This window comes from Melozone crissalis, unplaced genomic scaffold (genome assembly GCF_028551555.1).
Source record: "Melozone crissalis strain CALT ecotype California unplaced genomic scaffold, PUWL_Pcris_2 ptg000035l_1, whole genome shotgun sequence".
Taxonomy (NCBI): domain Eukaryota; kingdom Metazoa; phylum Chordata; class Aves; order Passeriformes; family Passerellidae; genus Melozone; species Melozone crissalis.
The window spans coordinates 280,731-352,819 of NW_026535813.1; positions in this window are offsets into that span (position 1 = coordinate 280,731).

Sequence of the window (72,089 nt, forward strand, 5' to 3'; positions counted from 1 at the left end):
TTCTCTCTTAGCGATTTCAAATCTGGCAACAACATTGAAATTTCCCCAATGCTTCATGGACCTCCCGTGGCATTAGCAGGAATGCCGTGCCAAATTCTGTCCCCGCAAATTAGAAACAAACCCCGTGGCAATTGCACTGGGACTTGGATCGATCCTCTGGCAGTTTTCTCTGTGTATTTGCACCAAGCTGATGCATTTTTATAGAATTCATGATTGGGAGTCAAATCGATAGTTTTTGCCTTTGTGACATTTGAAGTTTCGAACTGCATGCAGAGTTCCATTGTCATGGACCCAAAAATCTCCAATTCCTGAGGTTCTGTAGAAGCCACAGGAAGAAGATGTGTCCAAGCACACCACTCCTTCACAGGATCTTTAATGACCTGCCAGATGTTAACTGCGGAGTGCCCTGGAATTGGCCATTCGTCCACTGGCAATCCAAACATGCATGCTGAAAATGGTCTTCCTGGCCTCGAATGTGTCAGACAAATACTATCCAAATTCACTGCTTGAGCTAAAGCCTCCCATACATTTTGTTTCGGTTGATTAATAGGTAAATTTGCCCCATTGCTTATTGCAATGAATGAAAGAATGATGCTCATGACTTCACTTTTGTGCAAAATCATTGTTATGTTTTCACTCAAGACCCCAAAGGAAAAATCCCCAAAGTCTTCAGTTCTTTTTATTTCTCTTCTGAGTCGGCTTTTGCAGTCTGAGTCTCGACTTCTGTCTGAGTACTCGTCTCTTTGTTTCTCGGATCAGCGTTCTCCTGTTCTCGCGTTCGAAATGGCTTCACGTGTCGGGCTGACACCCACTTCAGACCTCGATCTGTGGAAACACAAGCGAAACCCTTGCCCCAAGTGATTAGTTTGAAAGGACCCTCTATTTGTCCTGTCTCTGGGTTTCTGATCAAAACTAAAGGATTTTCCCTTAGCTTTGCCTGTGTGCTGTTTAGAAAATGTCTCACGATTGGTGGATTAGGTTCTGAGGATGAACTATTTAGGAAATTCAACAAATACAACGCCTTATTTAATTTCATGTGAGGTGTTGCCTCTGGCTCACCCCTTCTTTGTCTGTCCAGAAGGGATTTCAGGGTGTGATGTGTTCTTTCAATGATTGCCTGACCTGTGGGCGAATGTGGAATACCAAAAGTACGTTTGACACCCCATCTTTTCAGGAACCTGTCAAGCACCCTGCCTGTATACGTTGGACCATTGTCTGTTTTTGTTGCATTCTTGTTGCAGTCATCTTTCTCAGGTCCCACACACTGCACCAAGCTGTTCTTCTCTGCTGTGCAGTTCTTCGTGTGTCTTCTCAGGGGCTCCTCCTGGGCTCTCGACCCACCCCTATTTATTCCAGTTACCCTCAGGAGCCACAGCTGCTGCCCAACTAAGGACTTTGCAGCTGTAGCTCGTTTGGAGTAACGAGGACCCACACATAGATCTTAACAGGGACTCTCTGCATAACAATACATACATATATATATTCGCCCCCACATGTTTTTATCTCCTGAGGCACACCTAATGATGCGAATGCTTGCAGAAAATGTCGACAAGCATGGTCTGCTGTTTCCCCTGCATGTGCTGAAGCAAAGACTTCACCTGAGAATGTATCTACTGAAACATGAACATTTTTGAGCCTCCCAAAAGATGGATACTTCGTGACATCAGCTTGCCACAACTGAAGACTTTGCAGTCCCCGTGGATTGACTGCTCCTGTAGAAGAAGGTGGCTGCACAAGCTGACAGTCTGGACAAGCACTAATGATCTCCCTCGCCTGACTCTTTTTGAGACGAAAGGACTCCATCAGCGCCTGTGCATTCTGATGAAAGAACGCATGACTTAATCTTGCCTGCTCAAAAATGTCCGGCAGTGTTTGCGAAATGGGCATTGTCAACCTGTCTGCCCAAGAATTCCCTTCTGCTAAAAATCCCGACAGTGTTGTGTGCGCTCTAATGTGCGTGATAAAATATTCTCTTTCCCTGCTCTCTAGCAATGTTTTCAAGCTCGCCAGATATGAGTATAAAACCTCATTACTGACTTCTTTCAAGAGCGAACCCTCCAATCGTTTGACCACACCCGCAACATATGCGGAATCTGTGACCAGATTGAGAGGTTTTTTGAACAACTGAAACACTCGGACAACGGCTGCCAACTCCACAATTTGTGGAGAGCCCTGGACCATCTTTACATCTGATTCCCAATCCCCTGTCGTTGAGTTTCTCCAAGTGATCACCGACTTGCGTGTCTTCCCTGAGCCATCAGTGACCACTACGATCCCGTCCAAAGGTTCTTCACTTATTCTTGGTTTCGCTCTGTAACATATTTGTGATTGCAGTATTCTATGCTGTGGAAAGTGGATTGTGCAAATTCCCGGAAAAGCTAACAACGCGATTAATAAATCTTTTGATTGTTGCATTGCCCAATCCAAATAGTCTTGCTTCAGAGGTAATCTGATGACTGAGAATTCTCTTCCTGCCATTGTCAGCAACCTCGTTCTCGCTTTTATGATGATTTGTGCTGCCATCTCTAAATCTGTGAGAATTGTCTTTGAAGGCCTGTATGGTAGAAAAACCCACTCTATGATTATCAAAGAGTCTTTTTGTGATTCATCCCATTGGAAGATCAAACCATGGAACTGTGTTTTCTTCCCCAGCACTGCCAACTGAAAAGGCAACATTGGAACAAATCGATGTGCCTGCCTTTTCTGTATCGCGTCTGTGACTTTCTCCAACTCTTTCTTTGCTTCTGGCGTGAGTGTCCTGGGAGATCGAATGTCTGTGTCTCCTCTCAAAAGATCGAGCAACGCTGGAATGTCGCTGCTTGTGATTCCCAAAACCGGCCTCATCCAGTTGATCTCTCCCAAAAGCTGTTGTAAATCATGCAAATTGCTGATCTTTGTGCTGACCTCCATTTTCTGAGGTTTTATTGTTTTCTCTGAAGTCTTCCACCCTAGATATTTCCAAGGCGCAACCTCTTGAATCTTTGAAATGCTGATTTCCAGACCTGCCTTTTGCACCTCTGCGATCACACAGTCACGAGCTTCTTGCAGCTCCTGTTGTGTTGATGCTGCAATGAGCAAATCATCCATGTAATGAATGATCTTCACCTTCGGAAATTTCTTCCACGCTGGTGCCAAAGCTCGTGCCACGTACCATTGACAGATCGTCGGAGAATTTTTCAGTCCTTGTGGAAGAACCACCCAATGGTACCGCTGCAGAGTCGTTTCCTTGTTGATACTCGAAACTGAAAAGGCAAATCTCGGAGCATCATCTGGATGGAGCGGAATACTGAAGAAACAATCCTTGAGGTCAATGACCACAAGCGGCCAATCTCTGGGAATCATTGAGACAGATGGAAGTCCCAGCTGAAGTGGTCCCATGTCTTCTATGACTTCGTTGATCTTCCTGAGATCGTGTAACAACCTCCATTTGCCTGATAGCTTTTTCTTGATGACAAACACTGGAGAGTTCCAAGGGCTGTCTGTTGGCTTGATGTGTCCCTTCTGCAATTGTTCTTGGACCAGGTTTTTCAAAGCACTCAACTTTTTCCGCTCAAGGGGCCACTGATCCACCCAAACTGGATCGTCTGTTCTCCATGTCAACTTCAGTGTGGCGAGTGCCACAGTGACCCCTATTAAAAATCCACTTCGATCTTCGCGCCCCATTGTGCCAAAAGGTCTCGACCCCAGACTGTGATCGGCTTTTGGACGACAAAAGGATGAATGATCGCCGTCTTGTCTCCTGGTCCCGTGACAACGACAGAATTCGCACTCTGCAGACACAGAGAAGCTCCCCCTATGCCTGAGAAAGAACCCAAGGGCGCGACCAAGCTCCAATTGCGTGGCCAAAAGATGTACGATATTACTGTGACATCCGCCCCTGTGTCGAGCATGCCTCTGATTGCTATCGTCCTGTCTCCACATGTCAATTGGCACGTGAGTATGGGTCGATCTCGCCCTATGTGCTTCACCCATGTTGTGTGTACTTCAACATGTTCCTTCATAGGGAACCCTTCTTCGTCGAAGATTGACATGACTTCTCCAATGGCATGTGGCGGCAAGGCGAAAGCTCTCACAACCACAGTATTTTCCGGCACAGTCAATGGTGGACGAAGCGCTCTTGCCAGAACCGTCAATTCTGTATTCTTGTCTGCAGAAACAACTGTAGGATAAACAATGAGTCCAAGGATGCTGCATTTGTCTTGTCCAACTATTAAGAAATCTTGTTTTTTGTATGAATCTCTGCGGATACCCCTTGGTATCTCTGCATGATTCTCGTCTACAAAGCATACTAGTTTTGAAGCTGCCAATGCACACTGTGCCCCTGGTGGGAGGAGGTCTGGGTCACTATGGAATCGACTGAGCGTTTTGCTGAGGGCGTCTGCCTGTTGCTCACTGATGATTGCCTTGTCTGCTCTTGTGTCACCACCAGTACTTGTGTCTGAGCGCGCTGGCGATTTAAGGCCGCGCTCCTTTTCCAGTTTCCCAGATACGGTAACGGATTTCCTTCCACATCTGTCTGAGAATAACATTCTTTCACAGAGTTTCTTCCTCTTCCGCACCGCGCACAAATTGGCCTTTCCGCTTTTTGTGCTGGCGCTGGTGTATGTGTTCGTGGACAATTCTTTCTCAGGTGTCCAAACTCCCCACATTTGTAACACTGCCCTCCTGGGGGATTGCTCTTCTTCTGCATTGTTGCAAGAACTTTGTTGGTGTTCTCGTTCTGTGGATGAAGTATTTTTTCCAGCATCTCTTCCAATGCCTTGTCTTCTGATTGTCTCTCTGAGTGTCCCTTTATCTGTTCTTCCCATTCCTCTCTTAACTCGTTCTTCACAATATATGCGACATGCTGAGGTGTCCCCACCTTGCTGCATGCCTCCACCATCTCTGCCAAGGATGGCCGTCCTGGCATGGCACTAATGACCCGTTGACAATCCGGGTTGGCATTGCCGAAAGCTAAGCTCTCCAAGAGAGGCCTCTTCGCTTCCTCAATCGTCACCTGTCGATCCACAGCTTGCGTGAGTTGATCGATGAACGACATGAATGGTTCTGTGGGACCTTGCCTGATGCAAGAGAACGGAACATCTGGAGCTCCTGTTGGCGTAATCTGCATGATTGCCATTCGTGCTGCTTCTTTGATGTCACTTAACACTCTTCGTGGAAGCCGCACTGCTTGTTCCCCTGGGTTATCATCCGGAGGATCCCCTGCTAACTGCGCTTCTGTGAGATTTGCGTTTGGCCCACCTTGATATCTATTTCGCAACTCTGAAAGATACTTTCTCCATCTTTTTTCCCAGACGAGACTCTGTGTGTCAGTGAGAACCATTGCCACAATGCTTCGAATATCATATGGCGTAAGGTCATAGGTGGTGAATGTCCCTCTTAATAGTTGTTTGAAATATTGTGACTCCAGCCCAAAAGTTTGAGCGGCCTTCCCTAAGTCTTTGAGTGTTTCGTAACCCATCCTTTCCGATCTCGGGTTCTGTCCCTGGGCATCGTATGTCACTGGCATTGTCAAATCTCCTGAACTCGGAAATAAATGCTTGTCTTTTGCCAACGCTTTTCTGATGCACTTCCAATCCATCGTCTTCACCGGCTGTTGAAATTCCTCCTCTGGAGACTCCATTGCTATTTGCATGAACAGTGGAGTCGTGGAGGTCATCGGTGATTCGTTGTACCTCATTCTTTGCCTTGAGGTTTTCGGCCTCACTCTTATATCCGAAAAGGAAACTTGAGGATCCTGTTGATATTTCTTTTTTGCTGTATCAAAAGAATGCACGAAGCTTTTTGCTGCTTCTGCTGCTGACAGCATCCATGCCGGAACACCTTCAGATGCTGTAATCCGTATGATGTCTTCTCCTTGTTGCTGTGCTTCATCTGAATTTTCTTCTTCCTTGCGAAATCCTGAAGTTGAAAGATAATCCATTTGTTGCATTGTCATTGTTTTCTTAGATGTACTCTTCTTTTTATATGTTGTTGGAAAAAATTGCTGCATTGTTGCAGTCTCGCCACGAGATGGCGATGTGGCTCCACCGAACAGATCTGGCATGTCGTGCACTTCTGTCACTCCCCCACGAGGTGGCGCTGTCACCGGACTCTGTAGCTCGGATGACGACATGAACTCGACTGCCCCTCGTTCGGCTGACTGCCATGCTTGCGATCTTGTTTGAGACCATGTCTGCATGGCTTTTAATTCATCTGACAATGGAGCTGGAATACGTGAACATCTCCCTTGGAGGGAAGAGGCTTGGACTCCAAGGGTTTGGATTGAAGGCACCGGGACTGGAGAGGGGGTGGAGCCTTGGCATGTGGAACCCCGAGCACAGCCCCTCCTTGCCGGAGACGTCACAGGGGAACGAGCCTGCCTCCGCCCGCGCTCTGCTTTCTGCACATGCGTGCTTTTGGAACCGCGTCCCCTCTCTCCCGAGCTGACGTCACTCTCTCCCTCCCGTTCCACCTCTGAAATCTCTTCCCTTTGATCTGTCCCTGACTCTCTCTCCTCCTCCTCTGATGTTGTATCCACTCCTCCCACCGGTGCGCACAGCCCGCCCCCCGCCGGCACCAGGGCCCGCTCCGCGATTCGAGCCAATCTCCACGTCCCTACTTCCGGGTCTGACGTCACAACCGCGCGTCTCCTGCGTCTCTCTACGGTGGCCTTTTGGGGCTTTGCAGCCTCTCCCAACTCGCTGCCCGTGTCTGACGCTCCCGCACTGGTTTGAGACCCCTCCCCAGGGATTCCGCGAGCCTTGCCCTTTGCGCGCGTCTTTGCCACCGTGCCGGCTGGAGCAGCCGCCGCTCCCGGCGTTGTGCTTACGAAAGCCGCACCAGAACCCGTGTCTTCCATCACCTCCTTACTCGCACCTCCCTCTCAGCCTGCACCGCCGCAGCAGCGCCAGTCTGCTCTGCCGCCGCTGCGCTGCCCTGCCCGCCGCGAGAAAACGCTTCCCCCGACCCTTTTTCTCCCCCTTGGACGCCTCCTTCCGACCCCGCCGCTTCTGAGTCGGAGCCTGAAGTCCCTGTACTCTCTGGGGTTTCAGGGCGTTTTAGGGATTTCTTGTGCTTTCTGGGTGGTGAGATTGGAGGCAATGACATTATTCCCTGCTCCCGTTCCTCAAGAGCTTTTTCCCCCTGGCTAGCTGGGGCCAGAGCCAATCTCTGCCTAGAGCCTTGCTCTCCTCCCCCTGCTCCTGAGGGACCCGCAACAGCTTGTTGCCTTTCCAGTCGTTTTGACTGCACTGATATGCCTTCTAACATAATTCTTGCCGGAGACAGCAATTTTAAGGCTGTCTTGTCTTTTTTCGTGGCTAGGAGATAGAGGTGCCTATTAATTTCTTGCCAAAACCCTACTTCAAACAACAGACGTGTCTCTGAAAACGGGTAATTGAGTCTCACCCACAATAAAAGCTCTTTCAGCTCCTTCTTTGGAATCCCGACTGTGTACATCTCTGCCACGCCTTGTAAGGCGGACAAAATTCCCAGCTGTTCTTGGGAGAGTGTGCCCCCCATGTTCTTAATTTTGACCTTCTCACCGAATCTCTGTCGTCAGAGCAGTCCGAAGCCTCCTGATCTCCGTCCAGCAGGTCACAGGAGATGGATCCAGAGGCGCCTTTCTGGTTCCGATTCGGGCTGTTCTGCTACGAACCTTCTTCGGCAGAAGCTGAGAGGTGTAATTCTCAGTGACTGCTGTCTTTTTTCAGACTCTCTCGGCCGTTTTTTTTTCTTCTCTCCCAAGGAGTTATCAGTGCTCTCCTGGGAATTCGTCCAAATCCGGAGCTGCCCTCTCGGCTCTTCAGTCTCGACTCTTCAGGGCTGATACCCTCCCTTGGCGGGAGTAGCCCACGCAGCGGACACCAGTTGTTCCGTTCTTGGCTGTTTTAATGGCCTGGAAAGGCTCGGGATGGCCTTAGGGCAGCCCGCGCTCCAAAGGACGAAAGGACTCTTCAGGTTTTTCGGTCTTCAGTGTTGTTTATTAATTCTTATCTACAATATTTTCTCCCGGCCCAACAGAGGTCAGCACAGCAAGTCAGCCATGAGCACACTGACTGCCCTTGGGGCGGTCACTTATCATTATACCCAAAACTACGTATACGATATTTACCTTTTCTCCCCAATACCTTTCACCCTTATTGACAAGTGCACATTCAGTAAGAACCAATCTCAAAGTGCCACTATCACCACTGAAGATGGACGACAAGAAGAAGAAGAAGGACAGGACACGCCCTAATTCCTCCATCTTGTCCCTAGAACCCCCCCGTACCAAGATTCTAAAACCTGTGTTTCACACTATAATTAATCTATCTCTTCACCATTTATCTCCGTGTGATCCTCCCATCCTCATACAGGTGTCGTTTCCTGTGCAGGATCAAAGTCCAACCACCAAACACTTCTGGCAACGTTCCAGGACCTCCGAGTCCCCCAAGGGTGGTCTCGGTGACTCTGCCCATCAGGACTGCTGTGCTGAGTTCCCACAACTTTTGGTAAACTTATGCATAGAGGCAAATTCCTCTCCTTACAAGAACAAGGTGTACACAAGAGAGCTAGGTAGTGAAACTTACATACATATATACACATACGTCTGTTTTTCCAGGTGAGACAGCAGTCGGATGCATGGAGCTGTGAATCTAGAGCTATGTCTCTGGGCATGCCCAGTCCGTGTATGCACACAGGGACGTGTGCAGAGTTAGTGAATGTGCACACTGGTACCTGCTCACCTGCACAGAGCTCTTGTGTATTATGGTACTTGATAGCAGCACACACTTGTGTACCCCCAACCTGCCACACCAGCACACATATTACACAGACACTTACTTATGTACAGTCTTTACTAATGCACATGTGCCAGCAAGCACAAGACTTGCTTGCACATAGAGCTTGAGCATGCCAATGTGTGCAGTGTCACACACATTAATATACATGGCTCACACTTGTCATGCTCACACTTGCAGAACCTGTGCATACTCACAAGCACAGAGCTGTGCACAGGTTCACTCACACTTGAGTGTGTAATTTAACATACATGTAAACAGCAGTGTACATATCACATGTACACTTCAGCACATCTATGTGAGTAGTGTTGTGTACACTGACACACGTACACTGTGTAAAGCAGGATGTGTTCACTCACATTTGGGCACACTAGAAAACACATGTGCACACAGAGCTACATACACTGGCACACACTTGTACATTACTCTGTCAGAGCTCTCCAGGCCCTGACGCCTCCGTGGGTTTCTCTTCGTGGGATTATATCACGGTAGGGGATGGGGAAAGGAGAGGGGAGTATGGGTGGGACATTGTGTTACAGTTAAAAGAGCACTCTCTGTCCCTTTGGGGTGGGAATAGACAGGCCTGTCTTAAAGGAAAAGTCAGAGATTATGCTGGATTCTTGCTTTTTGCTTCTCACTTTAAAAGGGCAAATCTGAGCACTTTTTGCTGTCTTATTTTCCTCAGGAGCTTGAATAGCACAAAGGGGAGGATTAGAAAGATTTTTTGAGGATCACTACTAGGTCATAGCACTCATGGAGTTTCTCACCTCCTATATTATTCATGATATATTGGGGTAGGAACTAAAAGCAGTCTTACCCCACTGCCTTGGAAGTTTGTATTTTGTTAAGGGGTACTTTTTACTTCTTAACCGAGGAGGGATACTTGTGATTTTTATTACTGTGGAGGCTAGCTCACTGTCTTCTGGGGATATGGTAAGGAAGGCTTCAGGCCACTCTGTAGGGGTGAAAGTGAGACAAAGTTTTTATTAAGATGTTATATTGGACTGAAAGAGGGAAAGGTATCTGTGTCATGTATGGAAAAAATGTCTAAGTTTTTGACACTTAAGCTCTTCTCTTAACCTGAAAGAGAAGTAGCACTTTCCCAGTGTTAAAGTTGAGTGGAGACAGGTCAAGACTTTTAGCTAAACGAGTTCAAAGCATGATATATATGTTCTAACAGGACTCTCTGAAATTGTGCTCATTTCACAGTTTTAATCTATGATGTCTTGTAGTTCTGCTATTCTTAAGAGTATTTGTTCTTGGCTGTGGAAGGAGAGCCTAGAAGGAGAAGTAGAGTGAAGCTTTCAGGACACAGCCCTCAGCTGAAGAAAAAGTCTTAGGAGCTGATCAAGAGAGGAAATCACCAGACATGGGCACAGAGTTGGGCCCAGGGAGTAAAGTAGGGTAGGTAGTCTGGTTTGGGCATTTCACACTCTTTTAGCCCTACAGAAATGGGGTTGCACTAGTTTAGAGCAATGGGGAGGTAAACATAAAGAGGAAACTAATTTTTTTACTCTCTTAGTGTCTGCCCAACTTAGGGAGCTTGTGCAGTGCTTCCCAGTAGCCCCAACCATAAGGTGGTTAGTGGCTTTGAGAGGCAACAGGGATCTAAACTATAGTAGGAAATGACAGGCACACTCTAGTCTCTAAAACTCATCTGCCAATGCACTTCTTTTTCATTTACTTGGCAATTGCTAAATGAAAAGCTTAAAGATAAAGGAAGAAGAAAAGCTCAGAGGTTTGGCAGCCTAGAGGAGGGCAAGGGAAGAGGGGAGAGGATCCTCCTTCTCCTTTTGGGGACTTCTTACTTGTTTTCGGTCTTATCCTAATTTGCTAACCACAGGTTCTCTCAGCAAGACCCTCCTTCCTAATTAGCTAGAAGGTGAAAGAAAGAAAACAAGTGAGGAAGGAAAAAGAGGAAGAAAGGAAAGGAAAACATAAAATTTACTTTCTTCCCAAAAAGCAAAAACGGAAAAAACCAACTCGCTTGTGATTACTACTGGGTCGGCTCTGCTGCTCTTTTTGCAGCCATGTTTCGGCTCTCTGGTACCTCTCAGTTTACTAGTGCAGAGCAACCACCGAAAGCTACCCACGCTGGCCCCCGAGACCCCTGCATAACAGAGATTGTTCTTGACTCACAGCAGTGCCGGGTGCAAACCACACCCTCTGTGCCCTGAAGCACTGCACCCAGTAGCAGCTCCTCGCTGCCCATGGCCCATGTTGTCTGCAGCTCCCACTGCTAGCAGTCCCATGCCTCCAAACCCCCCGCCCCCCAAGTCCACAAGTGCGGCTCTGGCCACCAGCAGCCCGCATCAGCAGACCAGCAGCTCTGGACTCTAGTGCTTCTGACTGCCGTGGTCACCCTCAGTCGGGTCAGTACTGCTGAAAGTTAACACGTGGGGCGTCCCCAGTCCCCTACCACCCATGCACGCCAGTGCAGTCCCTGGCCTGGACACCTCGCACAACCGGGCCCACTCTTCCGGGCACCTCTGCACTCAGTGAAAGCTGTCCCAGTCACTGCTGGCAGCCCTCTCACTGCCCACAGCCCTCAGTTGCCTGCGGGCGCCGCCCCCCCTGCGGTGCCCTGGTCTCACGGCTTTATACTGGCGGGTTTTATCGGGGAGCCACTGTGGTGCTGTACCCCGGTCTGGGAACACTTGTACTGCTTGGCTGGTCCCCAACCGCCAGCAGCGCCATGTCTAATCTTGGTCAGCGCACCGGGCCTCTGCCACCTCCCCCTACCCTTGTTGGGTTGGCACGTGCTGGAAGCCTGCTGTGCCAAGTATGGCAGCGCACGCCACTCCTCGTGGACCCATCCCCCAACTTCCTTTGCACCAGTGGGTCAGGGAAATCACTGCAGCTCTGCTCTGCACCATTGGGTACCCTGGATGCCCCTGTGCTCAGCATTTTTTCGTTGCTTCTACCAGTGACAGAACCCCCTCCCAAGCCTCATCTGGTAAGCTCTGGAAGTTATTGCACTGACTGCGCACCAGAAACTAGCAGCAACTCCTCACCCCAATCGATGGGCGACCCGTGCCGCAAGCCTGGAGACTCTCCACACAGTGCCCCCCAATGCTCCTGAGTCCCTGCAAATCCTTCAGTTTCACGCTTCCTGCCAGCAACAGGGTCCTCGCTTTCCATGGGGCACCTGCTTTTCTCTGCCATGTGTCCGGCCATTTTTTTTTCCAGTCGTCCACTATACTGAAGCTTCAACAGACCAGGACGGGTCCTGTGTATTACTTGTCTGAAGCTGACATTTATACACACGGATTATGGAATTACAATCTGGCCAGAACAATTATGAGGATCTTCTAAGTTTCATACCTACCCCAAGCACACTCCCGGAACTACCCCACTCACACTTCAAGCATACTCTCCACTCTTACACAGACTAATGCTCATAATCCTCTAGATCTGCAGTTTTCAAGGGCTTTTTCTCTTCTTCCTCTTCCTCTTTTTTGTTATCCAGTCTTTGTTGTCTCTGGGGTGTCAACCTGCAATCACTGATGGTCCCAGGAGATGTTGTTTGAGCTACCAAATTCAGTAGGGGTGTGCCATACATCCGAAATCATCTAAGGCCACAGAGATGAGGTTTTATATCCGTAACGACCCCCCAAATCGAAATGATTTAGTGAGAAATGACCCTCATTTTATCATTTTAAAGGGTTTATTAAACCTTAACAAAAATACAACAAAAGGACCGAATAAGGAAAAATCGCAGCGCTGGGAGTCTCCATGACTATCAACCATGTGCTCCTCTACAAAATGGATGCTCTGCCTTTTATACCCATAGCCCCCTCTCAAAGTTTTGACAGTCAATGTCACAGACATCTTTTGTGAAAAATCCTTTCTTGGGATTTTTCTCCCTTCTGAGAAGCTGTGGCCTCAGCAACAAAATGTAAACAATGGTTATCTGCTGCTGTGGAATGCAACAGGTGGATCCGTGATTGGTCTCCTGTGGATGTTTGGATTTACTGACCACTCATGGCAGAGCTGCTCTTGCTCTCTGCCGGGACACAGACCTTTGTTATTCATTCTTTTCTTTTCTATTCTTAGCTTAGCTAGCCTTCTGAGAACTTTTCCTTCTATTCTTTTTAGTATAGTTATAATGTAGTATATATATCATAAAATAATAAATCAAGTCTTCTGAACATGAGGTCAACATTCTCGCCTCTCTCTTCACCTGAAAACCCTTGTGACCACCATCACAATTGGTGAACCCCGAGTGACTGAGGAGGACAAATCATCAGTTGGTGACCCGAGTGACTGAAGAGCAAATCATCATTTGGAGAGACCCCCAGAGGAGCAATTGCTGCACTGGGTAAACCCTGAATGCGTGGCATTGATGGTTGCTTCACAAGTGACCACAGAAGTGGATTCTAGCCAAGAGTTGAAGAACTGAGGATCCTGATTTGGACAGAGCTCACAGCAAGGCTGACCACAAAGAGAACCTTCTGAAAAGCCTCCAGGAAGATGTTCCAAGAGCCTAGCAGCACCACGCAGATGGCCAGAGCATGCTGGACCCTGGTACAAGGTACTGTTGGTTTTTCCCTTCCTGAAAAAGCGGCCCTTCGTAGTTTGTGGCTGCTGATGTGGAGGACTTCTCCCATAGAGGAGGAGGTCCGATTCTCCCCTTCAGAGCAGAAACTTATTTCCCTCTGGCAAAAATGGGTGAAGAGGATGGAATTCTGTTGGAGACAGATTTCTATGAGTTTTTTTGATGGGCAAAGCTCTTTGGGTTCTTTACAAATGTGCTAAATGCCCTTGATCTGTTTGTATGGCAGTGCATGGACTCCATTTTCCAATTTGTTTTGGACCGTGGGTTTGGATACCTCCGGATTTATCCAGCATTTAGTATGCTCTTTCCAGTTTTGAAACGGAGGGCAGCTGTTTTCCCTGGATTGCAAACTGCACGGGGCTTGCCCCATTTCCTCCGACTCCAGCAGGAGAAGACCCTTTAGAGGGGGACGATCTGCTGCTTCCCAGCTCCCCTGCATCCCAGCGGGGGGAGGGGAGATCTTGTCTGGAGCTGAAGGTTTTTTTACTGCGTTTTCGGAGCATGCTCAGATGGAGCCGTCTTTTTCTCCCCCCTCATCTGTGGAGAGTTTTGTGCAAACGTGGCTTGAGAAAAAAGGCCATGATCATATACAGCTGGTTAAGCAGTAAAAAGCAGCTGTAAGCACTAAGTTCTCAGCCTTTTCCTTACGAGAAAACAACAACACTGCGTCCTTGAGCAAATAACAAGAAAACAACAACACGGTGCCCTTGAATGGATAACTGTTGTCAACAGCAGGATGTAAAAACAAGTATTAGCCTCAACAAGAAAACCACAAGTATTTTGAGAATGTAGCCACAAAGGAGGAGTTGAAATTTAATCTGTAACCAATGATGAGCTTAGCTTTTGCAATATGTATGAGCTTAATTAACACTACTATAAAGCATGTAAGCAGGATCAACAAAGTTGAGACCAATGATCATCAATAGGATGTGCTCGTCTCCCTTCACTTCCGTCAAATGGTGACCCCCGACTGTGATGCTGCGGCTCACCACGGAGGAGTGAAGAACCGGGTCGGGTCCTGAAGCAGCCAGGACGGCAGATAAGCGTGGAGAAAAAAGGAGAAAAAAGAAGCTGAGAAGCGCCGTGCCCTGGGTGATCGTACAGGCGAGCCCAGCTGATACGTGCTGCCGAAACCTTGAAGAGCTGCAACAGCGCTGACGATTTAGGTATGGAGAGGCAAGCATCATATGATTTATTTACTGCCTTTTGACAAAAATAGCAGGTTAGGGGAATAGATTTACAAAAGGATTTACCAGGGCTCTTAGCCTATGAGTATGCTAAGGGAGTTTTTATTAACCCCCACACTGTTCATGAGTTAACAGAGTGGCGTAAGCTCGGTGATTTATTGTGGGAGGCTACTTTAGAGGATGATAAAACTGCCAAGAAGTTAGGTAAATTATGGAGGGTGGTTCATAATGAGCTTTTACAACATCAAGCCGAAAGAAAAGCGGCCGAACAGGCTACAGCTGCACATGGCTGTAATAAAGATTATAATCAGGATGCGGGTACTCCCCTAGCCCCTGCAGTTAGGACGGTGTTTTTGCCTGCCTCACCTTCCTCCTCTGCTTCGGCAGGACTGGGTATAGAGCGCGCTTGTGAGCCTTCCGCACCCCCTGAAGAACAGGAGCCGTGGCCAAAACCACCCGATAAGCTCCTGCAAATTAATGAGCCGATCCCTGGGGCGGAAAACGATCTAGCGGAGGCCATTGCGAGGGAGCGAAGGGAGGCTTGGGCTGCTTTGGCAAAAGACGCCATGGAGAACGGGGATGATGAGGTTATCAGCGCTGCTACCCAGCTAGCTTGTCCTGTTGTATTCAGTCCGCAGCAGGGAGGGGGCATGCAGGCTACTATTACAGCCCTTGATTGGAAATTACTATCTCAGCTGAGGTCTACCATCAGTCAATTTGGAGTGAAAAGTGAGCCAGCCAAACAAATGTTAGACTATATCTTTGATACCAGTCTTCTCTTGGTAAATGATTGTCAGGGAATAGCTAAATTGATATTTACTCAACATCAGCAGTTGTTATTCAGTGCTCATTGGCAAGGGCTTGTAAATGAATGCATAGCAGTACGGCGACAGCAGGGAGATCCTCTCCATGGTATAACTGTGAATGAGCTTATGGGCTTAGGACCTTTTCTTCGTACCGAAGCACAAGCTTTGCTGGGGCAAGAGAAGTGCCGGGAAGCTATGAGGTTGGTCAGGCTCGCTATAGAGAGGGTAAAAGAGCCAGGAGGGGTACCCGTGTATATGGGAATTAAGCAAGGGCAAGAAGAATCATTCGGGTCATTTATTGATAAAGCTGCTGCCGGAATCGAAAGGGCCGGGATACCAGAATATATGAGGGGGGCATTACTCAAGCAGTGTGATCTCCAAAATTGTAATTCTACTACTAGAAGCATGCTTAATACTCTGGGTGCCAATTGGACTACAGAGGAGGCATTAGAGAGAATGGCTTTGATGCCAACAGGACCACAAGCCTTTTTGGTAGATGCAATCAAGCAATTAGGGCTAGGCTTACAAGAACAAGCAAAGACCTCTCAAAATCAGGTGTTAGCTGCTCTTGCACCACTTCAAGCGTCAGCTGCACTGGCTCCAACGACCAGAGGAAACCGCATGAAATGTTATCGATGTGGAGGCATGGGTCATATGTGCCGGGAATGCCAAGCCACAGGACTTTGGTGCCAAAACTGCCGCTCGGACACCCACAATATGGGCGCCTGCAAGCGGAGATCGGGAAACTTCCACAGGAGCACGAACCGCAGCGACCGCGCCCCGACACAAGTCATCGCTGCAGCAGCAGCACTCCCTCCTGCCTCCAACTCGCCACAACAGAGAGCCTCGTCTTGGACCTGGCAGCCACAGTAGAAGTTACGTTGATGACCCCGCACCCACAAAAGGTCCCGACAGGGATTCAGGGACCTATTGTTATACAGGGTAAAGCGGTGGGTGCTTTGCTTTTCGGAAGATCATCTGCGTCTATGTTGGGATTATTTGTTTTGCCTGACGTCATTGATGCGGATTATACAGGAGAAATTATGGTCATGGTACATACCCCTTTCCCCCCACTCCAAATTAATAAAGTACAGAGGATTGCTCAGTTGGTGCCGCTTGAGCAAATGACTAAGGGATTACAGGCTATAAAAGGACAAGAGAGGGGGGAAAATGGTTTTGGATCCACTGGAGGGCTTACCTTGCTGACTTTGAACCTTTCTGAGAGACCCAAGAAAAGGGTGGAAGTGGAATTTCAAGGACAAAAAAGATCGTTTTCAGGCTTGCTGGACACTGGAGAAGATTCCAGCATCATTAGCCCTAGCTGTTGGCCTCAACACTGGCCTTTGCAGCCAGCAGCCACCACAGTGACCAGGGTTGGAGGCTTAACCCTGGCTAGCCGTTCGCCTTCTCTCCAGGTTCGCATAGATGGAAAACAGCCAAGAGCTATTTTTTCAATAGTCCAATTACCACCTACCGTGCAATGCCTTATAGGGCAGGACATTATGGCTCAGTTGGGGGTGGTTTTAACCAATTAACACCCTTTGGGGTAAAAGCCATTACTTGGACTTTCCCAATTCCAAACCTGGACTGCTAACACCCTGTCCTGGGTTGACTATATGATGCTTTTATCCCCAACACACCAGGACACACCCCGGTATGGATTAAGCAATGGCCCTTAAAAGAGGAAAGTCTTCAACACGCACATCAACTGGTATCAGAACAATTTCAACAGGGGCACCTGCGGTTATCTACCAGTCCCTGGAATACTCCAATTTTTGTGGTAAAGAAAAAATCTGGGAAGTACAGGTTGCTCCATGATTTATGTGCTGTTAATGATCAAATGGAGCCTATGGGCGCATTACAACCAGGATTACCTAACCCTGCAATGATTCCAAAGTATTGGTCTCTACTAATCATCGACCTGAAGGATTGTTTTTTCACTATTGCACTTCATCCACAGGATATGAAATGGTTTGCCTTTACATTGCCTGCGATTAACAGGGAAGGGCCTGATCAAAGGTTCGAGTGGACTGTACTCCCGCAAGGCATGTGCAACAGCCCCACCTTGTGTCAGCTTTATGGTAATGCAGCATTGCAACCATTAAGAAAACAATGGCCGAGCACAGTGATCTACCACTACATGGATGATGTCTTGTTTGCTCAGCCCATACCTTTTACAGAGCAACAAATCCAGACAATAAGGACCACACTGGCACAATATTCTTTGGTGATAGCTCCTGAGAAAATTCAAACAACAGCCCCCTCGAAATATTTGGGATGGTCCATGTCGGAGCAAACAGTAAAACCTCAGAAATTGGAGTTAAAAATAAAGATGGCAACTTTAAATGATGCTCAAAAGCTTTTGGGTGATTTGCAGTGGCTAAAGCCAATAGTGGGAATACCCAACGAACTACTGGATGAGTTGCGCCCGCTACTAAAAGGAACTGACCCAACCTGCCCGGTGCAAATGACCGACAAACAACAGCGGGTCATTCAGCAAATTCTGGACTGTGTTATACACGGGCAGGTTTACCGAAGGGATCCAGAATTACCCATAGACTTGACTATTTGGAATGGTCCAAAATATCTTCTTGGAGCGCTAACACAATTCAAAAAAAAAAACGGGGGAGACACGGATACTAGAATGGCTTTCCCCTCCGTTACAACAAACTAAAACTCTTTTTCAAAAAATTGAAATGTTAGCAGATTTAATAAAGAAAGGCAGAGAAAGGATGTTACAGGTGGCAGGGGCGGAACCAGCTATCATCAGGATGCCAATGAAAAAGGATACTTTGGATTGGTACCTGAATAATTCAGAAGAACTACAGGAAGCTCTTTTAGGTGCATGTTGCCCTATTGAAACGGACAAGCTTCGACCAGCTCCGGTTCAGTGGATAGGGGACTGGGACTGGATAACTCGCCCGAAGTGAGAAAACTCCCCTATAACAGATGCCATTACTGTATTTACAGATGCTGGCAGGAAGTCAAGAACTGCTGCAATAACTTGGCAAGAAAAGGGATTATGGAAACATCAGATTTTGCAAGCAGAGGTGGTGGACAGCTTACAAACCATGGAACTGTTAGCAGTAGTATGGGCATTGTCACAGCTTAAGGAACCATTGAACACTGTTACAGACTCTTTGTATGTTGCAGGAGTTGTAGCGAGAATTGAAGATGCCTCCATAAAGGAGGTACAAAATCAGAGACTGTACGAACTGCTAATGCAGCTGAAGAAGGCTACAAGATCAAGGGAACACGCTTATGCTGTAATTCATGTTAGGAGCCACAAATGGAATGTTGGTTTAGGAGAAGGGAATGATAGGGCGGATAAATTGGTTACTATAACCCAAAATACACCCCTGTCAAATCACCAATTGGCACGAGAAGCCCACTCAATGTTTCACCAAAATGCAAAAGGCTTAAGTAGAGAATTTAAGGTAACACTCGCAGAAGCAAAAGCCATTGTGAGGGCCTGTCCAACTTGTAGTCACCATAATGGGGGTAGCGGTTTAGGCCTAGGAGTAAATCCACGAGGCCTGCAAACAAATGAGTTATGGCAAATGGATGTCACACACGTCCCTAGTTTTGGCAGGCTAAAATACGTACATGTGTCTATTGATACCTATAGCAAATACATTTGGGCAACGGCTCAGACCGGAGAAAGAGCAATACATGTGGAAAGGCATTTGTATAGTTGCTTTGCAGTAATGGGTACACCAAAAAGAATTAAAACGGATAATGGTTCTGCCTATATCAGTCAGAGGATAGGGAAATTTTTAAGAAATTGGGGAATTGAACACCTTACAGGAATTCCAAACTCCTCGACAGGGCAAGCCATCATTGAAAGGGCAAATGGTACCTTGAAAAGGTATTTAGCCAAACACGAGGGAATAACTGACCCCCAGGCAAGGTTGTTAAAAAGTTTGTTTGTGATCAATCACTTGAGTGTATTTGGGGATGCAGGGCAACCCCCGGCAGAACTGCATTATAAGCCAAAAGAGGTTACTGAGCAGAAAAAGGAAATATGGGTAAGATACAGGAACCCCAAGACAGGGTTGTGGAAGGATCCTGCTAAGGTCCTGTTCTGGGGAAGGGGATATCTCTGTATTTCCACCCCTGCCGGAGCACTGTGGGTACCTGCCAAGTGGACTAAACCTGTTCTTGATGCAGCAATTGGTGGACCACCTCACAGAAGGGGACAAGGAGCGTCTAGAGAAGAAACTGCCCCTGATCCTGTGACCACTACTGCTACAGCTGAAGGGACCATCGAAAGCAGTCGACAGGGCCATGACATGCCACTGCCAGATGGCCAAGGAACTGATTAACACCGTTGAATCATTATCGTCTTTCCACATAAGGGGACCGGCAAGGGAGAACTGCCTTGACTGCCGCAGCCCGGATTGTGCCGCTTGGGTAGCACTATATTGTGGGGGTTGTGGTAGGACCTTTTGGGTAGAACAGTCGTTGCTTTGGCGCTTGTGGTGCAACACCTGAGATCATGAACACACATGGGGCAATGACTGGCAAAGAGAACTAAGGAGACAGACAGGGCTAAATACAGCTTCGGCTTTAGATCTTTATGAGTCTCCTGAACAGAAAATTTTGGCTTACTATTGGTGGGAGGTGCAGTATATTTTAAAAAGGGTTAATGCTCAAAGTAGGTCGTACATAGCCTCCGCAAGGTGTAGAAAAGTGGTGCCCTTAACACAGCGTTCTGTTGTAGGACCCGTTAAAGGAGATCCTGATAAAGCATTAGATCAATGCATTAAAGAACTACAGGAGTGGAGACTACAAGTGTCAGGAGCGGTAAAGTTAAAGGCTGATAAGAAAAAGAAAGCAAGAAAGAAAACAGAAAAATGAAGCTTGTCTTGGTTATACTGCTTAGTGCAGTGATGGCTGGAGTAGTAGGAGTAACAAGAGTAATCAACCAAGAGATAATATATGGATAACGCTTGCTAATCAAATTAACCAATCATCGCTTTGTCTTAGCCTTGGAGGGGTTACTAACCCATTTCGAACATGCTTGGTGGGACTCCCAGTGTGGTCTCCTCGGGAATTTTGCAGTCTGATTCATAAGCAAACTCTATGCATGCATAATATGACAAACATTAGGTTACCCACGCAACAAGGGTACACTGCAAGTCAAAGTGACGGTTACCGCCAATGCTTAATAATCTTATCACTTAATACTACCTTGCACTCTCCTCCAGAGGAATTGGATCTTTGCAGAAGTGCAAACGCCAGTATGACTAACACCTCAAATGGCGGATGGTTCAGTTTTGATCCCTTAGATCCCCAGAATTTGAATCAGCATAGAGGAACATGGGCTACCTAAGATTCATCCCTGAGTTTGGGCACAGTGTCTCAGCAGCTTTACAGCCAATGTAATGGCACTAACATCACGGCACCGATGAAGTTACCCACAGGGATATTATTAATTTGTGGGGACAGAGCCTGGAATGGTATACCAGCCTGGCCACAGGGTGGACCTTGTTATTTGGGAAAATTGTCATGATTTCACCCCAATGTATCTCTATTAATACAACTAAGTCAAAACGCAAGCAGACAAAGACGTAGCCTACATGATTTAGACTGCAGTCAGATAGGAGACCCACAGTTCTGGAGTGAGCTGAAGCAAGTGATAGTTTCAACTATCTTGCCAGGGAGTGCTGCAAACAAAGCTTTGAACTTAGCAAAACAATTGGGGTGCTGGGCCAAGGTTGAATTAAACAAGACGTCACAAATTTTAGATATGTTAACTGCAGATGTAAAAAGTGTTAATTATGCTGTTTTGCAAAATAGAGCCGCTATAGATTTTTTGATTTTAGCACAAGGGCACGGGTGTGAAGAGCTTGAAGGGATGCGCTGCATGAATTTGTCCGATCACTCTGTATCTATTCATGCTAAGATAAAAGAATTGCAGCAGGGACTTCACAGTCTCAAAGAAGAGGAAGGACTGGGAATTGATGAATGGCTTAAAAGTTTGGGACTTGGACCGTGGCTGAGGAACCTTGTGACATATGCTATAGGGATACTAGGTGTGCTTTTAATGCTTTTGCTTATTTTGCCTTGTATTTTTAATTGTATTCAAAATATGGCCAGTAGAATGATAGAAAAAACCTGGCAGACTAACCTCCTTGCACAAAAAGAAAACAGGGGAAGTGCGGAGAGTTTTGTGTAGACGTGGCTTGAGGAAAAAGGCCATGATCATATACAGCTGGTTAAGCAGTAAAAAGCAGCTGTAAGCACTAAGTTCTCAGCCTTTTCCTTACGAGAAAACAACAACACTGCGTCCTTGAGCAAATAACAAGAAAACAACAACACGGTGCTCTTGAATGGATAACTGTTGTCAACAGCAGGATGTAAAAACAAGTATTAGCCTCAACAAGAAAACCACAAGTATTTTGAGAATGTAGCCACAAAGGAGGAGTTGAAATTTAATCTGTAACCAATGATGAGCTTAGCTTTTGCAATATGTATGAGCTTAATTAACACTACTATAAAGCATGTAAGCCGGATCAACAAAGTTGAGACCAATGATCATCAATAGGATGTGCTCGTCTCCCTTCACTTCCGTCACTTGTCTCTCTCCGGGGAATGATGAGTGGGCTGGGCCACCTCCCGGACCCGCCCCACGGCCGCCTCCCCGGGCGGTCCTGCCCGCAGCTCCGCCAGCCTCCACGCCTTCACCTGAGAGCTCAGAAACACCGCTCCGTGCGGCTGCGACGCTGTTGCTAGGCAACGGAGATCCAGTGTCACTTCCACCGCCCCCCCCCCCCCCCGGCGGCTCCGCTGCTGCCCATGCTGGCCCCGCCGCTGCCCGTGTGCACTCTGCCGGCTTCTGCAACTGCATCTTCCACCGAGCCGACCCCAGAGCCAGGGGCAGGAGACGCTGCCGACCCTGTGCTGTGCCCGCCAGCCTCTCCCACAGAGGCACAGCGCGCGTCTGCACTGCTGCTCCCGGAGCCAAGCAACACAGCAGTGGCGTGTTCCCACACACCCCCGCCGCCTCCTGCCGAGCCAGTCCCTGTTCAGGAGGATGCTGAAAACGCCGCCGAACCTGCGGGACCCTTAGAGCAGCCCGCAGCAGCTTCTGCACCCAGCGTGACTTCCCCCCCGAGTTTTTTGGGCTGTCCCTGGGCTGCCCCTGCAGGGGGAGCTGGAACAGGGGAAGACGGCATCAGCCTCTCCTTCCGTGGAGGAGGCGAGGTTCGACAGCTGGCTGTGAGTGCAGCCCTGCTGCTGGTGTTCAAAATCAGCATTCTCGGCAGGTTGGGGGGTGTTTGGTCAGTTGCTGCCCCTTGGGGGGTGCGAATCTCTCTGCTGCCCCTCACGCGCCCCAGCAGCGAGGGGCAGGTGGGTCCCAAGAGTTCTGCCTTTGGTCCCCAGCCCAGAGGGGGTGGTGCCGTGAGGCAGATGGGAGACACACCTGTTGCATTTGCATTGCAGAGGCAGAGGGTACAGCGGAAAACGATCATGGCTTGCTTGCTGTGGGGAACGAACATTCCTAGACCCGAGATGAGGGCTCTTGGGACTGCTTCTATTTCCCTGCTGCTGGCATGCCTTGGTGATTTTGGGGAAAAGAAGGGTTTCACCACCTGTTCTGCCATTGTACTGGCAGCAGAGTGCAGGTTTGTGACAATCCAGAGCCTGCCTTGTGGGTTGGGCCTGGGCTGTTGGGCTCGGGTCCATGGACCAGGGCCACCTCCCGGCCTCCTGATGGGTTTGGGGGTTTTGCTTCCCCCTTCTGGTCCTGGCCCACCTTTCTGTGGGCCAGATCTGGGGTTCCTGATCCTTCCACATTGGCCAGGGCCCCCAAGGTCCTCTCTTTGGCTGCTCTGCTGCTGCTGCTCTTTTTGATAAAAAAAAAAAAATTAAATTAAATAAAAAGAGTTGAAATAGCTGGCAGCAGCTCGGAAGTATTGAAGGGCCAAAAATTAGCTCCAGCAAAGTTGTTCAATAAAGGGCTGTGGCCAGGACATTCCAGAAGTTGTCTCAAAATTGTTTGAAATTATTTGATGACTGTCAATGGACTTTTGATAACTATTGATGGACTTTTCTGAAGCAAGCCTGTTTCAGGACCAAAAAGGACTTTCAGAGATGGCAAAGAGGAACATCTTCAGCTGTGGGATCTCAGTCTCTCAGAACTGGGGTGCAGGGTGAACAAGACCCCCCCTGGGGGGCTCGGGAGTCCTGGAATGCTGCCAGAAATGTCTGGTGGCTGGACTTTGATCCCACATGGGAGATGACATCAGTATGAGGACGGGAGGATTTCACTGGGGTGAATGGTGAAGGAACAAGTTAATTGGAGTGTGAGATACAGGGTTTAAGATCCCTGTACAGGGGGGTCTAGAGAGGCAAGATGGAGGGATTGGGGCGTGCCCTTCTCCTTCTTCTTCTTCCTCTAGGCCTCCATCTTCTGTGGTGATGTTGGCACTCCGGGATTGGACCTTACTAGGGGAACACTGGTTAATATGGGTAGAGGGTATTGGAGAAAAATGATAAATATTGTATACGTAACTCCGGGTATAAAGATAGGTGACCGCCCCAGGGGCTTTCAGTGTGTGCCCATGGCTGACTGCTGAGCAGAACTCTGTCAGGCCAAGAGAAAATCTTTTAGATAAGCAATTAATAAACACCGAGACCGAGAACAAATCTGAAGCTTCCTCTCGTCCTTTCGAACCCGGGGGCCCAAGGCCATCTTTGGGCTTTTCCCCAGACCATCTAAACAGCCGAGAAATCCAACAACTGGCGTCCACTGTGCGGGCTATCTCCCACCAAACCTTTCGGGGGGGGGAAAGCCCTGAAGAGCTGAAGAGCCAAGAGAACAGCACTGATAACTCCTGAGGAGAGAAGCCTGAAGAAAGAAAGAAGAAAAAGAAAAAACCGGCCGGGAGAAGCTGCAAAAATCAGCAGTCACTGAGAAACTCCATCTCTCAGCTTCTGCTGAAGACAGCTCGTAGCAGAGCGGCCTGGACTGGGACCAGAAAGGCGCCTCTGATCCATCCCTCGTGATCTGCTGGACGGAGAACAAGGGCCTCCAGACCACTCTGACGACAGATTCGGTAAGAAGGCCAAAATAAAATCATGGGGGCAACACTCTCCCAAGAACAACGGGAAATCTTATCCACCTTACAAAGTGTAGCAGAACTATATACAGAAGGGATCCCAAAGAAAGAATTAAAACAGCTGTTATTATGGGCAAGGCTCAATTATCCACTTGCAGAAACATATCTGCTGTTCGAAGTAGGGTTTTGGCAAGAAATTAATAGGCATTTATATATTTTAGCAACAAAAAAAGATGAGACAGCGTTAAAGCTACTCTCGCCGGCAAGAATCATGTTACAAGGTATTTCAGTGCAGTCTAAAAGACTGGAAAAGCAGCGAGAAGCTGCGGTACCCTCAGAGAAGGGGGCGGAGCGGCAGAGCTCCGGGAAAAAAATTACTCTGGCTTTGAAAGGCCAGGGGGAAAGGGCTCTCGAAAAAAGAGAGCGGGAAAAAATATTAAAACCCCCGATCAAAAAATGCAACAAACCCCAAGGGCGTCCTGAAACTCCAGAGTGTGGAGGAGTCAGGAGCAGAAGGGGGGGAGCAGGAAGATAAGGGATCGGGGGGGGGGCCTGCTCGCGGCGAAAGCGGCGACGCGGCGGCGGCGGCGGACGCGAGCAGCGCGGGTGAAGATGAGGAGACGCGCGCGGAGGGCGAAACTCGCAAAAACCGGGGTGTAGACTCACACGCGAACGCGGAAGGCGGGCTGAGGGAAAATTTGCAGCCTCAGAGGGCCGCCGCGGCGGGACGCAGGAGGCGCGCGGTTGTGACGTCAGAGCCGGTGCGACGGTCAGCTCGAATCGCGGGTAGAGCCGGGGTGCCGGCGGGAGAGGCGAACACAACGTCAGAGGAGGAGGGGTCGGATTCCGGGACAGACCGAGGGGCTGGGACCTCGGAGGTGAGACAGAGGGGAGACGATGATGACGTCACCTTGGGGGACACCGGAAGTAGCTCAGAGAGTACGCACGCGCAGAGAGTAAGACGCGGGCGGGCCCGAGCCCGGTCCCCTGTGACGTCGCGGGTGAGGAGGGGCCGTGCTAGGGATTCTACGTCCCAGGGCTCCACACCGTCTCCAGATCTGGCGCCTTTGGTCCAGAGCCTCGGTGTCCCAGTTCCTTCCCTTCATGGGAGACGCCGAGCCGGAAGAGGAAGTGGGGCAGTCGAGATTGCACCGTCATCCGAGCCAGGGAGGCCGGTGACAGCGCCACCTAGTGGCAGGAGGGCAGAAGTGCACGACATGCCGGGTCGGCTCGGCGGAGCCACAGCGCCATCTCGTGGCGAGACTGCAACAATGCAGCAATTTTTTCCAACAATATATAAAAAGAAAAGCACCTCGAAGAAGACAATGTTAACACGACAAAGGGATTATCCATCTGATCCACCGATCGTGAGACATTTTCTAAACAACACACAGGCAAAGCTAAAGGGAGATCCTTTGGTTTTGGTCAGAAACCCAGAAACAGGTCAAATAGAGGGTCCTTTCAAACTAATCTCTTGGGGAAAGGGTTTTGCTTGTATCTCCACAGATCGAGGTCTGAAGTGGGTGTCGGTGCGGCATGTGAAGCCATTCCGAACACGAGAGCACGAGAACGCTGATCCGAGAAACAAAGAGACGAGTACTCAGACAGAAGTCGAGACTCAGACTGCGAAAAACGACCCAGAAGCGAAATAAAAAAGAAACTAAGGACCTTGGGGGGTTTTCACACAAAAGCAAAGTAATGGGTTTCATGATATTTATGTGCATCGTTCTTTCATTCATTGCAGTAAGCAGTGGGGGAGATTTACCTGTTAGTCAACCAAGGCAAAATGTATGGGAGGCTTTAGCTCGGGCAGCGAATTTAGATAGCATCTGCCTGACACATTCAAGACCAGGTAAACCGTTTTCAGCATGCATGGTTGGATTGCCAGTGGACCAATGGCCAGTTCCAGGGCACTCTGCAATTAACATTTCGCAGGTCATTAAAAATCCTATAAAAGAGTGGTGTGCTTGGACACACCTGCTTCCTGTGGCTTCTACAGAACCTCAGGAATTGGAGATTTTTGGGTCCATGACAATGAGACTCTGCATGCAGTTTGAGGCTCCAAAAGACACAAAGGCGAAAACTATTGATTTAACTCCCACTCATGAATTTTATAAGAATGCCTCAGCTTGGTGTAAATATACAAAGAGAACTACCAAAGGATCGATCCAAGTTCCGGTGCAATTGCCGCGGGGTCTGTTCTTAATTTGCGGGGACAGAATTTGGCACGGCATTCCTGCTAATGCCACGGGAGGTCCATGCAGCATTGGGGAAATTTCAATGCTATCGCCTGATTTGAACATGTTAAGAGAGAAAAGGCACAGAGAAAAAAGATCAATACAGCAATATGCAGCAGATTGCAATGATGAAATGTTTTCTTGGGACAAGAAAACGAGTATTGCTACAGCAATCTTCTCACCTCAGACAGCATCGGGGGTGGCCCTGACTCAGATCGACCGCATGGGTTGTTGGTTGAGCAAACATGCGCGGTCTGTGTCTGTCACATTGGATGACATGTTAAAAGATGTCAGTAGTGTGAGACAGGCGACTCTTCAAAATAGAGAAGCAATCGATTATCTATTGCTCGCTCATGGACATGGGTGTGAAGAGTTCGAGGGGATGTGCTGCATGAATCTCTCAGATCATTCAAAGTCAATTCATGAAAATATCAAAAATATAAAGGACAGCATAAATAAGCTTGGTGAGATCACAGGATCATGGATCGATCAATTGGCAGAATTCTTTGACATCTCTCCCATTTGGAGAGGAATCTTAAAAATAAGGTTTTATGTTTTAATAGTTCTCCTAGTCCTCATACTTGTTGTCCCATGCATATTTGCATGTTTAAAACATGCAATGAATCGGATGGCGAAAAAGATCTTTTTGGTGCAAACAGAAGGGGGAGATGTGGGATCTCAGTCTCTCAGAACTGGGGTGCAGGGTGAACAAGACCCCCCCTGGGGGGCTCGGGAGTCCTGGAATGCTGCCAGAAATGTCTGGTGGCTGGACTTTGATCCCACATGGGAGATGACATCAGTATGAGGACGGGAGGATTTCACTGGGGTGAATGGTGAAGGAACAAGTTAATTGGAGTGTGAGATACAGGGTTTAAGATCCCTGTACAGGGGGGTCTAGAGAGGCAAGATGGAGGGATTGGGGCGTGCCCTTCTCCTTCTTCTTCTTCCTCTAGGCCTCCATCTTCTGTGGTGATGTTGGCACTCCGGGATTGGACCTTACTAGGGGAACACTGGTTAATATGGGTAGAGGGTATTGGAGAAAAATGATAAATATTGTATACGTAACTCCGGGTATAAAGATAGGTGACCGCCCCAGGGGCTTTCAGTGTGTGCCCATGGCTGACTGCTGAGCAGAACTCTGTCAGGCCAAGAGAAAATCTTTTAGATAAGCAATTAATAAACACCGAGACCGAGAACAAATCTGAAGCTTCCTCTCGTCCTTTCGAACCCGGGGGCCCAAGGCCATCTTTGGGCTTTTCCCCAGACCATCTAAACAGCCGAGAAATCCAACATTCAGCCCATGGACTTTTCTTGAAACTCAGCTGTTTGGATTTGAACTTTCTTTGCATTGTTTTTGCATTTTCTTATATTGTAAGATTGTTTTGGTGATTTGATAGAATTGTATGTTCTACAGGTGAAGAAATTCCCTGTTCATTCCACACCAGCATTTGGGTGAGGTTTTGACTGGCAACAGATAACCTGTAAGGTGTTTGTTCTTTCCTCTGCATGTGCACAGCAGAGAAAATTACAAAAACTTTTTTTTTAAAATTTAATTAATTTAAAAGGGTGACATGTCACAGACATCTTTTGTGAAAAATCCTTTCTTGGGATTTTTCTTCCTTCTGAGAAGCTGTGGCCTCAGCAACAAAATGTAAACAATGGTTATCTGCTGCTGTGGAATGCAACAGGTGGATCCGTGATTGGTCTCCTGTGGATGTTTGGATTTACTGACCACTCATGGCAGAGCTGCTCTTGCTCTCTGCCGGGACACAGACCTTTGTTATTCATTCTTTTCTTTTCTATTCTTAGCTTAGCTAGCCTTCTGAGAACTTTTCCTTCTATTCTTTTTAGTATAATGTAGTATATATATCATAAAATAATAAATCAAGTCTTCTGAACATGAGGTCAACATTCTCGCCTCTCTCTTCACCTGAAAACCCTTGTGACCACCGTCACAAGTCAACTTCTTCTTTGCCCTCCATCGGTGGACATTACTTTCTTACATCTTGATTGGAGGTCAGGTGTTGTTAACCTGGAACAGAGAAACCCTGTTAACAGGGAAAGAGGACTATGGGAGGACATATTACAATAACTTTACAATATATTTTAACATCCACGTGATATCTATCTCTTGATTGTGAGAGCCAAATATTGCATTACTCATCTCTAACACCAGCTTTGCAAGACACAGCAAGTGAGCACAAGCACTGACACAACTGCTGGCCACAGAATCGGCACAAAACTAAATTCAAGCAGCGGATATAGAAAGTAGTGAAAGGCTATGGCTACAGCCAGCCATGGGACGGTGCAGAATAAACAAAGACAAGAGCCAGCTGGCAGAGCAGGACATGAGCGGCCATTGCACAGGGTCGCCCATGGCGTGGAGCACATAGAAGCAAACACATCTTCTGGGGGAAAGCACGCACCTGGTGAGACAAAACTCGCGGGCAGAAGGCACGCACAAGGAAGGGCGCCTCATGTGGAAAGGGCATGTCACGAGTAAACACCCTGAAGTGGGGGAGCACGGCCAAGCGAGTTGTGGGGAATGGTCAAGAACTGGAAAATACATTGCGTCCATTTGAGGTGTGGGGCACTGTCAGAGAATCATGGGAAAACAAGATGCAGAATAAATCTGTGTCACGGAGAAGACTTGTGGAGCTGCAACATATGGAAATATTTGTGTCACAGAAAGAAAGTCTGAACTGTGAGTTAAAAAAGGGTAAAATACAGGGAATCTGAGATTATGAATCTCAACTGATGAAAAAGCGATAGTATATGTATTGGCACTTATATTGGGCAAACGGGACAAAACATGATAAAAAGAAATTGCGAACTTTGTTGCTATGGTGTAGAAAGCATAACATGGATATCAATGTGAAAAATGCCTTTTCTATCTAAAGTTGGGAAGAGTTGGGGTAGTTTTTGTGGGCAGCAGCCATACGGGAGGACATGGCACCCACAAAATCACGACCTACAAGGTATGTAATTAGAAATTCATTGAAAAATTACAATCCACTGAGGGGATCACAGCTGCCGTGGCAACCGCCACCCTGAGGATGCCAGAAACCTTTAGATTGGTACCCCCCGTGTCTGTGGGACCTTTTCTGTTCCCTCTGCCTACAGGCGATGGAAAAAATTACCTTTTGATTCCATTTTTTGCGTTGAAAAGAGTGTTAAAAAATGTTGTATCCACTATGAAATTGCTTTTGGTCCAGACCATGCCAACCACACGAGAAACGAACAAAGAACCTGGAAAAGGCACCAGAACTTAGTTGCATGCGCCTGCAAAAATAACTCCAGTGCGACTCAGTTCTCCCCCAGGTAGAGTGAACGGGCGGCGTGAGGCGGCCAGCTTTCGCTCTCTGGGGAACTGCAGCGGCTGTGGGGGGTGGTGAGTGGCTGATGCGGCAGCCATCCAGGCGACTTTTGTTCTCCAGAAATCCCCCGAACCCCTGGCTGGCCACAGGTGATGGTGGAGGCGGCTCTGCATGGAGCCTGCGGGCTCCAGAGCCTGAAAGAGGTCGGACGGCATTTCTGTAGCACAGCTTTCTTCCAAAGCTGGTGGCACAGACCACATTTTCTCCTGGTGCCGCTGTGCAGTCTCTTTGAGGGAGCCAAGCGACTCTGCTGGATGCCTTTGTCCGGCCTGCATGAAGCTGTGAAAAATGTATATTATATGATTTGCTATATGTGTTATGTTGGAAAGTTATGCTGTATTAATCTCTTTTAAGTAGTGCTGTATTAATCTCCTTTAAGTAATATGGTAAATATAGTTTTTAGGCTATGTTTTGCGGAGAAAAGAAGAAAACCCCACAACTTTGTAGAAGTTGTAAAGCTTGGTATGTTTATTACAGCACTGGACGCATGCAGAGATTGCTCTCCTCAAAAAGGCATGCGTACCTCTGAGAACTTCAGGTCTCTTTTTATGTCTCTCTCAAATACATATGCATACAGTTTCACAATAGGTTCATACATATTCATTTTTATGGGTTTCGTGTGACTTTTACCACTAGTCCCTTTTTATCAGAAAAAATTCCGAGGTCAGGTTGACTTGCCCTTACAGCAGTCCCTGTCTCTCTCTATCATCTTCTGTCTCCCCCCCTTTATCTCTGTCCTTCGCTGAAGTAACTTAACTGAGCTTAGGCCTTGCAGTCTGGCTAAATAACTGTGGTTTCTAACCACAGGCTCAACTCAAAAATGTACATTTCACCTAAATTAAAATGGATTTCTACCCTGGAAAATTTTCACTTTGCTTCATTCCCCTCTTTCCTAAAAGGAGGAAGTAAATTCTTTTACTTCGTACAAATTCCTATGACAACAAGTGTACTTTAGTGCTTTACCATATACGTTTGATAATGGATAATCTTAAACTTATTCTAACTAATATTAACAAAATTACAGTAGGATGACACAACTTACTAAAGATTCTATTTGCAGTTGGTGACCACCTAAAGACCATATCCCACCAGTGATGATCTGCATTTTGTTCTATTCTTTGCAGAATTCTAGTTATTTCTTTTGTATCATGTTGGACAGTAATTAAGGTTTTCTTTCCACTTTCTTGGATTTCCTTCAAGATCTCCAGTAGGTCTTGGTGCTTAATTAATTGTTTTACTAATGCAAGGTCCATATCAATAGGGATAGGTGATAATCTGTGTTATATTGTGTAATTGGTTTTAACCAGCTGGTGGGATGTCACTGGGGCCATGTACGAAAAATCACACCCGATAATCTTAACAAAATTACAAATACAGAAATTAGAATGATTTCTACTAGACAAAATAACATCATTGCTATCAATTTTTACAGCAGCACAAGCAGTTCTCAGGCACACACACACTCTTTTCCAGTATATACGAGCACAGTTTTCTGGTCAGTAACTGAATGAACTTCGAAGTGACAAATACTCTGTTCAGTGTCTAAACACACATTCTGGGCATTAATAGTATTGCTTTCACAAATGAATCTCATCTGTTCTCTAGTAATGCAGGATTCTAAGTTTACTTTCTGCTACTTTTCATTCATCTTTTGTGCCCACACTGTATGTTCTGAAGGGTAGAGTATTGTTTTTGCATGGTTTAATCTTAGTGCAATGATGGGATGGATAACATAAACAGTGGCATTACGTATAGTAAACACAAAGGCAGTGGCCACATTAGAAGTAGGATCATAGGTGAAATTCACCATAGTCTACCAGGATTGAAACTTCCTTTCAAAATCAATTGCATTATCCCAAACAATTCTCCGAATTTCAGCTGGAAAATTACCTTCACCCCTTTCCCATATGATCAGAGCTGCTGTTGCTTGCATCTATAACTGTGCTTGTATACAACTGAAAGCTAAAGACACATTATCTTGCACTGTACTAAGTGCTTCTACTATTAACTTGTGGTTTTGGTCCCTGGCCTTTTCATACTTCCTTACTTAGGCAGTACTTTTGAAATCTGCCACTGGCTAGTTATACGTTTAAATCTTTTATCTCAGGAAGTTCTCTCATGGATCCAGTATACTGATTAAAAGCCTGGGACCAAGGCCATTCAGCATTGCTTTGGATAGAGGTACTCTTTAGTTCTGAAACTTCAGTTATAATTACATACAAAACAATTCTGTAAACTAAAGTATGAACTACCCCCGACCGCAATATACTCATTTTGCCCGAGTGAGTTTTAGTCTCAGTTCATTGTCTTCTGGTATCACTCTCCAAGGGACTTCTAGGGCTTTCTTCACTACAGAGTGATGGATCCACGGCATTCTGCTCCTTGATTTTGATTGCAGTGCAGGTGGTGAGAAGTACTTGCAGTGGTCTCTCCCACTGTGGTTCCAAAGTCTTCTCTGTAAGAGACTTAACATATACATCATCTCCAGGCTATCTAACTCCCTGCTCTGAGTTCCAGCCACATGTTTCTCAATTTCTCTGAGCTGTTTGCTTAAAGCCATCATGTAGGTGGCCAGTGTTATCACCCTAATGTGGGTGGACATTCCCTTTGTATTCTGTATGGTCTTCTATAAGGCATTTCAAAAGGATTCAGCATTTCTTTAGCTCAAGGTTTAGTTCGAATTTGCAATAGTGTCAGTGGAAGAGCTTGAGACTAGGGTAGATTAACTTCGTGCCCCAGTCTTACAATCTGCTGCTTAATCAAATGATTCATTTTCTCTACCTGGCTACTTGATGGGGGGTATGGAGTGTGAAGTTCCTAATCTATGCCCAGGTGGCTACTAATCAGTTGCACTGCTTTGGAAATGAAATATGATTCTTTATCTGAGGATATCGTGGCTGGAACTCTGAAGTGTGGTATTATTTCTTGTAATAATACTCTGGTCACCTCTTGAGCTTTAACAGTTCTGGTGGGGAATGTTTCTGGCCACCCTTGAAAATGTATCTATTAATACCAGTAAATACTGATACCCCCCTTTCCTTGGGAGTTCTGAAAAGTTGATTTGCCACTGCTGTACAGGCCCATGCCCTCTCCCAGTCTGACCGAGTTTCGGCCAGGGGGTATTTTTGGGGTTAGTCTGGAGGCAAGGATCACATTGTCGGCTTACCTGAGTGATAGTGGCATATAAATTCCTGACAACGATTCTTTCAATCAGATGTATGTTCTAGAAAGCCTGTGGAAATTACTACTTCAAAGTCAACACTTCATTTCAATGCACTCTGTATCACTGCCATCCTTGGTCATTTTGGGAAAGGAGCCACACTCTATAAAAAGCTTTTAAGTAGTTAGGCCCTAGTGTGTTTTCTAGTGCTCTTCCTTCACTAGTAACCACGAAAATGGGAAGGGATTACTAGCTCTCTTTCAATGGTAGCCCACCCCTTGTAGGTGTACGTCGCTTTTGATTAGTATTATTGTATTATGGCTTACCTTCGAGGAAAATCTGTACCTCACCCTTTGCTGCTTTCTTTGCCTTTCCATCCGCCAGCTCATTTCTTTCCTCCAATTTTAAGCTCACTCTCTGGTGTGCCTTAATATGCTTTTTCAGGTAGCTGAACTGCTTCCAGCAGCCGGATTGTCTCTTCTTCCCTTGTGAGGTTAGCAGTCCCCTCTCCTTCCAGATGGCTTCATGTGTATGCACGACTCTGAATGCCTTTTGCTGTTTCTAAGGCATGGGTCAATGCATTTATTTCAGCCTTCTGTGCAGAGGTACCTGTTGGTAAGGGTCCAGACTGTATTACCTCTCTGCAGGTAGTCACTATGTACTTTGCATGTCGCTTTCCACTGGCAATGTAGCTGCTCCCGTCAGTGAACCAGGTCTCTGCATCGTCTAAAGGAGTGTCCTTTAAGTCTGGGGGACTGGAGTAGGTAGCTTCAATGGTCTCTAGGCAATCATGGTGTACTGCTTCTCCTTGATTCCACTGAGAAAGGAAGCTGGGTTGACAATATTAGTCACCACTATCTCTACATCATCTTGCTCTACCATGATGGCCTGGTATTTCAGAAACCTCTGTGGTGAAAGCCAGTGGCCACCCTTTACTTCCAGTACTGCGGACACTGTGTGGGACACTAGCACAGTCATTTTTGTCCAAGGGTAAACTTGCGTGCCTGACGAAGTGAAGGGAGATGACCATCCGATTGATGAGCATCGAACTCCGATTTATTGATCCAACACGCACATTTTATAACCGTGTTAATTAAGTTCATACATATTGCAAAACCCGAGCTCATCATTGGTTACAGATTACACACCAACCCCTCCTTTTGTTTTCAATACCTGTGGTTTGTTATTGAGACCAAGACTTGTTTTTCTCATCCTGTTATGAACGGTTCTCAAGGCCTCCATGTTTGTCACTTTTGCTTTCCCATACTATCCAAGGACAAAATATTTACTTGTTATTAAAAAACAGCCTGAGAACTCTGCTGTATACAGAAACGTGCCTGAGAATTTTGTTGTTTACAGGAACAGGCTTGAGAATTAGCTGCTTACAGCTGCCTTTTACTTTTCCATCAGCTGTATATTTTCATGGCCTCTTTCTATGAGCCATGTTTGAACAAAGCTCTCCACACATGCCTCTTGAATATTCAGCACAACTGCTGCTACAGCTCTGAGGCAACCTGGCCATCCTTTGGCTGTTGCATCTAGTTGCTTAGAGAAGTAAGCAACTGCCCTTCAGTATGGACCCAAGTCCTGAGCCAGTATTCCCAGGGCAATTCCTTGCATGGAAAAATAGAAAGAATGGTTTACTTACATCTGAAAGTCTCAAAGCTGGAGCCGACATGAGGGTAATCTCTATCTGGTGAAAGGCCCGTGTGGCTCCTTTTGTCCACTGGACATCTCTGCTTCCATCGGCAATAAGAGCATAGAGGGGTCTGACGAGCAGTCCATAATTATGAACCCACAGCTGGCACTACCCTGCCATGCCTAAGAGGGTTCGGAGTTCCTTCGTTGTCTGGGGTTTCAGGGTTTGGCACATGGCTTCCGTGCCTTAAAGTCTGCTGCTCAGCACTCACTTCTTACCCCAGGTAGATTACCTTCTGTTTCACTCCTTGTGCCTTTTTCTTTGATATTCTGTGTCCTTGGAGTCCTAGGAAATTCAAAAGGCTTACCGTCCAGGCTTCCCTCATCCGAGTGGCTACTAGAAGATCATCCACGTACTGCAACAGCCTCCTTTCCTCTTGTGGAGCTTCCCGGGATTCTGGGTCTTTGCAAGCTGTTCTCCAATCGGAGTGGGGAATTTTGAAGCCTTCAGGCACATGGACTATGTGAGCTGTTGTAGAAGTCCATCCGAAAATCCTTCATTTTTTGCCTCACAATTGTCATGAGAAAAGACTACCGAAGGGTTAAAACTGCTGAGCCAGTTGGGAAAGAAAGTCTCCTGCTTATCTAGTGTGTTCACAAGTGATGTTTGAAGAACACGCCATGCTGTACTCGAAGGGGGCATGCTGCCCTTTTCTGTACAATTGAACTGGACTTTCTTCCAAACTCCTGACCTGGCTGGACTGAGCCCTGGGGTGGCTCCCCCCCCGCTCCATGAGAATGTTGGAAAAGAAATGAAATTTAGCAAAATGTGTAATTATAGTTTAGTTATGAGTTGTGTGTGAATTGGTTTGTTAAAAGCAGTTTTGCAGTTTTGCAGCCGTTGATAGTGTGTGTGTTTGGTTTGTGTGTAACTTAGCAGGTAGTCTTAGGAATTTAGTAAATAATTAAACTAGTACAGGAGAGTAAGAATGCTAACCTGTCTGAAGGCAGCATACAATGCTCTTAGAATAAGATAAGCAGAAGATTTATGATCTTGCCTGTGAACTAAGGAATGTATCACAAGGGAACTGTTTCTTGGAGACTTTGTTGTGAATCGCATGTATAAGAGGGAAGCACCCATATGTGAAATCGGGGGCTTGGGTTTTTGGGACGTGAGTCCCCCAGCACCCCGGGCCCGTAATAAAGCACCCACAAAACTTATCCGAGTTTTGTGTCATTTATCAATCGGGCAACAAGAAGACCCCTCTTGCCTGTCTTCAACCACCGTGACGGACCAACAGAGATGCGAATCCCCCCATCAAGGAACCAAGAACCCCTCTGGCACCCTATTGGCACTCCCATGGCACCCCCATGGCACCCCCCTGGCAACCTCCTTCCAGAGACTGGGACTGTACTCCCTCCCAACTCAGGGAGGGGGAAAAACCTAATGTACCTGTGAGCATTCGGCCATGAAAACAATGGAACTGTCTCACCCCCTCCTCCTGTTCTCTCCCCTCCATGGAAACTTAATTTCAGCCACCCTTCCCCCAACCAAGAACAGTGTATATATTGGGGTTCGGTTCAACTGTTCTTTTGAGTACTCCCCAAGACGTGTACCAGCGAGTTTCGGCGGCGGGACCCCGAAGACCTCACATTTTGGTAGCTATACCCCATTCCCTGACCTTCTTTCCTCCCTTTTTTCCTTATCTTACCCTTCTCTTCCCCGGATCCCCTAACCAAACGCATACTTAGCTGTGGTTATAATCAATAAAATTGCACCTTGTTGATTTGTTACTGCAAAACCCCTGTGCCTTTGTTGGCTATTTTTGCACCCAAAAATCATTCGTCACCCGTTCATTTCGGGCGGACCTTCACAGCTGTGTTTGAATGCAAAAATTTTCTGGCTGGCTTTGTGGATAGGGAGGCAAAAGAAGGCATCTCTTAGGCCTAAAACAGTGAACCAGGTTAGCTCAGGTGTTAAACAAGTTAGTAAAGTATATGGATTTGCTACCACAGTGTATAAATTCTGTGTTATCTTATTGACAGCCCTTAATCCAGTACTATCAATTATTGGGCTGATTCCTTCCCTATCTTCCTTTTGAGGGTACTACTCAATTCTCACTGGTTGTGTTGTTTCCTTAAGCTTGATTACCATGCGGGGGCATTTTTCACTCTTCCTGGTATGGCAGAGGCCCATACCCTCGAAAACACTTATTTAGTTATTCTAATATCTCCTAACTAATGTCTTTCTTAATTTCAGTGTCTGTTAATGTTAAAGCTAACATCTTTATATCATTTGCCTCCAGAGTAACCTTTCTCATTTGAGAATGTTTAGCAAATTGAGCAAATTGTACAAAAGCTTCTAAGTACACATAGCATACATGTTACTTTAAAGGTTTGCAAAAGTATGCCTTCTCAGACTGGCCAGTTGTTCAGTTGTTCTTCACACTACCACATAAACATTCTCTACAGGTACTAAGGCTTTATTTAAAACTGAATATATGGCCCTTGTGTTGACTAAAATTCTACCCTTTTCTTTCTTCTGATCTCACTGCCTCTCGCAGAGGGGTCTGTTACCTCCTAGTTCTGGATGAAATTGAACTGTCAGGAGGGTGATGGGTTCGAGTGGGTATACTTTTGAGGCCTGAGTCTTCTTCCCTTTTGGGGAGGTCATCTTTATCCTTCCTCCCTTACCTTAGGAGAAGCCTTTAAGAAATCATATGTACTCATTTTGCGAACTGTAATCGCTTTGCATTTCAGCATGATAATCTTTGTTTGACTTCATACATTGCTATCTTATGCTGCATGCTGAACAACATGTTTGATTTGCTTTCTCTTTGCCTTGTTTTCCTTTTCAAGGGCCGAGACCAGAGGGCGGTCTGATCTCAAAGTCTCTTTGCCATTCTGGGTGATTTCTTAAAACAAAAAGACATATCAGCATACAAAACCCCGTCCCATTTACCTTCCTATTTTAAAACAGTATTAACTGCAATGAAGTATTATAAATCTTCTTATTTTCTGAGCTGCTCCTACTGGCAGCCTTCTCCCAGTGAGCCCCTCCTAAAAGGGGCTAATTTGGGAACCTCTTTGCTCTGGTCAGTTCTCATTATCTCTTTTTCCTTGCCCTATCTCGCTTCCACCCAAACTTCTCTTTACAAAGCTTCACAATAGTTCCTCAGTCTTCCTCCCACACACACACACAGCTCCAGTTGGCAGGTATCAGATGTGATTTTCCACACACGAGCTTTAAGATCTTAGGTTCTGAATCAGCTTGATCAGAAACTTTTAATTTACACTCGGGGCATGTGCCCTGATGCTCATTAGAACAGCAATACCAGCGTTTCTCACAAACACCGCACTGCAATAATACTAACACAGCGTGCCAGCCTCTTGATGCAACAAAGGCACCCCGAAATTTCCCGCAAAGGCAGGCTATTCCGTTTATTACAGAGAACTCTAAATCTCTACAGCAGGCTGTTCCCAGTCCAGACTTACTATAGTACCAGCTGAAGTCTCATAAACTCATTCATCTCTTCTATCTAAACTCTATTTTACAAAATACCAGTCTTTTCTAGTTCTCTTCTTGCACAATCTAATTAAGCACTGTGTCTACTTACACTTGTTTTACTGCCTTGCAAAAAGGCTGTGCTTGTCACAGCCGAAACTCTGATATGCCCACAGACACAGACACACATGCACCCTCCCCCCTTTTATCTCAAATTCACTAGAGCCAAGGCTTGAATTGCTGTGAGGGGGAGAATTCTTGGAATTCCTTTAATTCGCTTTATCATAGTTAAGCATAAATCACCATAGCATAGTTCTTCTGTGTAAAATGCTACTCTTGTTGCAAACAAAATCTTAAAATCTCCACAAACACTAGTATATAATCTGAGAATCAAATTACCACAATGCAGTGGAAGAAAATCACCATACAAAATCAATGGAAAAGGGCATATCTCTCAAAGTGCCCACTCTTCTCAACACAACACAGCATACCATAATTCAGCATTTACTCACATCAGGTTTTCCTGGACACAGTCAAAATAACAGCACACAGTCTAGAGATCAAGTCCAAACATCCAGGGCAAAGGAACTCTCTGAGCTCGCACTCACGGTTAAAATGTACCAAATCTACACAAATCACTACATTTAAACACAATAAATACCGTCACTGACGTTCCTATACTCGCTTCTCTGCAGGGCACTTCTCTCCCTGCCCCCACAGCCTGCTGCAGCCGGCGCCTCAGGCCTCACTCGGCTGCTTCAAACACGGGTAGTACTCACCTCCCCCCCCCCCCCCCCGCACTGTAGATCTACCCTCTTTTATACCTTTTATACACCATACACTTAGACACTTGGACGATTAGAAACACAGTGCACTGACCACACAATGCATTAACCATACAGTGACACAATGTTTGACACACACACGCATATAGAGATACACTCGACCCACCCCCAGGGTCTCTAGCGCTGCTCTATCAGACAATGAACCCCCATACAGTGTCTGGACACCACACACACACACGCACATAGAGGTCCATTCGACTCACCCCCAGGGTCGCTAGCGGTCTGCCCTAGCAGGGTAATGAACCCCCATCTCTACTCCAGCTGCTCCATCTGCTGGACCCAGACGTCTCTGAGTGATTTACTCCCTAGGTCTCTTTTCCCCCGGGGGCCCCTCAGTACATACCATATCTTCCTCCGCAGCCAGCAGGTCCTTGTCTGTCCTCGCAGGAGGCAAGTCGAGACGAGCGGAGCCCCACCAGGAAAAAAATCCTAGGGTGCGCCTTGGAGGTCCGTCTATCCCCCCTGCCCCTGCAGGGACAGAGAACTCCTGGCTTGGCTCGCCATAATGTTTTGCGGAGAAAAGAAGAAAATCCCACAACTTTGTAGAAGTTGTAAAGCTTGGTATGTTTATTACAGCACTGGACGCATGCAGAGATTGCTCTCCTCAAAAAGGCATGCGTACCTCTGAGAACTTCAGGTCTCTTGTTATCTCTCTCTCAAATACATATGCATACAGTTTCACAATAGGTTCATACATATTCATTTTTATGGGTTTCGTGTGACTTTTACCACTAGTTCCTTTTTATCAGAAAAAATTCTGAGGTCAGGTTGACTTGCCCTTACAGCAGTCCCTGTCTCTCTCTATCATCTTCTGTCTCCCCCCCTTTATCTCTGTCCTTCGCTGAAGTAACTTAACTGAGCTTAGGCCTTGCAGTCTGGCTAAATAACTGTGGTTTCTAACCACAGGCTCAACTCAAAAATGTACATTTCACCCAAATTAAAATGGATTTCTACCCTGGAAAATTTTCACTTTGCTTCAGCTATAGCATAGTATGAAAATAGAAATGATGTGATGTAAGATACTATTTGTAACTGACTCGAGGAGTGGAAAAGATAACCAAGAAATTCTTCTCATTATCCTAACTGGATAGAGATAACAGCAGCAAAACACCAAGATCTCAAGAGAAGAATTATTGCCTCCTCATCATGAAAACTCAGACTTCGAGGAACCTAGATAGTTGATTTACAAGATGAGAGGGGGAAGCTGACATTAAGCAGAAACATCCTTAGTTTGAAAGGAATGTTTGAATCATGTATGAGATATAGGAATATGCAACAGGCTATTGCTTTTAAGGGTTAATCCTTTGTTAGCAAAATGTGCTTTGTGGCAGAGCAAAGCACCTCGACGTCCATAATTCTTTGCTTTTCATTGTCTTTTATTGTCCTAACTTTAATTCTCCAAATTCTTATTGTCCTAATTTTTATTACCATTTTTATTATTATTTTCATTACTATTAAACCTCTAAAATTTTAACACAAGTGAATGGCGTTTTTCACAGAGCTTTTCCGGGCGGACACAGAAACCCTTTCCCATTCTCGTGGATGAGCTGCTTACACCGACAAGGCTTGGTAACATCGGTGGAGTGGGTGCTGTGCTGGTCTGCCTGCATCTCGCAGGGAGAAAAGGTGTCCAGGGAAGCCCATTCACTGTTACCTAGCTCAATCTGTGACTGTTATCTTTGTAAAATATTTGGTTAAAACCAAAAGATCAGCTTTCCCCCCAGGCAGCCGGTTTCCTATTGCGGGAACTGGGCAGGTTCCTGGACAATGGTAGCGTCCGGGGGAGGGAAGCCCAGGCACTTTGAGCTCCCTCAGTTTTATCTGTCTTTGTTTTTTCATGTTTTTCCTTACCTTTGCTGCATGCAGCTTTTAGGGGTTTTACCTTCTTCGAGCAGCAGCAGCGACATGATGGCGGCCTGAGTTTCCTTCTTCCCCCTCACCCCCCCGCTGCAGCACGCTGTGGCACGCCACGCTCCCCCCCCCTTTCCCTCTGCACGATGGCGGTACGGCCCCCCCACTTCCCCCTGCTTTGGCATATAGCTAAGTTTTCCTTCCTGTGGTGTAGCGGGTCGGCCCCCTCCCCTTTTGTGCGGCTTCACTTCCCCTGCTGTGGCTCGAGATTTCCCCGCAGCGGCACAAAACATCCCCTGGCATTTGTCGGGACAGTCTCTGGCTACCTCTGTTTAATGAAGTTTTACGTACTGTTTTTTGTATGCCTTAAAAACGTGTTGATATTTTTTTTAATTAATTTTGTGTTCTTAAATGTTTTACTGATTTTTTTACAGTTTTACGGTTGCTGGAGAGATGGGAAGTGGTAAATGCAGTACCTTATTATTTGTCAAGGATCATGACATGATCTGATTTCTTTACCACAAATGCTGATAAACTCACCATATGGAATCACGCTGAATCCAACATCAAGATGCTACTGGTTTGCTGAGCAAATTTGCCAAATTCTGCATTGTTATTGTTTCTTTCAGTACAGCTGCACTTTACAAATTCTTAGTAAGTATGCTTACATGAAATTTCTAGCTACTATGAGTTTTTCTCAAAACGGAATCACATAATCCCATAACACACTTATTGCCCCCATTAATCCCTCCAGTACACCATCATGCTGTTATTTCACTTACGGGTTGTTTACTTTTTCATTGTCTTTTTGTGTTAATAACTTTAGACTAAGTTACATCTTGTTACATCTATAACTTTTAAGGATGTTAATTTAAATTCTGTTAAGGTACAATATTGGCAGATTTAGGTAATTCTCCATTATGTTTTGTTGAGCAAGGCTAAGTTCTATTAAGTTAATTTTATTAGATTTCATTTCTGTTGAGTATTACTAAGTTTGGACAATGTTCTGTTCCAGTTTTATTTACATCACGTAATCTTCAGTATTTATAATTATTAACTTTGAGTTCTCTTAAGTGTGCTTTTTGTTTTACTGAGGTGATAATTGAGCTACATTCTATTAATTTGAAAACCTTTTAGGGTTGAGCTCTACTGAGTTCATTTTGTTAAACTTTATTTCTGTCAAATTAATTTCTACCAGGTTTGAGTGTTATTTAATTTGAGTTATTTTAGATTTTACTAGTAAGCTGTTCAGTGTTTTGTTTTGTTTCATTTTACTGTCATAGATACACAAATGTTTGGAAAATATTATCTCAACTTCTTCAGATAGTTACAGCTGATATATTTGTAGGAGAAGGGATTACAGATGACCTTGTCCCTGATAAGTCACAGCTGTGTTATGAGCGTGATAAAAGGATGGGTTGGCTAGTCAGGGGAGGATCCTGATGGAGAAGGAACTGAGGATGCTGGAGGACTCATTCAGAATGGCTGGAGGACTGACCAAATGGGAGAGAGACTTGCTGCTGTGAGGAATCTGTTGTGAGGTCAGTCTGGGTCTGCAGTTGGACCCTGCAGTTGGAGCTTGCAGTCAGAGTTGAGCTAGGTAAAATCCTGCAGTCAGAGGCTGCAAAGAATACTTGCAGTGATAGTCTAGCAGGAAATAACCTGCAGTCAGAGTCCGCGAAGGAAACCTACAGTGGGAGTTTGCTGTAGTCAGTCAGTGAGTAGTTAGTCAGGATGACTGAGTTATGAGGAAGAATAAACCGGGATATTTCCACATTATTAAACAAGAGTCTGTGTCTTGACCCATTTCTATCTCAAACGTGAGGTCTGCTGCAACAATATTGATTACATAGTGTGAATTTACTTATTTTATAATAGGCATTATTCATAAGTTAATATTACTGTATTTGTAGCTGGCTTTTCATATGCTTTGCCATTTCTTTGTGTAGCTATCTACAAGACACAGGTCATTTTGGGATCCTTCTTTTTTGTTCTCTAGCTGCATATGTCTCCTTTGTCCAGGCTACTTTTCTGGCTAGTCTCTGCACAAGCTCTATGGTTTGACCCAGTGCTGTCTCATGATTTTAAAGTATTTTTCAGAGTTCCAAGAAACGATATCTGAACTTTGTCGGAAGCCTCCTCTGAATTGATGGTATTGTGACCTTTACTCTCAGTAATCAGATGCAGTTCCAGTTACTATTACACAAGTACTCCAGCAATTTGCTGTGTTTGAAGCATCTCTATCCTGAGGGAAACATCAGAGGAAAACAGCTATTGGATGGTTCGATTAGTCTTTAACCCCAAGACCTTTACTCTAAACTGCTATTCATAAGAGCGTTCTTTTAAAATATGTTTAGGGAATTCCCTCCCAGTTAGAGCTTAGGCAGTGGCTAGGCCTTGGCTCTACGTGGAATGGGGAATTTTGTCACAGTCTGGTTCGCTGTGACCAAGAGCTTGGTCCAGCTGGGGGGAGTGTGGCAAAAATAGAGGGACAGGAATGATGGAGTTGCCCAAAAAATAAAGAACTTTATTAGCAAAATAACAAACGCAGAAACTGCACAATCTGAGGGGCAAGATCCAAAGACGAAGGGATGTGGTGAATGTAACAATATATAGGGGTATTCTTAGGGCAGGGGTCCAATCACAAATGTGCACTAGGAATATGACCTTATATGTGACAGGTTCCAAACCAACTGAAAACAAGAACCAGAAACATGACCCATTATAGAATAATTCCATTAACAGACCATTAACATACCAACTCCCATGGCTACACTCTTCTTGCCATGACCTGACCTTTCAGTATCCTGCTTCCCATGGTCTCAGGTTGATGCCTCCTGTATATACCACCAAGGCTAAACCACTATTCATCCCAGCCGGTTCCATTCCCACAGAATTTGCCAACAAACCCAGATGTTTTCTGCATCAAAAATAGATTCAAGTCACTTTGACTTGGCAATTTGACCCTCTATATGTATGACAGCAGGACCTATTTTCAAAGTGAGCTTGGGAATTATTATCCAGAAATAATTATCCAAGTCCTCACTGAATTGAGGTCTGTCAGCTGTTTGCAGACTCTGGGGTGATGGAACAGTACTTCAGAGATTGCTAATTACCCAATTTCACATGTGTTAATAATTATGTCTATTATCTGAAATAGTCCCGATTGTTGTATCTGAATTATTCCTGATTGCTCTAAGTTTCTGGTTTCACTACATGTATTGTTTTGTTTTGTTGTTACCTTCATGTTCATAGAAAGAGTCATGCATGCTGTTTTTAAAACAAAAAGAAAGGAGAATTAGCTCCTAATGAAGTCTGAATAATGCAATATTTATACAAAAAATTTTAAAGGTTTTTAGGTAAGAGTCCTCAATTGAATGTGCAATGGCAAGGCCTAACTGATTCACTAACTTAAAGAGAAGATGTGCATGTATTTTTATCATCAACAAGTTCAAAGTAGTCATCTATTCATTTGATCAGACATCAATTGCCTCTGAGAAAATGAGTCCCAGTGAGAAATGACCTAACCACCACTCAGTCTTCGTGGCCAGAACAGGAACAAAAGTAGGACTGTCAGAACATATCTGTGTCTGGAGACTTACAGAGGCAACCTGCCAACAGAGGCCTCATGTCATCATCATGGTATTGTGTTCCTACTAACCTTCTTCAGCTATTCCCTGTTCAAGGCTCCTACAAAGGACATTCAGTGATGTCAAGGTCAACATTTCCAGCTAATGAACTTAATCCTACCTAAACAACATGCTTCCTGAGTCTCAACTATTTGGACTTCAGAACAATGGTCAATTATTTCTATTTCCCTAAGAGACATTGGACATTATCTTTTGTTTTCCCATGCTGTGAGACCCTGTGTCAGTGACATAATTTGATTTAATAAGTTTTGTTGATTGTAATCAGTCTTTTATGCATCTTATCCTGTATCTAATAGATAACCGGTGATAACCTTAATGAGATAATGCCCTCAAAAGAGTGAGCTGTTTTAACACCAGAACATGTGAGCCCCTTTTTTAAAACAACGAAAGGGGGAGATGTTCCAGACTGGTAAAAGAGGTTATAAAAGAAAGGTCTTACAAAATATGGATTAGGCCCTGCTACTTTTGCTAAGCTAACAATAGCTTGCAAGTTCCCATGCAAAACAATCTTAGGTATGAAAAGTTTGTTAACACAACAACCTATTATTGGGGAGAAAAGCAAATCTGCCCCTGCATAAACAGTAGCTCTGTCCAGTGAGAACCCTCAAAGGAAAAATGTAAATATCTGAATCTTAGCACGAACACACAAATCACCTTCTGACCTATTGGAATAACTACCAATATAGCTGGAACGGGACGTGCCTGGGCTTGTCTGGCTCTTGCTGCTTGACCAAAAGGTGGCAACTGTGGCGATTTCACCTCAGAGACACCTTTGGCTAGCTGATGCTGCAGCTGGGCACATAGACACAAGTACAGACATGCAGGAGCTCAGGTTTACCTTGGTGGAGAAGCTTTAAGGCAATGGTGAAGGAAAAGGAGTCAGTTCTGATGGAGGGTTTTGATCCAGAGCTTTATTCCTGGCCCACAGGCCTCTGAATGCAGTAACAGCTCCTACAGAACTCCCAACCGCATCGTGTGCTTGCCCTTTTAATCGGGGGGGGGAGGGGAGGGGGAAAGTAAGGACCACCAATAAGGTACAGGGTGGGCAGGTCTCAGGTGAAAGGGACGCCTGGATGGGCCAATGGCCTCCAGGGATGGAGAGCATCTTTTGAATCTGCCCAATCACTCGATGCTCCTCTGGAATTTCTGGGTTGATAGACAGTGCCCAGCAGGAGTCAGGGTGGGGGAAAGGAGAGGTGATTGACACCTGGGGAGGACCAGTAAAACTGAGGCAAGCCATGACATCACACCGCAACACTGACCAATGAATGAAATAGTAAGAAAACTACTAGTCAACTGGTGTTGCACACAAGGTCTGTGAAAACTGTATAAAATGAATTATGTGAATAACGAATTGGCTTTTTCTGCATGAAGAAAATGGAGTCACGGCTGATTTATTGCAATGAAGGTGTATCCTTTTACAGCCTTTTAATAAATACCTACTTCATTCCTTTAACTCTGTCCAGCCGCTGTTCTAGGTCAGCCTCTCAAGGCATCAAATTGGCATAAGGACTCTGTAATGATATGTACTATACATCCATATGTCTTCATGGCGGCAACTGTTATTAAGGCCAAGGTAGAGAATCACACATTTAACATGACTATTAATAATCCCTGTTATTTCAGTTGTATTACTAATCAGAATGTGTCCCAATTAAATTTATCTGTTATTGTACCTATGGGAAGAAGAGCAGAATTATCGCTTCTGGTGAATTTGACCCAAGAATGGGAAGGAGAATTAGGATTAGGACAATTGGCAAGACTACTTAAAACACCCAAGAACCAATCAGACATTCATTGGATTGCTAATTGCTTTTATCATCTCTTTAACAATCATAGCATCTATGGCTGCTATCACAACAATAGCACTTAGAAAAGCTGTGCAAACTGCTCATGCTGTCAGCATGTTGCTCTCAGTTATTGGGTGAGGGGAGGAGCTATCTCTGGGCCATTACCAGTGATTTAAAAGAGGCTCTGTGGAGTGAGGTGACCAGGTGCACAGCAACCAGAAGAAGACAAACAGGGGCATGACACATTTGTGAAGGTGTGGCACAGCAGTTTGCGCAACAGTTCACACCAGCAGGACAAGCAGGCAGGGTTGTAGCCACACCTTTTGTAGTGAGTTGTTTTCTGGTGGTAGTGTTTCTTGTCTTTTTATTTTAGCAATGGTTTCCAAACAGTCAGAACGTACTGTTAGTAAAAGTATAGTAACACAAACAAAGCCCGCAAAGAAGGACATAGCTGTCCAAGCTACTGGCTGCAGGGAATGCCTGAGCCTGATGGCAGTACCAGAGGATAACGCAAAAGACTGCTGCATGCAGTGTGAATAGGGAAATGATCTCCTCTGCCTGATGGCAGAGTTAAGGAGGAAGTAGAAAGATTAAGAAGTATTAAGGAGAGTGAAAGAGAAATAGACCAGTGGAGTTACAACCTTCCATCCCTGAGAGAAGCCAGCCAGAACTCAGTGAAGTTCCACACCTCTGACCATCAAACAGAAGGAGGAGATGAAGGGGAATGGAAACAAGTCCCTATTTGGGGTGTCCTGGTTTGAAAGACAGGTATCTGCCAAGGAAGGCAGGAACCTCCCTTGAAACAGAAAATATTACCCCCTTCTCTTCAAATTATTATAACTTTGAAATTATGGGATATTCAGGCAAAGATATGGGAAAAGGAATAACAGTTCTTTGTGGGATCTCAGCCTCTCAGAATTGGGGTGCAGGGTGAACAAGACCACCCCTGGGGGGCTCGGGAGTCCTGGAATGTTGCCAGAAATGTCTGGTGGCTGGACTTTGATCCCACAGGGGAGATGACATCAGTATGAGGATAGGAGGATTTCACCGGGGTGAATGGTGAAGGGATAAGTTAATTGGAGTGTGAGATACAGGGTTTAAGATTTCTGTACAGGGGGGTCTAGAGAAGTAAGATGGAGGAATTGGGGCGTGCCCTTCTCCTTCTTCTTCTTCCTCTAGGCCTCCATCTTCTGTGGTGATGTTGGCACTTTGGGATTGAACCTTACTGGGGGAACACTGGTTAATAAGGGTAGAGGGTATTGGAGAAAAATGATAAATATTGTATACGTAACTCCAAGTATAATGATAGGTGACCGCCCCAGGGGCTCTCAGTGTGTGCCCATGGCTGACTGCTGAGCAGAACTCTGTCAGGCCAAGAGAAAATCTTTTAGATAAGCAATTAATAAACACCGAGACCGAGAACAGATCTGAAGTTTCCTCTCGTCCTTTCGAACCCGGGCGGCCCAAGGCCATCTTTGGGCTTTTTCCAGACCATCTAAACAGCCCCAAATCCGACAACTGGCGTCCCTGGGTGGGCTATCTCCCACCAAACCTTTCGGGGGGGGAAAAGCCCTGAAGAGCTGAAGAGCCAAGAGGACAGCACTGATAACTCCTGAGGAGAGAAGCCTGAAGAAAGAAAGAAGAAAAAGAAAAAACCGGCCAGGAGGAGCTGCAAAAATCAGCAGTCACTGAGAATTCCATCTCTCAGCTTCTGCCGAAGACAGTTCGTAGCAGAGCGGCCTGGACTGGGACCAGAAAGGCGCCTCTGGATCCATCTCTCGTGATCTGCTGGACGGAGAACGGGAGCCTTCAGACCACTCTGACGACAGATTCGGTAAGAAGGCCAAAATAAGATCATGGGGGCCACACTCTCCCAGGAACAACGGGAAATCTTATCCACCTTACAAAGTGTGGCTGAATTATATACAGAAGGGATCCCAAAGAAAGAATTAAAACAGCTGTTACTATGGGCAAGGCTCAATTATCCACTTGCAGAGACATGTCTGTTGTTCGAAGTGGGGTTTTGGCAAGAAATTAATAGGCATTTATATATTTTAGCAACGAAAAAAGATGAGACAGCGTTAAAGCTACTCTCACCGGCAAGGATCATGTTACAAGGTATCTCAGTGCAGTCTAAAAGACTGGAAAAGCAGCGAGAAGCTGCGGTACCCTCAGAGGTGGGGGCGGGGCTGAGCTCCGGGAAAAAATTAGCTCTGGCTTTAAAAAGCCAGGGGGAAAGGGCTCTCGAAAAAAGAGAGCAGGAAAAAATATTAAACCCCCCGATCAAAAAATACAAAAAACCCCAAGAGCGTCCTGAAACTCCAGAGAGTGTAGAGGAGTCAGGAGCAGAAGGGGGGGAGCAGGAAGATAAGGGATCGGGGGGGGCGCTTGTTCGTGGCGGGCAAAGCGGCGACGCGGCGGTGGCGGCAAGCGCGGACAGCGCGGGTGAAGATGAGGAGACGCGCGCGGAGGGCGAAATTCGCAAAAACCGGGGTGCAGACCCACATACCAGCGCGGGGGCGGCGAACGCGGGCGGCGAACTAGGGGAAAATGTGCAGCCCCAGAGGGCCACCGTGGCGAGACGCAGGAGGCGCGCGGTTGTGACGTCAGACCCGGTGTGGAAATCGGCTCGGATAGCGGCGCGAGCTGGGGTGCCGGAGGGAGAGGTGAACACAACGTCAGAGGAGGAGGAGGTGGACTCAGGGACAGACCGAGGGGCGGGGACCTCGGAGGTGAAACGGGGGGGAGAGGATGATGTCAGCTTGGGAGACACAGGGAGCGGCTCGGAGAGCACGCATGCGCAGAAAGTAGGGCGCGGGCGAACCCGAGCCCGGTACCCTGTGACGTCTCGGGTGAGGAGGGACCGTGTTAGGGATTCTACGTCCCGGGGCTCCACACCGTCTCCAGACCCGGTGCCTTTGGTTCAAACCCTCGGAGTCCCAGTCCCTTCCCTTCACGGGAGACGCCGAGCCGGAAGAGGAAGTGGGGCAGTCGAGCTTGCTCCGTCATCCGAGCCAGGGAGGCCGGTGACAGCGCCACCTAGTGGCAGGAGGGCAGAAGTGCACGACATGCCGGGTCGGCTCGGTTGAGCCACAGCGCCATCTTGTGGCGAGACTGCAACAATGCAGCAATTTTTTCCAACAATATATAAAAAGAAAAGCACTTCAAAGAAGACAATGTTAACACGACAAAGGGATTATCCATCCACTTCGGAATTTCATGAAGATGATGAAAGCTCAGATGAAGAACAGCTACAAGGGGAAGATGTCATAAGGATCACAGCATCGGAAGGTGTCCCAACATGGATGCTATCAGCAGCAGAAGCAGCAAAAAGCTTCTTGCATTCATTCGATACAGTAAAGAAGAAATATCAACAGGATCCTCGAGTTTCCTTTTCAAATTTAGGAGCAAGGCCAAAAACCTCAAGGCGAAAAATGAGACACCATGAATCACCAATGACGTCCACAACACCATTATTCATGCAAATCCCAATGGAGTCTGACGAAGAGGCATTTCAAGAGCCGGTGAAGACAATGGATTGGAGGCAAATCAGAAAAGCATTGGAAAAGGAAAAGCATTTATTCCCGGGATCAGGGGATTTGACAATGCCAGTGACATATGATGCCCAGGGACAGAATCCAAGGTGGGAAAGGATGGGTCATGAGACACTCAAAGACTTAGGGAAGGCGGCTCAAACTTTTGGGCTGAACTCACAATACTTCAAACAGCTATTAAGAGGGACATTCTCTATGTATGATCTCACACCATATGATATTCGAAGTATTGTGGCAATGATCCTCACTGACACACAGAGTCTTATCTGGGAAAAAAGGTGGAGAAAATATCTTGCTGAGTTGCGGAACAGATACCAAGGTGGGCCAAATGCGAACCTCACAGAAGGGCAATTAGCAGGGGATCCTCCAGATGACAATCCAAGGGAACAAGCAGCGCGGCTTCCACAAAGAGTGTTAAACGACATCAAAGAAGCAGCGCGATTAGCAATCATACAAATTACGCCGACAGGAGCTCCGGATGTTCCGTTCTCTTGCATCAGGCAAGGTCCCACAGAGCCATTCATGTCATTCATCGACCGACTCACGCAAGCCGTGGATCGACAGGTGACGACAGAAGAAGTGAAGAGGCCTCTCTTGGAGAATTTAGCTTTCGGCAATGCCAACCCGGATTGTCAAAGGGTGATTAGCACCATGCCAGGACGGCCGTCCTTGGCAGAGATGGTGGAGGCATGCAGCAAGGTGGGGACGCCTCAACACGTCGCAGCGATTGTAAAGAATGAATTAAAAGAGGAATGGGAGAAACAGCTAAAGGGATGCTCAGAAGGGCAATCAGAGGACAAGACATTGGAGAAGATGTTCGAGAAATTACTCCATCAACAGGACGAAAATGTCAACAAAGTTCTTGCGGCAATGCAGAAAAAGAACAAACCCCAAGGAGGACAGTGCTACAGATGCGGGGAGTCTGGGCACATGAAAAGGAATTGCCCACGGGCACATATACCAACGCCAGCCCAGAAAGCGGAAAGACCAATTTGCGCACGGTGCGGAAGAGGAGGACACTCTGTGAAAGAATGTTATTCCCGGACAGATGTGGAAGGAAATCCGTTACCGCTTCCGGGAAATGTGAAATTGAGCGCGAGAAATCCCCAGCGCGCTCAGACACAAGTACTGGCGGTGTCACAAGAAAAGACAGGGCAGTCATCAGTGAGCGACAAGCAGATACCCTCAGCAAAACCCTCAGTTGATTCCACAGCGACCCAGACCTCCTCCCACCAGGGGCACAGTGTGCATTGGCAGCTTCAAAACTAGTATGCTTTCTAGATGAAAGTCATGCGGAGATACCCACAGGTATCCGCGGGGACTCATACAAGAAACAAGATTTCTTGATAATTGGACAAGATAAGTGCAATATTCTTGGGCTCATTGTTTATCCAACAGTTGTCTCAGCAGATAAAAATACAGAGTTAACAGTTTTGGCAAGAGCGCTTCGTCCACCATTGACTGTGCCGGAAAATACTGTGGTTGCGAGAGCCTTCGCATTGCCGCCACACGCAGTTGGAGAGGTCATGTCAATCTTCGACGAAGAAGGTCTCCCTATGAAAGAGCATGTTGAAGTACATACAACATGGGTGAAGCACATAGGTCGAGACCGACCCACGCTCACGTGCCAATTGACATGTGGGGACAGGACTATATCGATCACAGGTATGCTCGACACAGGGGCGGATGTAACGGTAATATCGTACATCTTTTGACCACGCAATTGGAGCTTGGTCGCGCCATTGGGCTCTCTCTCAGGCATCGGGGGAGCATCTCTGTGTCTGCAAAGTGAGAATTCCGTCGTTGTCACGGGACCAGGAGATAAGACGGCGATCATTCGTCCTTTTGTCGTTCAAAAGCCGATCACAGTCTGGGGTCGGGACCTTTTGGCACAATGGGGCGCGAAGATCGAAATGGATTTTTAATAGGGGTCACTGCAGCACTCGCCACACTGAAGCTGACATGGAAAACAGATGATCCAGTTTGGGTGGATCAGTGGCCCCTTGAGCGGAAAAAATTGAGTGCTTTGAAAGACCTGGTCCAAGAACAATTACAGAAGGGACACATCAAGCCAACAGACAGCCCTTGGAATTCTCCGGTGTTTGTCATCAAGAAAAAGCTGTCGGGCAAATGGAGGTTGTTACACGACCTCAGGAAAATCAACGAAGTCATAGAAGACATGGGGCCACTTCAGTTGGGACTTCCATCTGTCTCGACGATTCCCAGAGATTGGCAGCTTGTGGTCATTGACCTCAAGGATTGCTTTTTCAGTATCCCACTCCATCCAGATGATGCTCCGAGATTTGCCTTTTCAGTTCTGAGTATCAACAGGGAAACGCCTCTGCAGCGGTACCATTGGGTCTGTCTTCCACAAGGCCTAAAAAATTCTCCGACGATCTGTCAATGGTACGTGGCGCGAGCTTTGGCACCAGCACGGAAGAAATTTCCAAAGGCGAAGATCATTCATTACATGGATGATTTGCTCATTGCAGCGTCAACACGACGGGAGCTGCAAGAAGCTCGTGACTGCGTGATCGCAGAGGTGCAAAAGGCAGGTCTGGAAATCAGCATTTCAAAGATTCAAGAGGTTGCACCTTGGAAATATCTAGGGTGGAAAATTTCAGAGAAAACAATAAAGCCTCAAAAAGTGGAGATCAGCACAAAGGTCAACAATTTGCATGATCTGCAACAGCTTTTGGGAGAAATCAACTGGATGAGACCAGTTTTGGGAATCACAAATAGCGACATTCCAGCACTGCTTGATCTCTTGAGAGGAGACACAGACATTCGTTCTCCCAGGACACTCACACCAGAAGCAAGAAAAGAGTTGGAGAAAATCTCGAACGCGATACAGAAAAGGCAGGCACATCGATTTGTTCCATCGTTGCCTTTTCAGTTGGCAGTGCTGGGGAAGAAAACGCAGTTCCATGGTTTGATCTTCCAATGGGATGAATCACAAAAGGACTCTTTGATAATCATAGAGTGGATTTTCCCACCGCACAGGCCCGCGAAAACGATTCTCACAGATTTGGAGATGGCAGCACAAATCATCATAAAGGTGAGAACAAGGCTGCTGACAATGGCAGGAAGAGAAGTCTCAGTCATCAGATTACCTCTGAAACGAGACTACTTCGATTGGGCAATGCAACAATCGAAAGACCTGTTGATCGCATTGTTAGCGTTCCCAGGAACTTGCACAATCCACTTTCCCCAGCACAGAATACTGCAATCGCAAATATGCTATAGAGCAAAACCGCGAATAAGTGAAGAACCTTTGGACGGGATCACCGTGTTCACAGATGGCTCAGGGAAGACACACAAGTCAGTGATCACGTGGAGAGACTCAACGACAGGGGATTGGGAATCAGACGTGAGGATGGTTCAGGGCTCTCCACAAATTGTGGAGTTGGCAGCCGTTGTACGAGCATTTCAGTTGTTCAAACAGCCTCTCAATCTGGTGACAGATTCCGCATATGTTGCGGGTGTGGTCAAGAGATTGGAGGGTTCGCTCTTGAAAGAAGTCAGTAATGAGGTTTTATACTCATACCTGACAAGCTTGAAAACACTGCTAGAGAGCAGGGAAAGAGAGTATTTTATCACACACATTAGAGCGCACACAACACTTCCGGGGTTTTTAGCGGAAGGGAATGCTCGGGCGGACAGGTTGACAATGCCCATTTTGCAAACACTGCCGGACATTTTTGAGCAGGCAAGGTTGAGTCATGCATTCTTTCATCAGAATGCGCAAGCGCTAATGGAGTCCTTTCGTCTCACAAAGAGTCAGGCGAGGGAGATCATTAGTGCTTGTCCAGACTGTCAGCTTGTGCAGCCACCTTCTTCTACCGGGGCCATCAATCCGCGGGGGCTGCAAAGTCTTCAGTTGTGGCAAGCTGATGTCACAAAATACCCATCTTTTGGGAGGCTCAAAAATGTTCATGTTTCGGTAGATACATTCTCAGGTGCAGTCTTTGCTTCAGCACATGCTGGAGAAACAGCAGACCATGCTTGCCGACACTTTCTGCAGGCATTTGCAGCATTAGGTGTGCCTCAGGAGATAAAAACAGATAATGGTCCAACATACACAGGCAGGGTGCTTGACAGATTCCTGAAAAGATGGGGTGTCAGACACACGTTTGGTATTCCGCATTTACCCACAGGTCAGGCAATCATTGAGAGAACACATCACACCCTAAAATCCCTTCTGGACAAACAGAGAAGGGGTGAGCCAGAGGCAACACCTCACATGAAATTAAATAAGGCACTGTATGTGCTGAATTTCCTAAATAGCTCATCCTCGGAACCTGATCCACCGATCGTGAGACATTTTCTAAACAGCACACAGGCAAAGCTAAGGGAAAATCCTTTAGTTTTGATCAGAAACCCAGAAACAGGACAAATAGAGGGTCCTTTCAAACTAATCACTTGGGGCAAGGGTTTTGCTTGTATTTCCACAGATCGAGGTCTGAAGTGGGTGTCGGCGCGGCACGTGAAGCCATTCCGAACGCGAGAACACGAGAACGCTGATCCGAGAAACAAAGAGACGAGTACTCAGACAGAAGTCGAGACTCAGACTGCGAAAAACGACCCGGAAGAGAAATAAAAAGAAACTAAGGACTTTGGGGGGTTTTCACATAAAAGCGAAGTAATGGGTTTCATGATGCTTATGTGCATCGTTCTTTCATTCATTGCAGTAAGCAGTGGGGGAGATTTACCTGTTAGTCAACCAAGGCAAAATGTATGGGAGGCTTTAGCTCGGGCAGCGAATTTAGATAGTATCTGCCTGACACATTCAAGACCAGGTAAACCGTTTTCAGCATGCATGGTTGGATTGCCAGTGGACGAATGGCCAGTTCCAGGGCACTCCGCAATTAACATTTCGCAGGTCATTAAAAATCCTATAAAAGAGTGGTGTGCTTGGACACACCTGCTTCCTGTGGCTTCTACAGAACCTCAGGAATTGGAGATTTTTGGGTCCATGACAATGAGACTCTGCATGCAGTTTGAAGCTCCAAAGGTCACAAAGGCAAAAACTATTGATTTAACTCCCACTCATGAATTCTATAAGAATGTGTCAGCTTGGTGTAAATATACAAAGAGAACCACCAAAGGATCGATCCAAGTCCCGGTGCAACTGCCGCGGGGTCTGTTCTTAATTTGCGGGGACAGAATTTTGCACGGCATTCCTGCTAATGCCACGGGAGGTCCATGCAGCATTGGGGAAATTTCAATGCTATCGCCTGATTTGAACATGTTAAGAGAGGAAAGGCACAGAGAAAAAAGATCAATACAGCAATATGCGGCAAATTGCAATGATGAAATGTTTTCTTGGGACAAGAAAACGAGTATTGCTACAGCAATCTTCTCACCTCAGACAGCATCGGGGGTGGCCTTGACTCAGATCGACCGCATGGGTTGTTGGTTGAGCAAACATGCACGGTCTGTGTCTGTCACATTGGATGACATGTTAAAAGACATCAGTAGTGTGAGACAGGCGACTCTTCAAAACAGAGCGGCAATCGATTATCTATTGCTCGCTCATGGACATGGGTGTGAAGAGTTCGAAGGGATGTGCTGCATGAATCTCTCAGATCATTCAAAGTCAATTCACGAAAATATCAAAAATATAAAGGACAGCATAAATAAGCTTGGCGAGATCACAGGATCATGGATCGATCAACTGGCAGATTTCTTTGACATCTCTCCCATTTGGAGAGGAATCTTAAAGATAGGGTTCTATGTTTTAATAGTCCTCCTAGTCCTCATACTTGTTGTCCCATGCATATTTGCATGTTTAAAACGTGCGATGAATCGGATGGCGAAAAAGATCTTTTTGGTGCAAACAGAAGGGGGAGATGTGGGATCTCAGCCTCTCAGAATTGGGGTGCAGGGTGAACAAGACCACCCCTGGGGGGCTCGGGAGTCCTGGAATGTTGCCAGAAATGTCTGGTGGCTGGACTTTGATCCCACAGGGGAGATGACATCAGTATGAGGATAGGAGGATTTCACCGGGGTGAATGGTGAAGGGATAAGTTAATTGGAGTGTGAGATACAGGGTTTAAGATTTCTGTACAGGGGGGTCTAGAGAAGTAAGATGGAGGAATTGGGGCGTGCCCTTCTCCTTCTTCTTCTTCCTCTAGGCCTCCATCTTCTGTGGTGATGTTGGCACTTTGGGATTGGACCTTACTAGGGGAACACTGGTTAATAAGGGTAGAGGGTATTGGAGAAAAATGATAAATATTGTATACGTAACTCCAAGTATAAAGATAGGTGACCGCCCCAGGGGCTCTCAGTGTGTGCCCATGGCTGACTGCTGAGCAGAACTCTGTCAGGCCAAGAGAAAATCTTTTAGATAAGCAATTAATAAACACCGAGACCGAGAACAGATCTGAAGTTTCCTCTCGTCCTTTCGAAACTGGGCGGCCCAAGGCCATCTTTGGGCTTTTTCCAGACCATCTAAACAGCCCCAAATCCGACAGTTCTTTACTAAAATAAATATATATATATAAAATGAGGCAAGCAAACAACAACAATGGCAGAAACAACAAACAACACCAGAAACCAAATAACAGCCTTCTCTTGGCTCTCAGGCACTTTCCCCTTTGGTGTAGTTCTGGTCACAGCTGGCAGGGTGTTGTTAGCTCCCTGCTGGGCAGGGCGGGGCAGTTATGATGATTCCCACACAGCTGCAAGGGGGCACTATGGAGCAAGATCAGCCATCCCTCTACTCAGTTATTCGTGGGTGAGCTGGCAGAAGAGATACCAAAGGGGCTTCTTTTACAACCTCACAGGGGCAGCTGGTCCAGGTGCCCCTCTGTATGCTGAAATGGGCTATGGCAGTGTCCTGGTTTAGGGCAAATTTTGGGAGGTATCCTGGATTGCCAAGCAAATTGTATTCTATTTCCCATCTGTACGGCAGTTATCTTCTGTTAAGTGGGCAGTTGTCCTTATCTCTTCCACAACCAATCCTCCCTCTGGGGAGACATCTGCTGATAATAGGCTATTGAATGTCACTGCATGACTGATAAGAACTACAGCATCCCATTGTGAGATGCTCCGCCCAGAGGGAGGAGCCAAGCATTCCTACCCAAATATAATCTTGAGATCCTGGAACACCAGTACAGCTTTCTCCACTGGATTTCCCAGAGGAACAGCTGCCTCTTCCACTGGATATTCAGAGGAAGACTACACCTTTCTACAGGATCCTTGCTCCAACAGAACCACACCTGACACTCCAGGAGGACTGTAGCCACAATTCCAATTGGACTGCTACCAACACCCTGACCAACAGGGTGTCAGGTTGTGTTCTGACTCTGTCAGTGTTGTTTTAGTTTACTGCATTGTTTATTTTATCTTTTTATGTTCTTCCCTATTAAAGAACTGTTATTCCTGCTCCCATATTTTTGCCTGAGAGCCCCCCTTAATTTCAAATTTATAATTTGGAGCGAGGGGGTTTACATTTTTCCATGTCAGGGGAGGCTCCTGCCTTCCTTAGCAGACACCTGTCTTTCCAAACCAAGATAGGAGGAAACTTCTGAAGTGGTCTTTTCTAGAAAGCAAATTCAAGTGGCCCCTTCCCCAATCTGTTCAGGAGATAACCCTCCTTTGAGAAAAGTGTAAGAAACTGTTTATTTAACAAGCAAAGTACTCACAAACATGAAAAAATGAATATTAAACAATGGAACCTCTTGCTATTCTGAAAAGATGGCAAATTCAGAGAGACCTTTCCGTGGGGTGTAGCTCAGCTCACTCAGCCTCTTATCAATCCCTCCTGTGCTGGAAAATGCTGCGTCCCAGGCCCTGGTGGGCCACAGGCATGAGCTCCTGGTGTTTTTCATGGTTTTTGGTCCAAAGTAGGGCTGAACAGTTCCAAGAAAAAGGAAAACCACATTCCGGGGAACTTCTCTGCCTCAGCTACCTAAAATAAAGGCAAAAGAGAGCTCTCTCTGGCTGTGCTGCAGACAACACAGTCCATGAGAAGGAATGTGGGGGACCAAGTGCAGTTTCTGCAAATAAACAGTGTGCTTCTTCTCTACACCCCCCCCCCCCCTTTCACTCTTAGTTTTAAAGGTGCAGAACTTATTTCTGGGCTAAACAGATGGATGGGGATACAATTCAGCATCATAAAGTCACCCCAGGATAGGCAGGAACCTTGGGAGCAGCAGCTAGAATGGCAGAGACAGGCACACCTGGGGTAGCATACAAAGTGTGGCAGAAACTCCACAGCTGTAGCAGGAGCCGTGGGGTGTCCTGGCAGGCCTCAGAACACAATGTGGTTCCTGTTAAAGATAGTCCTCCAGTTTTAAGTTATATAGTAGGCTTTCCTTTCAGAGATTTGGACTGAAAATAGTTGAAACCTGTAACCTCAGAAAAGAGACAAAGTATGCAAAATATGGGCTGTCCAGGAGAAATATAATTTCCTGGTGAAATCCAGCAAAAATAGAAAGCCTGCAGAATGTCTTAGGCTTAGCAGTAATAGTGAGAGGAGGGGGGAAAGGAGCTTCGAGCTATTTAAGCCAGAAATATTTTGCTTTGGTTTGCAGTCCCCTTTTGTTTCTTTACTCCTCCAATGTTAGCAAATTACAGGCACCCTAGCAATCAGGGCTTTCCTGAACTGGGACCTGAGAATAGAGCACTCCATAGGGCACACCCCACCTTGGACTGCTGGAGCCAGGGCCTGGCCTCATCCTTGCTCTCAACTGGTACTTGCTGATAGCAGGAACGGTGGTGACTGTCTCAGAGGGACTTGTGGTATACCAGTAAAATCTCAAAGAATTTCTACCAAGGGAATTTCACCTAAGTTAAAAAAGGTTTTGCTGTTGCTTTCAACACAGATGTCATTTCATTTGGTTTCCCATCCCAACTTTCTTATTATCCAGTGGTTTTTTTATTATTATTATTTCCCATTTATTCTGCTGCAACACTTTCTCTTTGTGAAAGCTAGCAACAAATTTAAAATACAACTCAGTATCATTAGTTCAAAAAGTTCTTTGAGAAAACATTCATGGACTGAGCTGTGAAGCCCTGGAGGACCCCTCCAGGCAGGGCCAGGTGCACACAGCATGGGGCAGCCACCAGGGCTTGCCTGCCTCATCCACAGCCACGGCCATGTTAATGGCATAAAGATGAAGCAGCATGAGGATGAAGGGGCCAGGGGTTGTGCCAGGTCCCCACCTGTGCTGGGGCTGCTGCCGCTGTTGCTGGGCACCCTGCCGGGGCCTTAGATAGAGCTGCTACAGCTGCAGGGGGAGGAGGGGGGAAGCACACCAAGGGCTGTGGAGCAGGGAAGCAGAGTCAATGCCAGAGCCACCCTAACCAGCCAGGCAGCACCTAGGGCAATGGGGATGAAGGGGAGGGGGGGAGGGGGAGGCATGCATAAGGTGCAAACAGTTCTTTGCTAAATGCTGGACAGGGAGTATAAAAATATTCTAATGGTTGTGCTAAGGATTCTCTCAAGGGAAGATGCTGGTCTGGCTCCTTTCCAGTATTAACAAGAGCTGATGGTAATATGTTCTCATCTGATTATCAGTATCCTTTTCATCACCCCTTGCCTCAGCCACTTCCAGGGCCTCTAAAGCACTCATGAGAAATCACCACATTATTATCACTCAATCAGGAATCAAAAAACCTAAGTCCCTAAGTTTGAAAATGCTCTTCTACCTTAACATCAAAGCTTCTCTCATTTAGAAACCAAGTACAGTGTTCATTAACCAGTAATAAAAGTTTCTCTGCTTGTCAGAGATTTTATGTCCTGCAGTGCGGAGAATCTGTTGCAATACCTTTAAGCTGTTGTCACTGTCATATTTTCTGAAAAATGTCTTTGCCAGGATTTCTTCTCCTGGGAAGCTAAGAAGCTTCAGAGAAGAATGAAAACAATAATTATCTGATTGCTTCTCCCTGTTTTGCTGCTTTGGAATGTGGTCTGGTGTTGTATTCTTATTTCTAGAGTCCCATACTGTTGTTATCAGATTTTCTAAAGTCCCATACCTTCTCTTGGTGTTTTCTTAGGGGCATCTCTTCACAGCACTGGCTTCTTCTTCATGTTGTTCCTTCTTAGTCAGGGCTCCTTCAAGACTCTCCCTGACTGGCCAACCCACCCCCTTTTATCCCAGTTATCTTTACTAGCCACAGCTGCAGCCCAATGAAGGACATCGCAGCTGCAGCCCATCAAGAACAACTGGGACCTACCGGGGCAAGGCCTATAAACAGATATTCAAGTACAATACAGATATTTTACTAGGACTCAAAGGCCACCTCTACTATAGTCTGGAGATTGTTTATCCAACAAGTGGTTGTTTGATTGGTTTCATGTGAATTGTTTTAACTTAATGACCAATTACCATCCAGCTGTGTCAGGACTCTGGAAGCAGTCACAAGTTTTCATTATAATTCTTTGTAACCTTCTGTCTGTATCCTTTCTTTATTCTGTAGTATAGTTTTAGTATAGTATTCTTTAATATAATATAAGTACATAAAATAATAAATTAACCTTCTAAGAACATGGAGTCAGAATTATCAATTCCTCTTTTGTCCTGGGGACCCCGAGAATACCACAAGCTGTGTTGATGACCCTGGGACACCCCCCTGTCTCATGATAGTATACTCATAATCCCATGATTCTTCATCCAGTGAATACCACTGACATAATTTTATAGGCTGTGTTGGCCATTTTTCCCGTCAGATTATGGTTCGCCAAAAAAGTCCCCCATTGTTGTATCATGCCTGTGATACGACATCATCTTGTCAGTATCACATTGGGATCACCAAATGTTAGTGACAAGTTTAAATGCAAAGGAAAATCTAAATATAAAAATAGATATATCAACAATGGAAATAACACACTGACGCTGTGTAATAGTGTTGGGCTTGGCAGGTGTTGTTTTTCTCCTCTTCCTATATTTCATGCGAGCTCCCTTTTATTTAATCTCACTACAGATAAACCGCTGCCTTCTAATTGGTCTCTATTGAATCTTGCTAATTTTGTTACACACAAAACATGTCTCAAGCATTCCATGCATGTGATTGTTTTCAGTCATGATAAGCCACATGGTCATACTCACATGGTGGTTTTCCACCCAGAAATGAGATTCCACAGCATCCTTCAGCCATGCACAATTAGCAGGGCCCTTAGGTTAACATTTTCTTGTTCTAACTTTGGTCAGGATGCCAGGTGTTTGGCACAGTTCCCACACTGCAAAAGTTGGAAGTGAGGGAGCACCGAGGTAAATTGGTAGACATCCCTTGGAAGGTATATCAGAATATAGATTCAGAAGATGGGGATCCAGAAGGTGGGGATGACTGTCATGAGTGTCAGGGACACAAAGGCCAGCATAGTAAGAGGGTGTCCTGGGGTGACTTTATGATGCTCATATCCCCATTCATCTGCCTAGCCCAGGGCCAATGTCACATGCTCATACAGTGGTTTTGAATCATGATTTTAAAAGGTTTAAGATTTTAGCTGAGGGTTAGAACCAATTCATATTCAAGTTAGATACACCAACAATAGGTTAATGATTATTAGATGCTTAAGCTAAAGCTAATTGTTATATTATGAGCTCATTTGTAGAAAGAAGTGGAGCAAGTGAACCAATATAGGAGCATATTGAAACCAGTAGAACAATGCTCAGCACCTGGACTCTGTGCTAATCCATCACAAAGCAGAGGGCCTTGGATCCTGCCAGAGGGTCACAGAGGCCTGATGAAGACCTTCCTGACTTCATCCCTGGGACCACTGACCCAATTTGAGGCCACCGACCCAATTCAAGAGAATAATTGCACATGTGTGAAGGACTAATAATTTAATTTTAATACAAAGCGGGGATGGGAGGTGCTGGGGTTATGCATATGTATTACTTTGGGAAATAAATAGAAGGCAAAGAACCTTGTGCGGTGCAGTCATGTCTTTCAGGAATGACTCCTGTGCCACCCACCAGTGTAATAAACATACCACTTCCTAACTTTAACTAGTTAGAGTCTTTGTCCATGATTTTTGGTTTTAATGATTCAGTTTTCCACCCAGAAATGAGATTCCACAGCATCCTCAACAAACAAACAAGTTAGCAGGACCTTTAAGGCTAACATTCTATTGTTCTACTCTTGGTTAGGATGCTGTTACCAAAAATTCAGTAAAATAAAAAAAAATTCCTTAACACCTATGTAGCATTGAGAAGTAGGCATTCCTTATTGGGCTGGATGCATGGACGGATAGCTCGTCCAAAAGGAGGACATGCTGAGTGCAAGAAAGTTCCTGTTTATATACTGTATTTTACATATATATTCATTGATTGTCCCAGGAGATTATAATAATTTCCCTGAAATCTTTAGCATATTTTCCCTCCCCTTTAAGCATGCTTTCTTATGCCCTGGGCGTCTCTCTGGTGGTCCCTAGTGGCTAGGGACCCCAATGTTCCAGTTGACCTGGCAGAGTTGGCAGGGCACTGTGGCTGATTACTTTCCAGTTCTTCTTACAAAATGGACATTGTGCAGTTCCATTGAGTCAAGGGGTCGAGCTAGGAATGCAGCTAAGATAGTGAAAATGACATATATTTTCATTAAAAGTTTAAATGAATTAAGGGGTTAAGTTACAAATGTAGTTAGCAAAGATCACATATATCTTGATTAAAGCTGAACAAGGAAATTAATTGATACCATGTGGGGATAACTAAAGCAAAGATGGGAGTGACAGGGGACACATGAAGTATTGTAAAAGAGCAGGAACTATAAATACAACTGACTCCTAAGAGTAATCGAACTATGGAGGGAGGTTTTGACTGTAACCAGCAGGTCAAGAAGCCCTGCCAACTTGAACTGGGTGAAGAGTTTACCATGAGGAAGATAATTTGCTTCCTCTTCAAGAACCCACTGACCCATTTCCAGAGACCACCGACTCAGTTAAAGAGGACAATTGCGCAGCTATAATAGATATTCAGCTGATGATAATACTAAATGGAGCAGGCAATATTTATGTATTAGGCATCTTGGAAACCATCTGAATATGTAAAGCCTTTTTAGATAAATAGAAGACCAGAGCCTGTGATTCTTGGCACATGCCTTTGGAAATCTGCTTGTGCTCAGTGCTGTAATAAATATACCCTCTTTTCAACTTTAATTAGTTAAAGAGTGGTCTGCCTGTGCATCACCATGGGCCAGTGGTTTTGGTAGAACAAGCATTGTGTCAGCTCACCAGGTGTACACAATTTATCACCTGGTAACAATGGCAGGTGTTTGCCACCATTCCCACATTTGAGTTTTTAAAATTTGACTTTTTTAAAATAAAAGTGAATTGCCTGTGGCATGCAAGTAATACATAGTAGACCTTTCACTTCCTGTACTACTTGCATAGGAGAAAAGAACATGAAAATTGGCATACTTTGTACATTTGATCCAGCTGGGCACATAGTCTCCAACATTCAGTAAAACCCTTAAAAAAATCCCATTTTTATTATTCCCATATTCCTTATGTGGAATGATCTGCATGTTTGTGAAGATTTTATGCAATGCCTAGTGGTTAAAGGCTGTTTTCCTTTATAATGTCTAAGGGGTTTTTTTAGCATTTGTAGTAGATTGACCTTGGCTGGTGTAGCGGGTTGACTTTGGTTCAGTGCCAGGTGCCCACTAAGTTGCTCTATCACTGCCTTTCCCAGTAGGATGGGAGAGAATAAGATGTAGAACAACCAGTGGGATGAGATAAGGCAGTTTTATTACAGTGAAAGAAAGAAGCAAGATTTTGTGCATGCATAAGCTAAAGAAAAAAAAAGTCAATCTCTACTTCCTATTAGCAGCAATGTTCAGACACTTCCTGGGAAGCAGGGCTTCAGTATGTGGAATGATTTCTTCAGAAGGCAAATACTGAGGAATCACAAATGCCCCCCTTCCTCCTTTCTCCCTTAGCTTTATATATCTGAGCTGACATCTCATGGTATGGAATATCCCTTTGGCTAATTTGGGTCAGCTGGCCTGGTTGCATCTCTTCCTAGGATCTTGCCCACTCCCATCCCCTTTGATGGGGGAAGGAATGTCAGAGGGACAGCACAGCTTGGCAGTAGCCAAAACGCTGGTTTGTTATTAACACCTTTGCCACTACCAATGCAAAGCACAGCACTGTGAGGGCTGCTAAGGAAAAATGAACTCAGTCAGGCCAAATACAACATTGCAGATCTCTGAGTGTGGTTGCTGCTATGTAAATGCCTCTGATTCTTGTCAAGTTACTGGATTCTATAGTATCTTTAACAATGGGGTTTTGATGTCTAATTATATTGGGAGGGGACTTTTTATTGTTCTTTTTGGCTGTTTTTGAAATAGCTACCTTTTTAGCTTACTGATATTAATGATTCTGCTTGCTGTTTCACAACTGCCTAATCTCTGGATCACTGTGCAGTTTTCTGTGGAGATGGAACCTTATCCATCTCTGTTTTATGATTATAAATTATTTGCAGAAAAGAAAGACTAAAGTTGTCACTGTGACTTTTCAAGGCAGGTCTGTGTTTACATACTTAACTATTTGAAATAGGTGCAGGATTTTTGAGACGAGAAGTTAGCTGTGGCACCTTTACTTCTCTGCTTTTCTACCATTTCCATCATCTTGACTAAGCTGTTAGGCACTCTGGAAAAAAAAAAAAACATGCTAGGAAGATAGATTTGTCTGGTTTGAAAATAGAATGAAAGTAAATCCCATCTGGTTAGAGAGTTGTGTCCTTGGGGGGGGTTTAAACTTCTGGGTCCCTTCCCCAGGTGTGCCAATACCTCTCTTCCCCTTCCCCTTCACCCCCTTGCTGAGTGATTTCTGTCAATCAGTTTTAACATTCCAGCAAGGCCTCGTGTGGTTAGTCAAGTTCAAAAGATGCCCCTATGCCCAGAGGTCATTGGCCTGTCTGGGTGTCATCCTCCCCTGAGACCCTGCCCCTCCCACCTGGTTGGTGGCTCACCTGTCCCTTCCCCTCCCCCTGTCCCAGAGCTTAAAAGCCCAATCAAGCCATGCGGTCAGGACTCTGTTGGAGCTCTTACTAAGATTCAGACCTCTGTGACCATGGAATAAAACTCTGGATATAAACCCTCCGACAGAATCCGTCTCCTTTCTCCTCACCATAGCCTGAAGCCTTCCTACCTGAGGTAAATGGAGTTTCTACAAGCCTGGACTTGTTCACTGCCCAGCTGCAACCTCCAGCTAGCTAAAGGTGTCTCTGAGGTGAAATACCACAGTTGCCGCCTTTGGCTCAGCAGCAAGGGTCAGATGGGCCCCGGCACAATCTACCTGGTAATTTTGGGATTCATATTCCAATATTTTGGTGCCCAACGTGGGGCAAAGCGACTCTGCCGCCCCAGAAGGACTCTCAGTACCTCAGACAGGCTTCGGCAGCCGTGCACCCAGCTGAAAGAGCCTTGGTTGCAACGGTCTCAGTAGAGACTTTGGGAGCAATCCCAGAAGAAGTTTCGTGGACTGCTCGGCGCCTCTGGAAAGCCCAGCTCCTTTCTGGTGAGCAGATTTTCCAGAGGAAGAACAGGGTAGCCTCTCCTGCCCATAGAGGGGTCCTGTTCCGGTGAGGAGACCTGCCTGCCTGGACCTGGCCAGCAACAGCTTCCATTTCGGGTGAGTATCTCTGCCCTTGGTGGAGCAGAAGCTCAAAAAACAGACTCTGCCGTGAGTTCTGTTCCTTTTTTGCCTTTGCATTTCGGCTGCGCAGCCCCACAGATGGAATCCATTGCGTTCTAGGCTTTAGCTTTTGCGGCTTGTTTCGCTGTCTTTTGGAATTCGCGCCGGAGTGGGAGTGCTTTCTGCCCTTCCTCCCGGCTCTGCAGCGCAGCGTGCTCGGCTCTCTCAGCGGGGGGAGCCCTCTTGGCGCGGGGGACTCTGCTCTCTCTGTGCGGGAGAGGGGGGCTCTCTACACGTGGCCGGGGAAGATTTTTCAGCGCGGGGCGGGGGGGTGCTCTGTACACGCGATGCTGGGCAAGCCCCGGTTTCGGCTTGCCACGTGGTGCGGGGAGAGGCTGCTCTCTCAGCACTGCAGGGGTGGTTTTGTTTCTGCCTCGGCTCGGCAGGGCGTGTCCTGCTGCTGCTGCCTGGGAATTTTAAAAGCAGTATATACAGCTGCATTGTAAATCTTTTGTCTGTTCGTTATCGCTTTCCTATCTGTGATTTTTTTAGAAATCAGTGGCTGATTTTGGCTTTGTTTTTTGGTCAGGCGGGATTTTGTACTTTGCCTTTTACATCTAACATGGGTTCAAATCTCAGCATTGTACAAAAAGGAGTGTATTATCATATTGTTAGCATTTTAGTCAGTGGTAATGTGAAGTTCTCAAAAGGAAAATTGAAACAGTTTATAAGATGGCTTTTTCTACACTTCCCACAAATCTCCCCTGAAGAAATCCACAATATTCAATTTTGGGATAAAGTAGGGAATGAATTGATAACCTTAGGACAGTCTGGGAATACACCCTCAGCTAAATTTGTGTTCTGGAGTTTACAAATTCGAACAGCCTTGCTCAAACAAAAGGAATTGGAGAAAAAGACAAATGCCAAGCCATATTCCTCTGCTCTCCCTGTTTCTCCCTCTCCTAGCTCTAAAACCCCTAAACCTCTTACCCCAAAACTTGGTATTTTAAAGAGAACACACTCATTGGGAAGTCGACTCCCAGAGTTTGTTAAAATGCCTGAGAAGCCCTGTCCACAAAACCCTGGCCAGGCTGCGTGGAACCTTTCCCAATCCCCTGTGTCCCCTCCTGTGAAACCCAGAGCACGTGTCCGCTTTCCAGAGAGCAGTGATGCCCAAAATGGCCCCCAGTCCCTAGGGGGTCCACAAGATGGAGGATGCCACGTGGCATCTTCCCAAACCTGGTCTTCTTCTTCCAAAATCCACTTAAGCATTCCAAAATTCCATCCCAATCCCCCTCTCCTCCTGTTCCTCGTGATACCTTCCCCCCTCCCCCTCCCTTTCCTGCAGTCGTCCCCGCCCGCTGCCAGCCCCTTGACCCCGCCCCCTGTTCCCACGGTGTCCCTGCCCCTTGCCAGCCCCCTGTCTCCGCCCCCTGTGCCCATTGCATCCCCGCCCCCTCCCCATGTTCCCACAGTGGGGACACACCCACTGCCTGTCCCCAAACCTGTATCTGTGATCCCAATGCTTCCGATTCAAGGGATACAGAGCAGGGAACAGCAGACCCAATAGATGGTCCTATGTTGTCATTGGCTCCTGTTACCTATCAGCCTGCAGCACAAGGGTGGGCAGCCCCAACTGCTAATTGGAGTTCTTTTGGACGACAATTGATTAAAGAGATCTGTAAATCTCATAAAGAATATGGTCCACACAGTCCATATTTCCGTGGCCTTTTAAATTCTGAACTGAGTAGGACTGTGGTAATTCCACATGATTTAAAACAGCTTTTTTCGTGTCTCATGACCTCCACGAAATTCAAATTATGGGAATTAACATGGAAACAACTGCTAAAAGACACTCTCCCAGGCTTGCATGCTGATCCAAACACAGTAAAGGACAACAGTGGTACCCCTATCACCATTGAGCACCTCTGTGGCGAGGGCCAATGGTCTTTACCCTCAATCCAAGCTACTGCAATTCCTGTAGAAACACTCAAGAAAGTAAAACAAGCAGCTGAAAAAGCATTCTTTTCCCTCCAACCTGAAGGGCCTTTCGAGCCCTATAGCAAAATTAAACAGCTACCATCAGAGCCTTTTTGGAAATTTGTAGAAAGGTTAACTACAGCCATTGAAATACAAGTTAAAAAAGAGAATGCTAGGGAAGAGGTTTTAGAGGAAATGGCATTTACGAATGCAAATGAACAGTGTCGAGCGGCAATCCTGAGCCTCCCTATAGAACCTCCCTCTACACTAAAAGATATGCTTTTAGTCTGTAACAGAAAAGTGCCTCTGATGAGTGTGGCTGAAGACACAAGACCAAGGCTGCTGCCTGTCGCATTCTCGGCTGTTTAGATGGTCTGGAAAGGCCCGGGGTGGCCTTGGGCAGCCCGCGCTTCAAAGGACGAGAAGGGACTTCAGATCTTTTCTCGGTCTCGGTGTTTATTAATTGTTTATCTAAAAGATTTTCTCTTGGCCTGACAGAGGTCTGCTCAGCTGTCAGCCATGGGCACACTCTGAGAGCCCCCGGGGCGGTCACTTATCTTTATACTCGGAGTTATGTATACAATATTTATCATTTTTCTCCAATACCCTCTACCCTTATTAACCGGTGCACTTTTAGTAAGGACCAATCCCAAAGTGCCAACATCACCACAGAAGATGGAGGCCAAGAAGAAGAAGAAGAAGGAGAAGGGCACGCCCCAATTCCTCCATCTTACTTCTTTAGACCCCCCTGTACAGAAATCTTAAACTCTGTATCTCACACTCCAATTAACTTATCCCTTCACCATTCACCCCAGCGAAATCCTCCTATCCTCATACTGATGTCGTCTCCTGTGTAGGATCAAAGTCCAGCCACCAGACATTTCTGGCAACATTCCAGGACTCCCGAGCCCCCCAAGGGTGGTCTCGGTCACTCTGCACCTCAGTCCTGAGAGGCTGAGATCCCACAGCTGCCAAGACCACCTCAGCGTGTAGCCATTGCCAGCCCTGCCCCCTTTCCCTCAGCACAGCAGTACGCTGGGGCAGCAGCGGAGACCAGCAATGGTTGAGCCCACAAAGCCATGCCTGCTTTGTAATAACCTAGGGCACTGGAGTAACCAGTGCCCCCTGAAAAGGGAATTTGATGAATTCAGACATGGCAGGGGAGGAGAACTACAAGTACTCCCTGGGGATCAACAGCAACAAAAAAACTGAAAAGGCAGCGCCGGCCTGCCAGGCGTGCAGACACAAAAAGAGCAGGCCAAAGGAATAAGGGTAGCAAAACAAATCAAGCACGCGATAATATTAATATTTGTGTAAGTGAAGCAGGTGCTTCAAAGACCATGTCTGCTGGTCCACTGTTGAAAGTGAAACAAAATAACCTTTGTTATGATTTAGGTGATCCCTATGTTAACCACGTCTTCTGTCAATGAGCCTTACAGGTTGCAGCTGACAGAATCACTCCACCTGAAGGACACTGACTGGCATTTTGTCTCTGTCAATCCTGAACAGAAGGGTACTTGGAACCGAATTCGTTGTAAGTACATCATCATTGGGGACACCAAACACACACCACAAGAGATCGAAATTGCTCCAGGAATGACATCATCAGATCCTGAGCAATTCGTTCTCGGGCTGCACTGTTTCCACCCACCCCTGTTTCTTCCCAAGGGACAAATTGTTGCACAAGCTATCCCCGTGCCGTCTTTACCTGAAACTACTGAAAAACAAGGGCCTGCAGTTGCCCGGGTCCAAGTTATTGGGAAAGACAAACCCAAATTATGGTGCAATTTCAGTGGGGGTGGGGAGTCAAAACGCATTGAGATGCTTGTAGACATGGGTGCAGACTGCACAGTGATTCCAGTACAAGACTGGCCAGCACATTGGCCTTTGCAAAATGTTGCCAGTCATGTTCAAGGTGTGGGAGGTCTGCAATTGGCAAGACAATCATTCAAATCGAGGGACCAAACGGACAATTGGCAAATATCCATCCATTTGTGTTAGATTATTCGGAACCTTTGTTAGGGAGAGATTTAATGGCCCAGTGGGGTGTCACAATTGATATTCCAGACTCTCGAGAGCATTTTTGTACAGCGGTCATTGAACAACAGCGCCCCACCCAAAAACTGAAGTGGAAAACAGACAAACCAGTTGACGTGAAACAGTGGCCGCTCAGTAAACAAAAAATAAAGGTGCTTGAGGAACTAGTGGAAGAGCAACTAAAAAAGGGTCACATTGTGGAGACCATGTCCCCATGGAACTCCCCAGTGTTTGTCATCCAAAAAGCTGATAAAAAAAGATGGCGGCTCCTCCACGACCTCCGACAAACTAATAATGTAATTGAAGATATTGGCTCTCCCCAACCTGGTATGCTATCCCCAACAATGCTTCCCCAAGATTGGAAATTAGCTGTTATTGATATTAAAGATTGTTTTTTCCAAATCCCCTTGCACCCTGATGATGCACCGCGTTTTGCATTCTCGGTCCCTTCCATCAATATGGAAGCCCCTATGAAAAGGTACCATTGGACAGTTCTTCCTCAGGGATTAAAGGTCTCACCGGCAATCTGCCAGTGGTATATCTCTTCCCTGCTTTCCCCAGTGCGTGCAGCCGCAGAGAAGGCCATCATCTATCATTATAGGGATGATATCCTCGTGTGTGCCCCCAATGATGATTTACTCACACATGCACTTGACCTAACGATCGATGCATTGATTGTTGCAGGGTTTGAGCTCCAGGAAAAGAAAATTCAAAAGATGCCACCTTGGAAGTATTTGGGCTTAGAAATTGGAAATAGGACCATTGTTCCTCAAAAACTAGAAATCAATCCAAGGATCAAGACCCTTGCGGATGTCCACAAGTTGTGTGGGTCTTTGAATTGGGTAAGGCCATGGCTCGGTCTGACTAACGAAGACCTTGCCCCTCTTTTTGATTTATTGAAAGGGGGAGAGGACCCAGGTGCTCCTAGGTCTGTTACCCCAGAGGCACGGAAAGCTCTAGAAAAGGTGCAGATTGCAATGTCCACAAGACAGGCCAACCGATGTCGGCCTGACCTGCCATTCAAATTTATCATCCTAGGTAAGTTGCCACACCTCCATGGAATTATTTTCCAGTGGGAGGAAAAACAAACAGCTAAGGGAAAGGACACACCAAAAAAGGGCCAGGACCAGAGGGACTCTCTCTCGATCATAGAATGGGTTTTCCTCAGTCACAAAAGGTCCAAGAGACTGACAAAGCCTCAGGAGCTGGTAGCAGAACTGATCCGAAAAGCAAGGACCCGGATCAGGGAGTTAACAGGATGTGATTTCAAGTGCATTCACATTCCAATTGAGTTAAAATCGGGTCAAAATACTATGAAAATACTGGAACAATTGTTTCAAGAAAATGAAGTGATGCAGTTTGCTCTGGATTCCTACTCAGGACAAATTTTGGTAGCGCGGCCCGCTCACAAATTGTTCGAACAAGATGTTCAATTCACTCTGAAATTGAGAAGTGCTCTAAGTAGGAGACCTTTAAAAAAGGCTCTGACTGTCTTTACAGATGCGTCCGGGAGGTCCCACAAGTCCGTTATGACTTGGAAGGATCCTCAAACCCAGCAGTGGGAGACGGACATTGCTGAGGTGGAAGGTTCACCTCAGGTTGCTGAATTGGCTGCGGTTGTTAGGACTTTTGAAAGGTTCTCAGAACCATTCAATCTGCTTACAGACTCTGCATACGTGGCAGGAGTAGTATCCAGGGCAGATCAAGCAATACTGCAAGAGGTGTCTAACATCGCACTTTTCGAATTGCTCTCAAAACTGGTAAAGTTAGTCACTCACCGAGAGCAACCATTTTATGTGATGCATGTCAGGTCACACACTGACTTGCCAGGGTTTATTGCCGAAGGCAACAGAAGGGCAGATGCTTCTGCCCACACAGGAGAATCATCTATCAATGCTATTAAGCACCTCTTAAAGGCTTTTTTCTTTCATGGGCATCCCCAAGGAGCTGAAAACTGGTAATGGGCCTGTTTATAAATCCAAGGAATTCGGGGGCTTCCTGCAGCAATGGGGAGTAATGCACAAAACTGACATCCCCTACTCCCCTACAGGTCAAGCCATTGTAGAAAGAACTCACCGTGATATTAAAAGAGTCCTGGACCAGCAACAACAGGTTCTGAAGATGGAACCTCCCCACATCCGGTTATCCAGGGCACTATTCACAATCAATTTTTTGAATTGTTCTTTTGACAGCCTGAACCCACCCATCCTACGCCACTTTGGGGGGAGCAGTCATAGGCTGATGAAAGAAAAACCTCCGGTTTTAGTAAAGGACCCTGACACTTGGAAAACGGTGGGACCTTACAAATTGGTTACTTGGGGACGTGGATATGCCTGTGTGTCCACTCCCTCTGGTTTAAAGTGGGTTCCTTCCAAATGGGTAAAGCCCTATGTTCCCAAGTGTTGGAGAATGGCTTAAAGAAAAAGGCCATGAAGACATACAATTGAGAGAAAAGTAAAAGGTAGAAGTAAAGCAGTTCCTAAAGCAGTTCCCAGGCT